At 41.2% G+C, this 71,725-nt stretch overlaps 3 protein-coding genes and 1 pseudogene across 4 annotated transcripts in view; 3 read left to right on the plus strand and 1 right to left on the minus strand.

The window, feature by feature from the left end:
* The first annotated feature begins 2,260 nt into the window (after nucleotides 1–2,260).
* VTI1B (vesicle transport through interaction with t-SNAREs 1B) lies at nucleotides 2,261–20,759 on the plus strand. The gene is made up of 6 exons (XM_019641337.1): nucleotides 2,261–2,714; nucleotides 12,874–12,932; nucleotides 14,620–14,811; nucleotides 17,035–17,208; nucleotides 18,785–18,846; nucleotides 20,433–20,759. The coding sequence occupies exons 1-6, from the start codon at nucleotides 2,600–2,602 to the stop codon at nucleotides 20,527–20,529; spliced, it is 699 nt and encodes a 232-aa protein (XP_019496882.1). The 5' UTR covers nucleotides 2,261–2,599; the 3' UTR covers nucleotides 20,530–20,759.
* On the minus strand, nucleotides 20,714–52,435 carry ARG2 (arginase 2). Of its 2 annotated transcripts, none has more exons than XM_019641336.1 (8): nucleotides 52,224–52,435; nucleotides 50,366–50,438; nucleotides 29,796–29,973; nucleotides 26,610–26,769; nucleotides 25,390–25,484; nucleotides 25,110–25,214; nucleotides 23,527–23,663; nucleotides 20,714–21,198 (listed from the first exon to the last, which is right to left on the minus strand). In XM_019641336.1, the coding sequence occupies exons 1-8, from the start codon at nucleotides 52,254–52,256 to the stop codon at nucleotides 20,993–20,995; spliced, it is 987 nt and encodes a 328-aa protein (XP_019496881.1). In that variant the 5' UTR covers nucleotides 52,257–52,435; the 3' UTR covers nucleotides 20,714–20,992. The 2 variants fall into 2 exon arrangements, with proteins under 2 accessions (XP_019496881.1, XP_019496880.1); XM_019641335.1 differs by lacking the exon at nucleotides 52,224–52,435 and adding an exon at nucleotides 51,869–52,105 and having other exon boundaries at nucleotides 20,717–21,198.
* On the plus strand, nucleotides 29,980–31,225 carry LOC109382073 (40S ribosomal protein S15 pseudogene; annotated as a pseudogene).
* A 13,496-nt stretch (nucleotides 52,436–65,931) lies between the features above and the next one.
* The window catches only part of PIGH (phosphatidylinositol glycan anchor biosynthesis class H), an 8,903-nt gene continuing 3,109 nt past the window's right edge, over nucleotides 65,932–71,725 (plus strand). Inside the window, exons 1-3 of the mRNA XM_019641392.1 lie at nucleotides 65,932–66,147; nucleotides 69,569–69,778; nucleotides 70,268–70,351. Of these exons, the coding sequence (XP_019496937.1) occupies nucleotides 65,968–66,147; nucleotides 69,569–69,778; nucleotides 70,268–70,351 (474 nt within the window). The 5' untranslated portion in view covers nucleotides 65,932–65,967. The remainder of the gene's footprint in view (nucleotides 66,148–69,568; nucleotides 69,779–70,267; nucleotides 70,352–71,725) is intronic.

Raw genomic sequence — 71,725 nt, forward strand, 5'->3', positions numbered from 1 at the left:
CCACAAAGGAACAGTCTTAAACTGGACCCTGGTGCAGGTAAATGATCAGAGTTGGAGCAAACCAGTGTCATCCAGTCTCTGATACAAATGGGTAGAGCTGCAGGAGTAGCCAACTCTCTATATGTTAACTACCCACTAAGAAGCAGAAGAGAAGTTCAGAAAAGAGAATAAGCCTTTGGAAGATAATGCATGCTATGAAGGGACTAGTTAAGGATTTAAAAAAACCAAACTAATAAAAAAACAACTAAAGATGGTAATATCCAGCTATGGAAGAATTAAGGGTGAGCAGAGCAGCTGACTTACCAAGACTGCTAAGGCACTATCTTAACAAGCACCAGTTAACTAATATGGTAGGAAAAAACCCCAAAACAAACAAAAATACCTCAATTCTTTATTCAGCAAAATTATCTTAAGGATTGATTGGTAGTAAACAGTCAATTTAATAATCTTTCAAGACATTTCCTTATCTTGACAAGATTAAAATGTCTATTTACTAAAAAAAAAAAACAAAAAAAAAACATTTTATTTCGAGAGCTTTTATCAAAAGTAATGCTCCCAGGGCTGGCCGAGTGGCTCAGTTGGTTAAGAGCTTGCTCAAGAGTTTGAGCTCTGAGCAACAGCGGTTCGAGTCCCACCCCGAGCTGAGCAGCCCCTGAGCTGCCAACAGGTGGCAGGATGGCTCAGCTAAAAAAAAAAAGTAATGCTCCCAAAGGAAGTCTGAGGAATGGTAGTGTTTCCATCACTTGTTTAGAGTATGTTATTCTAATAGATTGTGATTTTCTCGGACTGATAATTATATATTTACTTGGTGGGGAAAAGAGTTATATAGGACCACACTCTTTTATATTTGTAAATTAATAATCTTTTGTTGAACTTGTTTTGATCATTAAACTATATATTCAGAAAGTCATTTTATGGAAAAATTGGAAAACTTTTGATAATAGTACAGTACAATAACCGAATTAATATTTTAATTTATATTGACCTGTCAATGACAAATAAAAAATTTTGATTCCTTATCATGTTTTTATTTACCAGAATAAAAACTAAGAATTAAAGGAAAGTTTAGAGTCAACAGAAACAATTAAATGAAAGTTTAATTATAGTCAAGAGAAAACACTTCATTATTATGGTTATGCAATCATTTCTCATTCTGAGGATAATTTGTCCTATAGTCTCAACTGAAATGCCATTAACTTCAGTTGTGTGATAATTTGGTTATTCATTCACCCATTTTCTACTTTTATGATGCTGTTCAAAGATCATTTTTTCAATCCCAGGATATTTATCTCTCCTTTTTGTATCTATTATAACTGTTATGGGACTTCACAGTACATTGCCACTAACACTCTCAGACTTTGCTATCTATGCTTAATGGATATAAGGAGCTCAACAAAAATTTGTTGAATCAATCAATGGTCAGTGAACCCAATCTAATAAAAATAAGGGTCCAGGGAATATAAATCACCAAATCGTTTCCTCCTGAACAGTCAACATATCTTTTAGCCTGTGTGGGCAGTTTTAAGATATTGGGCTGCCACAGCAAACACTTCAGAGCGGGGTCCTTAGGCGGCAAACCATGAAATCAGTAAAAATAGGAATCATGAAAACCATGGAGTGCAGGAAAGGACATTGCTAACACATTACACTTAGTGGGAAGGAGACCTGAAGCCGGGTCCGCCTTGCTCACCACATTATAAACTACTCAAGCGCAAAGAGTGAATCTTTTATTTACCAACTTATGCCAGACCCCTGCACACTGACTACGCTTAACATTAAACACCTGCTGAGTGAAGGACTGCACTAAGGCCAGGGCGGCTGCTAGAGGCTGAGTGTGTATATTGGGGATCACACTGCCGGGATACGACTTCTAAAATAATGTGACCCTTGGTCACTTGACCTCTCCAGGAAAAGTGCTTTACCGCTCGAGGACAAGCAGGGTCCGGGTCCCGCTACCTTTCGAGGCTGAAAGCTAACAGGTCGTGAACTAAGGAAGTCAGGGTGGCCAAGCAGTGCGATGACAGTGAAGATGACGTCCGGGCGCATACTGATACCAAACCACTGCCTGTCAGCTTCACCCTAGGCTGCAACGGCGCTGGCGGAACCACCGACCCCCGCAAGGCTTGACCTGTGAGTCGGAGCGCTTTCCCCGCCGAACTACAGCCCCCGGCATGCACTGTAGCGTCAGCCCGACGCCAGAAGGCGGGGCCCTAGAGAGAGGTGGCCGCGCTGCCGGTGCCGCGGCTCCCCACAGTCCTTTCCTCTGTGGCGCACTCCCCAGCCATGGAGTTGGTAATTCCGGGACTCTGGGACTGCCGCTCACTGCGGCGCGCCGCCGGTCCCATAGGAGTCGCCCCGGCAACGCAGCCCTGTCGATTTTCCATCAGGCTTTCGCGCCCGGAGCTCCCTCAGTGACGACATGAAGGGGGTGGGCACTCCGGCTCTGGAGGACCCCGCCGCAGCCCCGGAAGCGCCTCGTCCAGGGCGGCGGTGGCGGTGGTCGCTGTGATGCCTGCGGGGTTGGGTGGCTGACCGCCGGGGTTGGAGCGGGCCCCGGGCCCAGAACCTCGGCGGCCGCTGCTAGAGCGCGACCTGCGCCATGGCTACCTCCGCCGCTTCCTCCGAGCATTTCGAGAAACTACATGAGATCTTCCGCGGCCTCCATGAATACCTACGAGGGGTGCCGGAGCGGCTCCTGGGGACTGCAGGGACAGGTGCGGCGGGGGCGGGCCGAGCCGTGGGGAACTCGGCCCCGCGCGCTCAGGGAAGAAAAACTCCCACCCTTCTTCCAGACCCGGGCCCTCTTCTTTCCGCTCCTTCTTCTCAAACATGCCCCCTAAAGTTGGCTGGGTGCCGGCGCCCAGGATCTCCCTGCTGCCGCATAGGGTGCTCAGGGATGGACCTTGGAGTGTCGTTTCCTTGGAATTCTTGAGCCTCCTATATAGCCTTCACATTTTTCTCGTCTTACTTTCACTTTGGCAGGAAGAGCATAGGAGACTTGAAGTCTGCGGTCCAGTATTTCAGTAGAATTGGATGCTTTTGTAGCAGTATTTTGTTTTATGCATTTAAAAGATTGTTCTCAAATGAGGTCCGTAGTTTTCACCAGACTGGCAAAGGATCCGTAGCACTAAAAGGGTTAAGAACCCAAAGGAATCATAACTTTTGGGGTTGGTAAATATCAGTTTTGAGAGGTTGGTCTTTAAAATCAGGATTGTGGCGTTTAGGTGTGGTCCTCGTATGAACTTTCTGCTTAGACTGTTTCCTGCCCCTTGATTTCTAAGTTCAGGTTGCTGCAGGCTTTGTCTGGAGTAGCTAGAGTTGTCCAGTTAAAACCATAGGAAGCATAGTTCTTTGCCTCAGAACGAACTAGATCTTGGTGGCAAGGCTGGATAAGACTTTATTGTTTTCACTTAAGGGTCAGTGCTTGAGTATTAGCTCTGTGAGTTACCCAAGGTCATATGACTTGAATGACTGGAGAATGAAATAGATAGGTTTGTTTAACATGTATTTATTGGGAGAGGTTACTGTGTGTCAGGCACTGCCCTGATGTTGTTAATATTGCAAATTACTTTTTAAAATATTGAAAAGACTTACAAACCCCCTTTTTAGTGGACTGATGATACTATATAAATAGTAAGAGGTGGTGTTAAGGACCACACAGGCATGTCTCGTTTCATTGCGCTTCACTTTATTGTGCTTCACAGATGTTGCGTTTTTTACAAATTGAAGGCAAGACCCTCTACCTGCAAAAAGATTACGACTCACTTAATTATGATACTCGCTTTGTTGCGGTGGTCTGGAACCCAGTCCGCAGTACCTCAAAGGTATGCCTGTGCAGGAAAATAAAGCAGGGCAAAGGAGCAGAGGGAGGCGGGCGCTCTGATTTTAAATAGGGTGGCTGTGAAAGGCCTCTTTGAAAAGATGTCTTTTGAGCAAAGACTTGAATGAAGTAAGGGAGTAAACCATGCAAAAATCTGGGAGAAGTGAGTGTCAAAAGGACGGAATAGCTCTTGCAAAGGTCCTTAAGCCCAAATGAGCTTGGTATGTTCTAGGAAGAGCAAGAAAGCCAGTGTGTTGGAGGTGGAATGAACAAAGGAGGTAGTGGTAGAAGATGAGGCTGGAAAGAGGTGGGCAGGCCTGGTCGCGTGGGGTCTTGTAGACCGTGGTGAGAGATTTGCATCTTTTTCTGAATGAGATGGGATGCAGTTAAAACATATCGAGCAGGAGAGTGATGTGATCTGATTTACATGGTTGAAAAATACTGTTTTTTTCAACCTGGTGCTGAATTAAATTTTTCAATATCCATTTCTGTAAGGCTAAATAATGCATTCTGTCTGAAAAAATAGAGCACTGAGTTAGTTATGTTCACCTTTGTCACCTACCTAACCTTTTTCTCATTTCTGCAAAGAGGACAATCAAAACTATGAATTTCTACCCAAGCACAAATACTCTTAGCACAAGCTGCTGGCAACAAACTTAGTTAGTCAGTGGGTAAGTGGATACAATATACACGTATCTCCAGGTTATAATAAAAATTTCATCAACTTGCAGTCTCCTTACTACCTTGTTCACCTGCTCAATAAATGTTTGTGGAATAAATTGAATTTAAGCAAACACACTGGGCCTCACCACCTTTTTTTAGTTCTAGGACTACTTCATGAGCTTTCCAGAGCTTTAATTTTCATCATGAATTATTAGGCACTGAATAATACCCATAACACAGCCCTTGCATTTAGCTTATGCATTGTAATTGAATTCAGTCATTTTTCAATAAACATTGAGAATTATTATGTATCATTCAATCTCCTGGGCCCGGAGGAATTCCAAGAGTTCTTGCCTTAAATGGGAGCAAATTTACAACAAAGTGTGTGATGAGTCCCAAAATAAGAGACCTAAAAAAAGTCTAACAACTTGGGTGTGGGGGAGCGAGAGGGAAGCTTTGCAGAAAGAACTCCGAACTGAGTGGAAGCGGTTGAATTGGAGTTTGCCCGACAAAGGGGAACTGGGAAGAGGCAACAAAGGAATAAAATTTTGAATACTCATAACTATGACTGGAGCTTAGGATATGTGTGGGAAAATATTAGTAGATGAGGGAAGTGAGACACAGCCAGATCTTGAAGGGACCCAAGTGTCACAGTAAGACGGTTATACTTGAGATGGACAATCAGTTAAGGCTTTTAAGTGTCTGACTAATATGGTCTTTATCTTAGAAGGAGCATGCTCATGGCTGAGTAGAGGACAAAGGAGAGGCACAAGAATCTGGACACAGGACCATGTTAGGAGCCTTTATGGCAGTTGTTTAAGTAACACGGGAAGCTAGAGAGTCCTAAATCCAAGGGTGATTCCGAGCAGAAATTAACCAGACTGATTGGACCTGGGGAAAAGATTCAAGGGTGTCTGCATTTTCTCACTTGGTCAATTGAATGAATGAAGAACGTAAATAAACATAAGAGTAGAAGCCGGCTTGTTTAGGTTGTAAATGAGAACATCAATGGTGTTTATAGAATAGAGAGCATAATGTATGTCCATTCTAGCCTGACAAGATATTTCTTCTCCTACCATTAAAAACAGTCTTTATGGAGAAGATACCATGTGAATTGAGAGGCAGAATAGTATAATATATAACAGCAAGGATTCTAGAGCCAGACTGCCTAGGTTCAAATCTTAGATCCACCTCTTAGTAGCTGTGTGACCTTGGACACCTTACTTTACCCAAACTAGTTTCCCCTGCAAAATGGGGATAAATCATAGTAGTGTTTACTTCATAGGGGTTTTATGAGAATTAAATGAGTTAATATATGTAAAACCCTTCAAATACTGCCTGACAATAGTAAGAGCAATTAGCTATTGTTACTATTATATGGGAAATTGGATACTTTAAAGAAAACATGAGAATACTGGCTCTGTATACAACTATTCTTACTTTGCTCTACTTTCCCATTTTTTCTAGAACACCTATGTTATAACATACTAGAGACTTTACATATTTATGATGTAAATATTATAATATATTATTTGTCTTCCTTTCACTACCACAGTGGTTTTCAAAGTGTGGTCCCTGAACCAGCATCATCTGGGAACTTGTTAGAAATGCAGATTCTTGCATCCCACCCAGTCATTAATTATTAACTGTTTTAACAGCCCTCCAGGGGATTTCTGATGCTGTCAAATTTGAAAGTCTCGGAGCTAGAACATACACTCCATATTTTCTTCATATCCTTGCCAACCAACATTTATTTGTCTTTTTGGTGATAGCCAACAGGTGTAAGGTGATATCTCATTGTGGTTTTGATTTGCATTTCCCTGATGATTAGTGATGTTGAGCATCTTTTCGTGTGTCTATTGGCCATCTGTATATCTTCTTTGGGACAATGTCTATTCAGATTCTCTGCCCATTTTTTAATTGATTGTTTGGTTTTTTGCTATTGAGTTGTATGAATTTTTTTATATTTTTTTATATTAATCCCTTATCAGATATATGATTTGCAAGTATTTTCTCTTGATTTGGTAAGTTGTCTTTTCATTTTGTTTTTGGTTTCTTCTGTGTGCAGAAGCTTTTTAGTTTGTTAATTTTTGCTTTTGTTGCCTTTATTTTTGGTGTCTAACCCAAAAACCTTTGCCAGGTCTGATGTCAAGACTTGTTTTCTTCTAGGAGTTTCTAGCAGTTTATGGTTTCAGGTCTTATGTTCAAATCTTTAATCCATTTTGAATTAATTTTTGTGTGTTGTGTTAGTGATCCAGTTTCATCTTTTGCATATGGCTGTCAAGATTTCCCAACACCATTTATTGAAGAGACTTTCCTTTCCTGTGGGATAATAGAATATATTGGTCTCTGCCCCAGTTCCTGGCACAGGGCTCCTAAAACCCTTGTAATTTCCTAAATGATAACAATACTAGGAGCATCTCTTGTTCTAATATTTGGTCTTTGACCCTGTCCCTGACACAGGGCTCCTAAAACCCTTGTAAATTCCTAAGTGATAAGAGCACTGGGAGTATCTTTTGGCAATTCTGGGTGAGCTCCTAGGTGGCTCCTGGATAGGGGATGGTCACCAGAAAGACCAACCCATGATTAGAAGCTTGGATTTTTAGCCCAGCTCACCAGTTCTCTAGACAGGGTAGAGGGGCTGGAAATGGAGTTAATAATTGGTCATGATCTAGAAATAGAACAAACAATCCAAAAATTTGTATGGAACCCCCAAAGATCGTGATTAGCCAAAGAAATTTTGAGAAAGGCAAAGCTGGAGTCACCACACTTCCTGACTTCAAACTATATTACAAAAGTAGTAATCTAAACAGTATGGTACTGGCATAAAAACAGACTCAAAGACCAGTGGAACAGAATAGAGAGCCCAGAAATGAACCCACACATATGTGGTCAATTAATTTATGACCAAGAAGCCAAGAACATACAATGGGGAAATGTACGTATTAGGAAAACCCAGTCTTTCCCCCTCTTATGTCTTTCTCTCCTGTACAGGGAAAAACCCAGTCCTTCCTCTGGTGTGTTTCTTTTCTTGTGTGTCCTTCATTCCTCACACAGAACACTTCACTTCTAGTCACCAAATATCAAATGGGTGGTGAGAGTGGGCATCCGTATCGTGTTCCTGATCTTGTTCCTGAAAGCTTTTCACCATTGAGCATGATTTTAACTATGGGCTTGTCATATGTGGCCTTTATTATGTTGAGATACGTTCCCTCTATATTTACTTGGTTAAAAATTTTTATCATAAATGAATGTTTAATTTTGTCAAATGCTTTTTCTGTCTATTGAAATGATCATGAGATTTTTATCCTTCATTTTGTTGATGTGTACTACACTAATTGATTTGCAGATGTTGAACCATTCTTGCTTCTCTGGAATAAATCCCACTTGATCATGGTGTGTGATCCTTTTAATGTGTTGTTGATTTCAGTTTGCTAATATTTTGTTGAGGATTTTTGTATCTGTGTTCATCCAGGGATATTGGCCTGTAATTTCCTTTTCTTGTGGTGTCCTTGTCTGGTTTTGGTATCAGTATAATGCTGACCTCATAAAAGTTTGGAAGTGTTCCCTCCTCTTCTATCATAAACTCGATATTTTGTCTGATTTGTTTATTATGTATCCTAAGCACCTAGAGCTAGGTGCTTCATAAATATTTGTTGAATGATTGTATAAATACTGTGGATTGTTGGGAAGAAAATATTGATAATGTATTTCAATCAGTCGGGTGTTGAAAGGAGTGATTTTATTTCTGTTCTACCATGTTTTCCACATTTTTATCACTTTTAAAATAGATATATACTCCTATTAAAACAAAGGATAGCTAACAGATGCAACGTGTACTATTTTAGGAAGTTTGTATGGCAGTGACAATCCATTAGCATATTGATAATTAATCCACTTAATATTACATTAAGCACTTACAGTCATAATTTCTAGTGTTAGTTTTGCAGCATCTGAAAAGGTTTCTCCAAATACCTCAGATTGCTGTAACTTCTTATCCCAGTAACACTTCTAAGTGCCTATAGTTATGATTTTAGCTTTGGTTTTGTAGCACCTGAAGGCATCTCTTCACATGTTTTAATGAGTGTTATAAAATTATTGAAAGTTTTCCATTTTTATTCATTTAAGTTTCAATATCTGTACATGAGATCTCATTATTTTGGGAACCAGAAAATAATCACTGTGGAGGACCCTATGCAGCAGGTTGGTAAAAACCAATTACTCAATGACGGCAGAATTTTAATTTTTCCAACACTTCATATTTTTTGGTGAATCTTAGTTTTTCCTACCTAAGGGCTTATTTTTTAAAAACAATGGTAGTTCCTATTTATTGAACCTTTAATATACCTGGCATTTGCCAAGTGCTTGTTATGTTTATTGCTTGTTTTAACCCTTCCAGACAACCCTACGAAGTCAAGTCAGTACTGTTATATTTCCTATTTACAGATGAGGAAACAGGCTTAGAGGGATCTGAGCTTTTACCTATTATATGGTATGAGATCTGGTAAACTACTGTGGCCGGAAAATAGGGAATGTAGGTCCTAGAAATGCCACACTGGGATGTCAACAGCAAAATAGCCACATATTTTAAAAATCCTGGTGAAACCAAAGTTATTTCCACAGCTCTAACAGGCCAAGGTTAGTTATTCCTGAGCTGGTAATACAAACCTGCAGGAAGAGAGGCTGTCATCTTGTTGACCATTAAGGTAGGTTCCTTCTAGCTCTGTCGTGGCAAGCTGACTGCTTTCATTTTGGTGCTGCCATCCACCCAGTTTACCAAACCCTCAGTCTCAGGGTGAGTCACTCACATGTGACCGGTTTGGGAAGGCAGGTGGGTGGGGGATAGTGTTGTTTGGAGTGGCTTACTCTTGTTTCTGGTGCCCATTCTACCCAGTATGCAGACCCACTTTTTTGTAGTTAATTATAGCATTAATTCTAACTCAAATATTAATAGGTCTGAACAGATACTACCTGTTGCTAAAGGCTATACCCTGGGAGCACAAAAATGCCCCTGAGCGCTATAGTGTACAGAAGCACTGGATTGGAAGTCAGACCTGCATTCTAAAACTAGTGCTGCCATGCATTTACTCCTCCTATGACCTTGGGGAAGGCATTTTCTCCAGACTCTAATTTCCTCAACTGTAAAATGAGTTTAGACTGGATGATCGCTGGGGTCCATCTCAGCGCCAACATTCATTGGTTCCACACCTCTGTGACTAAAGTATAAAGATGCAGCTACTGATATCTCTAGTTGGGTAGGGTTCAACCTCTTTTGAACTTTTAAATATCTGCCTCCCTGGCTTCCTCAGAAGGGATGATTTCAAAGGCTTTTTTCCCCTTTTTTAATGTATTAAGGATTTCATAATGTGGTGACGTTCTTCAAATTGTTTTCATAGGGTATATATTTCTTTTAAAAGCACGTAAGCTGCAGAACACTCCTAGGAGAATGTGTCTTATGAAATCAGGTAGAGTATTACAACTCCAAAAAGGCTGAGAATAACAGAACGATGCAGGGAAGTGAGTGAAAGGGTCATGATTCTTGGGCTACCTCTTTTCCTCCCACTCTTATTTTTATGTGGCCCTTTCTTTGAATCATTCTAGAATTTGCCTCTTAAGAATGCAGATTTTCATATCCTTTAACAAAGGAAGAGTATGGGGAGACTTTATGACTACCAGAGTTGTAGAGAAATGGGAGCTGAGAAGGGGTTGCCCTTTCATACAGGCCGACTTCTGCATGCTGCCTGGCTTGGGTCAGGAGTGAGTGTGCTTGAGCTCGGAGGTGGGCCTGTACAGAGGAGTGGTGACACTCAGCACTGTTACGACAGCTTATTACAAAATAATATATTTCGTGGGAGTAGCCATTCTTGATTGCAGATAATACTTCACTGCTGGTGGCTGAAAACACAGCCCAAGCAGGCTGGTGCTTATTTCAGTTACATCAGGGTGGTCAAGATGCATTTGCCACGGCTGAACTTTCTTCTGTGTTTGTTTTTTAAACCCTCAGTTTTGTGAGCCGTGTGGAGTAAGAAATAGTTCACCTGGAGTGCCTTGTGTACATGAAGGGAATGTCACAAGACGATGAATGAGGCATAGTAAAAGGAGTATTGTCAGGTTTAAAGTTCTAGAAGCTGTGGGACCTATAAAAGAAAAAGTAAATTTCCCTGTTCTGGAGGAGCTTGATCTCAGGTTGAGAATGTAGAATGTACACACCCAAAATGATTTATAATCACTTAAAAAGCAGCAGACAACTGAGGCACTAAGTGCTTTTATGATTAACATAATGTAAATCAATGTAAAGCACAATAGTGGTATTATATCTTATATAGATGGGATTAGGTTTGAAAGTCAAGGCTTAAGATGAAATCAGGATAAATAAAATTATCCAAGAAAATTTTGGGGCAGCATATTGAGTACCCACATGCCATCCCTCCATTAGCCCAACTCAGCTGTTTTCTTTGGCATTAGAAAAGATTGCTCTTTCTTCAGTTGATGGAAGTGCTGGCTTGTATTTACGAGTCATGTTGAATGAAAAATACATAGCTTTAAGAGACCATATCTTCTCCTGAAACTAATAATAAAAAAAATTTTTTTTAATTGAAAAAGACCATGTCCCCAATGCTACAACATGAGTGAACCTTGAAGACATGCTAAGTGAACTGAGCCAGACACAAAAAGACAAATATATGATTCTGCTTATATGAGGTGCCTGGAGTAGTCAAATTCACAGACACAGAAAGTAGAAGGGTGATTACAGGAGTCTGCGGGGAGAGGGAGATGGGAGTTAGTATTTAATGAATCTGGAGTTTGTGTTTGGGGCGATGAAAGGTTTCGGAGACAGAGTGACGATGGTGGTACAACAGTGTGAATGTACTTAATGCCATTTAACTGTATACTTAAAAATGGTAAATTTTATTTATTTATATATATATACATATATATATATGTATGTATATATATATGTATATATATATATACATATATATATATATATATATATGGTTGTTGGAAAAGTCGTGACGTATTTTTTCTATTTTTTTCGCTGCAAAAATGTGTCATGACTTTTCCGACAACCCAATATGTTTTACCACAATTTTAAAAAGACTGTATCTTCAGATTGTGAAGGTAATTCCAAAAGATGAGTTCAAAAAATATTGTAAGCAATGGTAACTACATGGTAATAAGAGGATTCTGTGTAGATTTCCAGGGTAAACATTCATTTGAATGTATACATTTTAAAAAATCAAGTTCCTCATCAATAGGGCTATTTTTGCTTTTAGGTATGAAAGGATGACCTGCCTCCTCACTTTATAGCCGAGGAAGGAGGTCAAGTCAAAAGATGAAGAGAATTATCCAAGCTTACATGTTGAGTCAAGCCCAAAGCTAGGACCAGAATCTAAACCCCTTTACTCACCAGGAGCTCTCCCCCGTGTAAATGTTTACTAGGTGACAGCGTGCCATTACTCCCTTCATTATTTTTGCTATGTCCAAGTACCATTTTTACTATTACTTAATCATTTTCTTTACATCAACTTATTTCATGTAAAATACAGTTATTTAATACATGAATTTATTTAAAAAGGTTTTATATCCTACTTTATATGAAAAATCTGTAGAACCTATCTAAATGATCAGAAAAAATACAGGAAAGGCAAAACAATGCTGTTTTAGTTAGATGTTAATGGCTTTGAAGTTGAAGCCTCTTCTGTTTTTGTTAAAAGGGGAGAGTAGTAATTTTTGGGTATTAAAGACACACTAGCACCAAAATGACATGTTGCGAAGGATTGAAAGAGAATTGAAAGGGAATGGTTTTCTTACCGTGTGAGTCAGTGGTATTTGCATCCTTTCCCATGCCACTGCCAGTGAGTGGGTATGGCCGAGGAACATGTGCCATCCTCCCCAACAAGCAGAGTAGATGGGTTTGAATTTGTTTTGCAAAAAAGCAGTGTGTAAGGGTTAAAAAAAAAGAAGCGATTCATAGTGTGGGTGAAAGTGGGGACAAGGATTTCAGAGAACCAGTATTGTTAAACATTCTTATTCATAAAAGTGTGCCTGGTCCCTCTGTTAAAATGGAGGCAGCTGTTGACAATGATTAACTTAGACTTGTAGTGTTCTTAGTAGGTACACTATTGGCATTTGGGGCCAGAGAACTGTTGTGCAGGACTGTCTTGCATGGATATTCTTGTTCCCTGGGTATGCCAATAGTAATCCCCTCCTGCTCCCCTTTCCCCAGTCATTGTGATAAGAAGTTCCCATTTCTGAGTGCCTTTTGGAGCGATTAAGTACTTCTACCCCCAACAGGAGAGGAGTGGGGACTTTATTCTAAGCAAAGGGAAGGGCCTCTACAAATGTATGGAAGCAGGACTGGTTTGAAACCTGTCTGTCTTTTCCAGAAGAGAAGAAGAAGCTGATCAGAGATTTTGATGAAAAGCAACAGGAAGCAAATGAAACGGTGAGAACAGGGAGCGAGTCCTTATTTCTTCTTCTACCTGGTGTTCATCTTTTCCAAAAGTCATGCTTATGACCTGATCACAGATTAACCTTTCCTGCCTAGTGATCCTGATTTTGATTATTTCTTACTAAATGAGGCCATTTGATGGGGGTGGGTTTGGGGGGTAACAAATACAAATGGGTAAACTCAAAGACTCTCCTGAAATGAGATCTTGATAAAACATTCCTGATGTGAGTCATAAGGACATTCTCATAACCTTTACCTTGGTGGTCTTTTAAAATCTCATTTTAAAAGCTGGCCATTATTGTCTTCTTTGTTAAACTTACTGTCACAGAAAATGGAGCTCAGAGGTGGTTCCAGCCACATTCCCTTCTGTTTTAAAAGACAGCATGGCTGGATTTGATACCTTAGGCAAGACACGCATGGACAGATGAGTTGCCGATCAGGACCCAAAGCTGTCAGAAGTGGGCCTGGTTGCTGAGTAGTTTACCAACTGCTTCTCTTTTAATCTTGGCTTTAAAAAAACAAACTTTGCTTAATCTTGGCTTTAAAAAGACAAGCCTGTTAGAAGAGTCCTGTCTCCATTATGCTCTAGCTCCAGCAAACCCATTGAGGAGATTAGGGCCAAAACCCAGGACCCTGGTAGTACTCTGCAGAAATAGTTGTCCCTAGTGTTTGCTACCCCAGGGTAGACTGAGAAGAAAAATTCTTTCTAAACCAGAGAATATCTTTTTGCATGTTGAAAAACAACTTCCCTATCCCAGTGAAGTCCCGAGAAGTTAAGCTTGTCTGCATCCTTTTCTCTGTTATACATCATTTTAAGAAGGATCAGGCCACCAGACTGTGGAAACCATCTCCATAATGGGAACTTCTTAATTCCTGTGTACAGCTGGGCATATCCATGATGCCTGTTACAAAGCCTTTCTTCTTTTTTGGTTAACATACTGGTAGCATTTAAAAAATCTTTTAGCTAATACCAATTTATTCATTTGGTGTTTACTTTTTCTTTGACCTTAGCAAAATCAACCAATACTCTGGCCATCCTAGGCAGATGAAAATAATTTATGGCCGCTTGCGAACATGTCTAGGTTTTATATTTTACTTATCCCAGAAAAATGGAAATCTGATTTGGACTCGTGGTTATCTCTGACGTGGAGACAAGCAGATTTTCAGAGAGGAAGAGGAAGGGAATAACCTTGATGATAGACTCCTATCATTTTTAGTACAGTAGACCTCAGAGTGCTTGACAGCTTTTGAACCATAACACACTAAGAACTTGGTATACCAAAAAGGAGAATTTGAAGATTTTGAATCCTGACTTCTTTTATTGTATCACCTTGAGGTTTCTTAAAGTCTTATATATAAAATAGAAATAGTATTACCTACCTTATTGATTTATTATGAGGATTAAATGAGAATGCATATAAAAATGTTTAATAAGCTGTAAGGTGCTTGTTCGTTTTTTCCACTCATTCAACACATAATTTTTGAATGCCTGTTCTGTGCTTGGTGGGCACTGTATAGACGCTCAGAGTAATGAACGTGTCACATGTGGCCCCTGCCCTTGGGGAGCATATGGCTGAGTATTTATTTGGGGTTGTCTGTGGTTTGATTAGTCCAAACTAGGCACATGCCCAGATGAGACAGAAAAGAACCAGGCTGTCTACTCACTTTTCTGCCTTCCTAGCTGGCAGAAATGGAAGAGGAACTACGTTATGCACCCCTATCTTTCCGTAACCCTATGATGTCTAAGCTTCGAACCTACCGGAAGGACCTCGCCAAGCTCCACCGGGAAGTGAGAAGCACACCTTTGACAGCCACACCTGGGGGACGAGGAGATATGAAATACGGTACATACACTGTAGAGAATGAGCATATGGTAAGCTTCGGCTGGATTTTTCCCTTAAGGGCCTGTGGTACAAGAATTAACCATATTGTAGAGTACAGTTCATGTTGCAGTGTAAACTAGACTCATTTTTCCCGCCTCATCTTCTATCCTGAATGCAATTCCCCTTCTCCCCTTACCGCTACTGTATTTAATGCAGATCTTTCCAAACCATATACTTATTTACATTTCTTTGTATCCTTTATTTATAAACCAGTGCTGTGTATGTAGTGGTGATATACAAGTGTTACCTATTCTTATTATATCTGGACTCTGTATTCTGACCCATAGATCCAGTTTCTTCCTCATATTTACCCAAAAAAATTCTGTTAGGTTTATAATTTATCAGAGTATTGTTACAAAAGTACCCAAGCTTTCCTTTACATTTATATCAAGATGGCCCAACAGCCCAGATACAGTAGAGAAGGCAGGATGCTTCTTAAGAAGGGGCTAATGGCTCCCTCTGTTGTAATGGAAAGTGAGCCAGGCTACCTGTCTAACCTCCAGTATTCTGATTTTAAAAATTGAACTAGATCGAAAATCTTTATTCTGAAACTATCTAGAGAAGCTAGATAGTTAAAGGAATAAAGCTTCACAAAGATTAAATTTAATGCGTTGCATTTGGGGTTATGTTCCATGGTACAAAGTAGAAAATGGCCTGGCAAGTAGTATGGGAGAGAAATGGAAGTACAGGATGCACGTATGGAGAAAGGCTGATGGTACAATTTCACGATGTATCCTGATGATAGTTTAAAGAGACATTCAGATGATACTGGCCTGACATTGCTGATGTCAAAAGTAGAGTATTTGAGAATGACGTAAAAGTCTCAAAATTCACTTGTGAAGGAAGCCTGGGAAAAGGCAGGCAGGTGGAGTTTGTTAAGTGAGATGAGAGGTGTAAAGTGACTTTGGTCGTTTATACTCAAAAGAAAACTCGAAAACAAAAAGGGAAGATAAGTCCAAAGAATAATTTTGCTTTAAAATTATTAGTTTTCAGAAATTGTAAAAACAATGTATATATACATAACCACCTTCCATAGCATTATTGTTGCAAATTTGGGGTTGATTTATGTGATCTTACTGTCTTTTCCTTTTCTGTCTTAATGCAGATAGTTGAAAATCCCCATCTTATATTTTTTTTAAAAAGCCTCATTCCTGCTGCTTTTAAGCTAAAGTAACTGGGGTTTATTTCAACCTCTTTCATTAGTTTCCTCATCCGTTGGTCTGTATGCCATATAGGAAGTGAAAAGACTTGTTACTTCTGATCTGGGAGCCCATCTTTTGGCTTCGTGGTGGTGGTGTCTAGTGCTGGTCGTCACCTGCTCAGTAACAGGCCCCTTCTTTAGTGTGTGCACACATGCTTTGACTAACTAAGAACTTAGAGCTGCACCCGTCTCTGTCACTGGTGGTTAATTCTGGCCTGACAAAGGTTTCTTCTGTCCTCATGCCTCCTGTGCTTAGTATTATAGGTGGAGTAATGTTTTGGTGGGAATTTAGAAAATTAAGGCACTTGGGAACTTAGGTAGGGCAGCTCGGGCGCCTTACTTGGGCCCCACATACCTCCTTCATTGAGAGCAAATCACCAGTAGGGCTTCAGTTTTTGTTTTGTGTGTGTAGCCTGGTGAAATTCTTTTTTGGCTTACCAAGAGTGTAGCGACTTTTCCAGAATGTGGCAGTGTTTCCGACTTCTAAATGATTTCTATATGTGCTGAAAATGAATAGCTTAATCATGGTCCCTCAATCCTCAGTACCAATGGTAGGAATCTTTGGTAAATTAATCTGTTGCTAGGGCTATAGACTTTAGTTGGTTTGCTGGCTGCACTATCAGAGTTACAGGCTTTATGCATTTTCAGGTACTCCTGCACCCCAAATCTGGACTACTGCCTTTCAGAAGTTGCTAGTTCAGAAAGCACATGAACCAGTTTTAATTCATTACGAACACAAGGAAAATGCAGATGTTTTCAATCCTTCTTGCCTTGCCTCACTTAAGTAACAAGCTGTGGAGAGGGAGGTGAGGTGATCCTGGTATTGGAGTCCAGGTTCTGCTTTTAGTCGACCTTAAACAGGATCTTATAGTTCATTAGCATCTTTGGTTGTCTTAAGATAATAATTATTGCATACTATCTGCCTTTTTACATAAGAATGGTTGTAAGGATTGTGCTGGTAATGAATTTATAATGGAAGAAGTCAAACATTTTCCTTCCATACTCCTGTCAGAATCGGCTACAGTCTCAAAGGGCGTTGCTTCTGCAAGGCACTGACAGTCTGAACCGGGCCACCCAGAGTATTGAGCGTTCTCATCGGATTGCCACAGAGACTGACCAGATTGGCTCAGAAATCATAGAAGAGCTGGGGGAGCAACGTGAGCAGTTGGAACGTACCAAGAACAGAGTAAGTCCAGGTAGACAGGGAAAGGGGCAGGAGTGGGAAAAGTAGGTGGGTCCATTAAACCCCAATGCCTTGCTACAGCCAAAAGTTACAGCAGCTCTGAATCCAGCGCATATGACCTTTTAGTTTCTTAATGCTTTTCCTCAGTTTTTAGTTTGCATGGCTGAGATCTCCCCCTTGGGATTAATTTTACCCCTAAGATTTAGAAGCCATTGGAAAGGGAAAAAAGAAAGACTGAAGAAACCCGATTAATGCATTTATTGAAGATTATCAAACATAAGATCACACTACTCCATTCTTTTATTAATTCCTATATTACCAATCTGAGATTTTTATTTCTCATACATCTAATGCAGTATTCTGCTATTCTTATAAAAGCATCATCTACTTAAAAGTTCCTAGCTTTCCTGTCATTTACAGCCAAAACCATTTTCCACATGTGATAAAATAGTACCACTGACAATTTATAGAGGTTCAATCCTAGACTATAACTCTTTATTGTTACCTAAGATAAGCTGGATCATTGTGGGAAGAAAACAGAAATAGCCAAATGATAGCTATATTGAGACCTCTAATTTACTATCACTCTAAGTGGCTCTGACAAACAACTCATTTCTTCTTTCCCATACACCTGCACAGAAATTTTTAAAATAGTATAACTTGCTAGTGGAATGCTGTGTTCTGAATAGCATGAGGCAGACCCAAACTGGAAAATAGATACTATGGGCAAGACTTGGATTGGAAAACATTAACTCAGTGTGGGGATTTGAGATGATTTTCTCATACATCTTAATATTAATAGCTGCAGTTTTCCATTCTTAAATCAGAATGGTTTCCTTCCCTGAGTGAAAATTCACAATCAAGTACTGAATTCAAGGTAAACTATGGAGAAGGCAACTTACAGATTGTGTGGTATTTGACTTGTCAAATACCAGGTGGATTGGTCGAATTTAAAAGCCAAGGAATGAGCTGAGAGATCAACTTACTAAGGCCACTGGGAATTGGGGACAGATGGCAGATGGCATCTGTTGAATATCCTCCAGCTATCTAGATTAGTAACAGGCAACGAAAGAGAAAAGTTTTTTTGTTTTTTTTTAAAGGCTTAAAAAAGATTAATTCCTTTCACAATTCAATTTGAAGGTATCTCTTAAAGGGGTAACGAAAAAATAACCATATCCCAAGAATAGAAATCCACTAGCCTACAAAAACAAACTGTAACTCAGAGACTCCTGGAGTTTGGCGGATGAAATTCAAATCTTAAGTTGCTTCACAGTTACTGGCAAAGTACACTTGAAGCCTTTCTGTTGTGAATAGCCAAGGTGAAGGCTTAGCTTGGTCCCAGAAGTCCCCCACAGCAACCTTAGGATATACTAATTCCTAAGCCTACTTGACAAATACTAAAGTACCTTGTCTTTCCAGTTTCTTCTGCTTATACTCAGAGGCCATGATTTAAATTGGTTTGATTTCTTGGAGTTTTTAAACATATACCCCCTTAATGCTGTCAGTTCAGGAATGTCTCAAATTCTAGAGTATGTACTTTTAAAAGAAGGGGGAAATAATTGCTGTTTTCTTTTCTCAGCTGGTAAACACAGGTGAAAACTTAAGCAAAAGTCGAAAGATTCTCCGGTCAATGTCCAGAAAGTAAGTTTTAAAAATAACAAAATTAATTTGTTAACCCTAATGTCTTTCAACCAAAAATGTCAAAGCTTTAAACAGTGACTTGCAAAGGTCCAAATAAAACTGAAAAAATAAAGACTATTGTCTTGTATAGTTAAATATCCCAAAACAAAGTCTTTTGTTGAAAGTATATCTGCTGCTCTGACTTGGAGCAGTGGGAAAGTCGTCCTGGAAGCACATTCAATCCCAGCTTACATTTCTTAGAGAAGACAGCACGTGGGAGTAATAGAGCTTCATATTCCTTGAAATATATTTGTGAAAACTTGATTAGAAAACTGCTTTCCTGCTACTGCTTAGTTTTGGGCTCTGTTTCCCCTTCATGGGAGGCAAGGAGAATTCTGTCTTGTTAGCAGGAAGCTGACTTTAAAAAAAAACCTTGAGGTATAAGTGCTGACAGCAACAAAACCCAGGGGCAAAAAGGAAGTATTGCCACTGAGGCTGTCTGGGGTGAGTGGGGAGTGTGCATGAACCAAAACCACAGCCAAGCCATGGGGCTAGCGGGAGAGGGAGACTTTCCTCACTAGTGATCAGTTCCTTGTGGAGTAGGGGGAAACCTTCAATGCAGAGTGAACATGAGAACCCGAGATTCTTCTTTGTGTTAGCAAGACAGTAAATTTTGTGAAGCTCCTATATTACTTTGTAGAGATATCCATTTGGGTTCATGGGGAAAGAGAGAGTAAGAGGCACTACCCAGCTTCTGGCTACTTAGGACCCATTCCTGCGCTGGATTTCAACACTGGAGGTCTGCCACAAAAACTTCTTGCAACATATGCTCACAGCTGTAGTATATAACTGATGCCACTCCATATGGTTAGATAATGACACTATAATTTGAAATATGATTCAACCTGATTTCTCAAGTGGTATACTTTTTATATTTACTACTGTTTCTCTAACTAGACCCTCCTAGAAAAGCTACTTTTAAAATAAGAATAACTATTTTAAGACATTTTAAAATCAAAAAACATTTCTAGCCTTTGGTATATATTGTCCCAGTTTTGAACATTTCTGTGAGGTAGATAGTGTTTTCTCTGAGTTACAGCTGGAGAAGCTTTCAAGTTGTCACTGGCCAGATAAAGAACCTTATACGGGTAAACCTTGTATTATTGCACTTTGCAGATACTGCATTTTTTACAAATTGAAGGTTTGTGTCAAACAATTCTATCGGTGCCATTTTTCTAACAGGCTCAGGTGATGGTTAGCATTTTTTAGCAATAAAGTATTTACTTAATGTATGTACTTTTTTTTAGACATAATGCTATTGCATACTTAATAGACTATAGTTTAGTGATAGTATAGTGTAAACATAACTTTTATAAGCACTGGGAAACAAATCACTTCATGTACGTGCTCTATGGCGGTGATCTGGAACCAGATGCGCAGGCTCTCCGAGGTAGGCCTGTGTGTACTTACTGCTCAGGGGCTATGTGATCAAACAAATCCAGTCTGCCTCACAGCATCTGGCCTCAGCCCCAAATCAAACCTCTAAGTATTAAGAATGGGAATAAGGTTATCCAGCCTTCTGACGACTCACTTTGTTGTCTTTGTAGAGTGATAACCAACAAGCTGCTGCTTTCCATCGTCATCTTACTGGAGCTCGCCATCCTGGGAGGCCTGGTTTACTACAAATTCTTTCACAAGCATTGAACTTCCAGCAGGGAAGGGTTTGCGGACCAGAACTTTGACCTTTGTGAATGAATGGTGTCAGAGAGTGGAATAAGCCTCGTGCTGCTGTGAGCTAACAGGTGAAGGATTCACTGTGTGGCCACAATGGGAGGAGGGGGGCGACGGAAAGCCACTTAACTGTGAAGGAACAGCAACAAGACCAGTGTGATATACCAAGGTAATAAATGCTCTTTATGACTTCTTTAAATTTACATAGTACTCCAGCATAGTAATACCCTGTGAACTACAAAAAACCAAGTACATTTACAGTAGTATTATTGGTCACCAAAATGGAGAGGGAACAGAAACTTTACAGTTGTGAGAATGCACAGATATTCTCATTAAGGCAATATTGACCCAGATGACCGTGTAGTATCTGTCCCCTCAAACGCCCACAACTCTGGAATGCCCATTGTGACGAACCTGTGTCGGCACACAGTAGTTCCTAAATTCTTACACGTTCTTCGTTTTCTGATTCATCTGGTGAACTGGGAGTAGGAAGTTGGTCATAGACATGATGCCCTCCCTCCCTTGTCTGACCAAAACTTGAAGCAATCACATCCACTGCCAGGCCAGCTGTAGCCTTGGCTTCTTCCTCTGAAGCAGCCAACTGAGGATTGACTTCAACAAGATCCAGTGCTGACAGCAACCCTGAAAGAACCAAGTATGACCTTTGAACCTCATAAAATTCCCTCGCTAATACTTTCGATGAGGGTCATCCCACCTGGACAGAAGAAGCCAAGATTAAAAAGTCATTTTCTACTGTAAAATTATCCACTGTCAGGAAGCCCCTTACACCTCATCCTCTTGGGCATGAATTGATTAAAACACTGGTCGAGTAGGATTGAGAGAAACTCTTAATAAAATCAATAAGCTCTGCTTAGCTAACAAAAGGCATAGCTGTCAGGCTTTCTGGATAGAATAAGGAAAAGAGCTTGGGGCGGTGGGGCAAGGACTTTCCAACCTACTTGTTGGGAAAATGTGCCATTTCCAGTGTTAAGGAACCTTCCAGATGCCTGCCTGCATGTATTGTGAAGAGATATGCCACTTCTCACTAACCAGAGCTCTGTTCCCACTTTTGAACTCGGGCGCTATATCTATATCTCTTAGGGCACCACGTGCCCTGAAGTAGTTATAACTGTATATCTTACTCTCACCTCTGCAGGTCTGAGCTCTGAGGGCAGGTTCCACGTCTGATGTTTTTAGGTCTCCCATCAGACTGATCCAGGATCTTGTACTTGGTCAAGGGACGATTTAGCCAGACTTTGTTTAATTTGGACTCCAGTTACCTTCTATGAGGGTTTGAGAACTTGTGCCAAAGGGCTTGAGGTGGGAAGATTAAATAAACCGAAAGAACCTATCCAGACCTCCCCTCTACTGCCCACTTCCCCCAATCACCCTCCCACTTCTCTGGATAGTTAAATTTTTAGTTGGTTATTCTGGGTGAAGTTAATCTACCTCTTCAAGAGTTATCTAAACAAACTAGTATTCGAGAAAATAAGTGTCTGAAAATATTTAGAGTGGCCATGAAGCCTGGAAACGTGGGTGAATATACCTAATGGTTTATTGATATTTCATTATAGTACATGATATGCTCATTGCCATTACATCTGTTCGGTGTGCCTTCCCTTACTAGCAATGCACAGTTCAGTGCGTTGTGCAAAACTGCGACAAGCAGGCATGTTACTATAGCATTTCTACCAATTCTGCACATGCATCTGTGTCTGATTTTTGTTCCACTGACTAAACCTGGGCCTTTAGCATAGCCCAGAAGTAATCAAGAGGGTTTGAGCTATTAAAAAATATATATTACCCATGTTTCCAGATTATTGGCACCCTGTAAATTAGTTTAAGTAAACTGCTTTATGTATCTAGTTGACAGTGTCATGACAGACAGTCTTTGGGAATAGAGTTATGATTGCTGCAGGGGAGAGAGGGACAAGGTATGACCATTGCCCTGTATTAAGTGCTAGACATCACTTAACCCCTGGCTCTGGTGGTGTCCTGGGAACCAAAATGGAGGAGTGAACTTCCAGCTTCACAGGCCACTAAATCCGAGGACTGTTAACAACATCTAAGATTGTGGGTCTGAGAATGAGACTAACTTGCCACTGTCAGATCTGATTTTCTGTAGTACCTAAGAGTCTATAGGCTCCAGAGCCAGGGAGACAATTTATTTCTCAATTTCCATGTCTATCCTAACTAGTCAAGGCTTTCCTATAGCCCTAGACCTTTCAGTCTGGGGTGTCTTTTTATGCTATTTAGACCTCAGTTTCATGAGACGGTATTGAAGTATCATTTGGTAGTTGTTTAAATTTTTCAATTAAAGATCATTTAAAGTAGCCTTAAAACCAGAAGCTTTCTGACAAATGGAAACTGTTTGTAAGCAAGTATGTGTTTTGGGACAGTAACCCATTGGTAGCCACTCTTGATAACTAGCATTCATCTTACTAATCTTTCTGTCAGCCATTTATCTTCCAGTATCCCTACATTAAAGTTCCTATTAGACAAGTGCTAGTATAAGACTTATTCTGTATGAAAGGACCCAAGATATTATAGCTTTGAAATATCAACAAGAGAAGCTTTAATTCCACATTCCAAACTGGCGAACCAGCCCTTTAATGTCAGGGTAAGAATTATAGCTACTTGGCCTTGCCTTTTCATCTTACTCTGCCTTTAGACAATTCAGATGCAAAGAACTACATCAGTTTGGCAGGTTATTCTTAATATTTAATAAGTGTTTAAGTAGACATAAACAAGTTTTTATTAAATACTACCTTAGCGTATTTTGGTATGAGCCAGATCCAAACATGTATCTAAATGACTATCCCTTATTAGCCTGACCACTTAACTTTCAGCTATAAAAGTTTAAGCAAAAACAATGTCTACAATGACATGGAATAGTAGAAAAGATCCCCTTGGCAGGTAAGAAGATTCAGCACATTTACTTATGTAGTGAACAGGTTGATCACTACTTACCTGTGTCGTGTATTTCCTCAGTAATATACATGCCTTCTCGATAGGTCAGTCCGCCTACAACAGGGGTTCCTGTGGCTGGAGCCAGTGTAGGGTCAAATGCATCAATATCAAAACTCAGATGGATTGGCCTTTGTCTTCTTGAAAGGAGAAGGGTAAGAAGAGTCATTTGGTTGTACATGAACACTTCGCCTTCCTACAGTTGCAACACCCTGATTTTGTTGCTATTAATCCTGGTACTTTGTTAATACAGATTTTCAGGTTTCCTATTCTGGAAGTTGCTAAGTATTTGCATTTTAGCTTCCTATTTACCACTTCATAATTTTGCCATTTGTTCTGTGCCTCAGACAAACTAACTCAATTTATATTTCTGACTTACACTGAGCATTAGAGCCTCTTACATTAACAAATGTCAGTGGAGGTAACTCATCACTTCTATATGACCTTGGCCTCTGACATTCTAATTTAAGCTGGATTGATCTAGGTTACAGTTATTCTCTCAGGGTAACAGCAGCTGAACTTAACTCTGATTTTATGTCTGCAATCTTATCATCTCCCAATTCTAACTTCAGTTTAGCCCAAGTGTCCAATAGCTAACAAAGTAACATAAAACAGCTATATGCTAAATAACTAAATTTCTTAACAGTTTAAGAAATGGCATACCACTGCGTGGCAATTATTTACATTAATCATTCAAAAATAAAGGTTCAGCACTGGGAAAACGCTCTTAAAACCAGCCTCTGATTAGCATTCATCTGCCATCTTTCTGTACTACCAAGATTTACTTAATATAAAACTCTTCAGATGAAGCAATAGTGTGGCTGGTAAGAATGGGACAGTTGGAACAGACCTCTCATTTCAAAAGATAAGCATTAAAAATGGAGCTAAAGAGAAATTCATGAGAGAGAGAATCTGGGCAATGACTTCAAGGAAACCCCCTCCCAACCCCAAAGGAAGAATATAATCTCTGTTTCATATTCTCCCTTTCTGAATTGTTTGAATTTTTTTTTTTTTAAGATTTTTATTGGGGAATTGGGGGGATGGGAATAGCTCTGGGGAATTGGGGGAAGGGGAACAGACAAGTTGCTGTCGTTTTGTTCTTCAGTCTAGTTGTGGAGGATGTTGCTTCACTGGCCCAAGTTGGCACCATCATTGTGCTCTTCCTGGGCGAGGCAGATCAGTCATCGGCTTCTGGACGGCCGCTCACTGCGGCTGCTGGCCGCTCACGCTGGCTGCTGGCTACACACGGTAGCCCATGGCAACCCACTGCCACAGGGGCTGCAGCCTACGCCATCGCCGGCAACTCAACGGGCAGCCCAGCTCCAGGTTGAGCTGTTGTTCAGCATCTTAGCTGTAGAGGGCAGTGTCACTGGCCCTCATATGTGGGATCTGAACCGGGGCCCTCTGGCGTCCCAAGCCAGTTCTCAACCATCGCGCCACTCGGCCGGCCCTGTTTGAATTTTTTATATGTACATGTTTTGCTTTTATTTTAAAAGAAAAGCTACTATCCTCAAGAGACAAGATAAAGTGTGGTGCCCATTGGGAGCTGCCCTATTCACTTTGGGACCTATTAAGTAGATACTTACTTGCCAATCAGCAGATCAAATGTCTGTTCCATGACCTTCTGGATACCAAGTCGATCTATGTCCCTCATGGAAAAAAACTGGATCTCATAATTCTTTAAAATGAAGCTGTGATGAGATATAAAGGAAGGAGTCCTTAGTTTAAACATTTTAAATCAAATCATGTTTAGAGGGGATTTTCTCTTTATAGTGAGACCTGCAAGCTTAAGGCAAGGAACAACGTATCAAATGGAACATTAGTGACCAGAATAGGCCTAAAGCTTAACCCTAGGCATCAACTTACTGTTCAGGAGGGTCCACATCTCTTAGACCAATATACACGATACTTGGGGAAGAGATACAAGGTTTGATCCAGGAAAATCCCGGGAGCTGTGGTACCTACGAAGAGAGGAGTAAACAGGATTCATCAAGGACTCTTGGTCTCACCAAGATAATCACCGTGTGCTTCCCAGTGTTTGTAGTCTGCTTTCTCCTACCTACAGGGTCTGCCTAACGCAACACAAGACACACTTGACCTGGGAAAGAGAGCTGATATAAGTGGAAATGATTCAGAATACAGCTGAAGAACACCGTATAGCTTTCTCAAGAAGAATAAAAACTCTTCTCCTAAGGTGGTCCTGGTTTCTCATTAACTTACTTGAATGGCCGGAATACTGCTGATTAGCCCTTTTCCACCCCCTTTTCCACCTTACTGAATTATTTACAGATTGGTTCTTGAAACAACCCAGTTGCCATTTCAAATTGCTGACAGCCAAAACACAAATTGTGCCTAATGAATAACCTTTGTTACCCCTGGTTTAACTTGTTCCCTCACTGAGGGGAGGGATAAACAGATTCTAGTCTATGCCTGGACTCCCATGTCTTCTGAACAGCCTAGAAAAATATTACCTAGAGGTAATCATGGTTTTACTTACATTCTCGACCAGGGGTCAGCAAACTGCAGCTCACGAGCTGCAGGCTCTGAAGTAAAATTGAAAATGAAAATAAAACTATCATAGTTTTATTTATAAAAATTTTTAAAGGATATTATTCACATAATGGTGATTATGTAAAAATATATGGCTCTCAAATAATTTTTAAATTGTTGTGAGGGACAGGATTGGCTCTTCCAGGGGTCAGCAAACTTTTGAGCCAGAACGTACCCAAAGAGCCGCATGTGGCTCGCAAGCTGCAGTTTGCTGACCCCTGGTCTAGACCAGTGGGTCTGAGTGTAACCTGGGTCCTCAGGCTGGGGTCTATCAATTACTAGTTACCCAGTTCCACCCTCCTTTCTTACAAGATTATGAACCCCCTCAGAGCAGAGATCATGTCCTTGTCATCTTCCACTAGCATAGAACAGACTGCCTTGCCCATAATAACGTTTGATGAACAAATGAAGGATTGGTAAGCATTTCTACCATTGTCAACCCATCCTTCACAGAAATCTTAACTGAACTAGACCCTCAAAGCCCCAGGATTAACCCCTGTAAGCCATTCAGCTTCCTTTTCATTTCGGCCACTGACCTTATCCTGTAGCTCTCTGAGGAGAAATGAAACTGGCTGTCCATGTAGATTTCCAGATGAAGTGGTGAGGGGTGTATGGATGTCAGCATGGGCATCAACCCAGATCACACACAGGTCTGGGCAGTGCCGGGCATGGCCAATAATGGTACCAATTGCCAGGCTGCAAAGAACAAACACAGTTGACCTTGAACAACATGGGTTTGAACTGTGTGGGTCCACTTATATATGGGGTTTTTTCAATAAATACCTGTAATTGTTTTCAATCCATGGTTGGGAGTCCATGGATGCAGAGGGTCAGCTGTATGAATTGATCTACATACGCCATTTTAGATTGGGGCTTGAGTATCCATGGATTTTGGTATCCGCAGTGGGTCTTGGAACCAATCCCTTACAGATACCGAGACAACTTAAGTTTTTGATGAGTCTAATTATACTTGGATTTTTGACTGCACAGGGGGTTGTTGCCCTTAACCCCTGAGCTATTCAAGGGTCAACTGTACAATAATCTTCAAGGTCCTCTGCTTGGCAAACAGCACCAATATCTGCAACCAAGGCAGTTCATACTTTGCCCTCAGGGCAAAGTCAGGGCCCCAGCCTAAGGCTAGATTTGGCTAAGACAGAGCCCCCCAGCGCTGTAGTTCCCAAAAATTAACCTTGAGTGAGTTATACAGGGAGAAATGGAAGGCTAAAGTTTCAAACCTGACACTAGTTATCGTCTCTGTAGTTACGACATCATTACTGCTCCTAAGTCCCTATAATTTGATCAATTAGTCCTGGCCCAGAAAGGACCTTAAATATTTGTTCAAGAATAAAATCCAGTTAAAGGATGTGGTCTATATGTAACAACAAATATTGCTTAATACCTCTTAAGGGAAATGGGGGACAGTTAATTGTCACTTTCAAAGATTTAGTTATATTAACTCTTTAAGGATAAAAACATAGCTTTTAAAAGATAATGTGATACTTATAGTCTAAAACAAAGTTGTTGAAGACATTAACAGGACAACCCAATTAATGACCTCATGTAGATCACTGAATAAAAACTTTATTTGCATGTTATATATATTAGCATTGCATTCACATATCATTGTTTCTGTTTTGTGCCCTTCCTTGTCCTTGGTGCCTGCTCATCTTAGCCAACTGCTCTGTCTCAACTGTATACAGCTGACGAAATCGTGGATGGAAAGCCGCCCAGCTTCCCAGTAACCCAGGAATTTGATATAGATGGGAAATGCAACTTAAGCATCTTAGGAACTAACTATAGCCATCCTTCTCGGTCAGTATAGCATGAGACAGCATTTTAGGCTCTGTGCCCTACATAGGGCTTTTTGGAGTGATAGAGTGGTGTAGTGCTGAAAGCAGTGTGTTATGTCAGAATGCTGGGGTTTCCCCCCCCAGGGAAAACTTTGTGATCTAGGACAATTTATTCAATTTTAGACCTCAGTTTCCTTTTCTGTAAGAGGGATAATAATCTTGGCCTGTTTAAGTCAGAGATGGTTTGATGATTTAGGCAATAATGTATGCTGTACTATGTAAAAGGAGCAGAGTGACCTAAAAATGCCTCTTCCTTTAAAAAATGTTCAACAGCTGTTAAGGTTTTACACTTTTCCCTTCCTGTCTAGAATCTTCCAGATAGCTTAGATTTTAGCACTGAACAGGCAATGGGCACCAGAGATAGGGCTGCAATATAGATAGCTACAGACAAAAGGAAAACCAAGGACTGTGATAATCACATTGATAAGCAGTCCCCAAATAGTGAGATGAGAAGAAAGACAATATAAATGAACTCTGAGAACTAGCGCTGAGCAAACAGGCAGGAGACACACACACTTGTTGATTTAAATGAATCTCAGTAGAGAACCTGGGACTACTCTCTACTTTCTTATTCTACCTAAAATTTTATTCATAATCTACCTGCCTTTCCAGTTGTAACAAAGATTTAACTTCTGTTCAGTGATCTGAAAAGCTCTGTGAGCACCTTAGAGAAAGTTGCTAGATTGGATCTCAAAAGAAAAGTTAATTGCCTATAAAAGTCACATTGAATTTGAATCCTAGCTCTGCTACTTCCTAGCTTTAGACCTTGTAAGTTATTTAACCTTTGTCCTTCAGAGTTCTCAACAGTAAATTAAGTAAAACTGTATTTGCCTCATTATTATGAGGATTCACTGAGAATATATATAAAGTGCTCAAATACTCCTAGAACTTAAATGCCGTTTTTTTCTAAAAACCTTCTTTGCTTAGCTCAAATCATATTCCCCTGTGAAACCTGGCTACTCTAGCCCAGACTGATCTCTGAAATTCTGTAGAATTCAATTTTTTTTCATTCCATGTGTATTTATTTCATCGAGGCCTAATAAATCACAAGTTTCCCACAATCCCTAGTGCAGCTTGAGAACATATCACAACAGTGTTCAATAAAATAAAGTACATGCTGATTCACTAAGAGAGGAAGGATCTACTGTATGTCACCTAGGGTCATTTACTGTGGCGGTAGAGAATGTATTCACATGTCAAGTGGGGAATTTGGAATAAACCTATTAGCAGAAATGCTAAAACAACAACAACAAATTCAGCCTATGGATGGATCCTTCCCATTCTCCCAGATAGCCAAATGACAGTCATAAGACAGTTTCTCAAGACAGCTTTCCAAGAGGTAAGCATGAAACACCGCAGTATGTCTAAAAACTTCAGTCTGCCTCGACGTGTCCTACTACATGCCCTACAAAGGAAACATGTGCCTCCAGCAGCTCATGATCTTAGACATCAGAATGCTATTACGCACATTGCTGACCTTAAACAAAAAGTCAGCTAGATATTTCTCCAGCAAAATAGGTTTATTCAGGAACAACAGAATTGTACCTAGAACATGCAACCTTAGCCGGCCACATGCAAGTCCACTAAAACCGAGCAGAGGAAATTCCTTTACAGAGGAGAAGAGTTGGGAGGGCTGTTGCAGAGTTCCTCCTGCAGTGCTTGGAGATCCACTGACAGGGCATGAGCGCCTCCTCTTCTGGCCTCCCTACGTCATGTTAAATGAAGTTTCTGTGTATCTGTTTTCATAACATCATACCCTAAAAATTCTGAAGGGTATTTTTACACTTAAGTGAGGAAACTGAGACAAGCTAATTGATTAGCCCAAAGTACCACGCTATCCAGCCCCGCCACCACCCCCGGCTCCCAGCTTACCTGTGGTCTCCTCCCACTGTGACACAGCTGTAGCCATCTGACACAGCTCTACTAACTACCTCAGCCAGTTCCTGGTTGGCAAGACCCACTGAGCGAGGATTCACTATCAGGTTGTTGTAGAGATCATCTTTGGGGACTGGAGTGAAGCTCAAATCTCCGAAGTCTTTTAGACGGCAGCCTGGAAACATGGAGGATGACAAGGTTAATTGGAAATGTTATCCAACTCTTACTGGCCTGGGCCACAAATAATAACTTGTGACAAAGTATGACACATACTCATTTTATCACAGTAAAATCCAAAATGTCACATGACTGGCAGGATTATTTCAGTCCTCCCAGCAAGCCTGTGGGGTAGATCCTATTAGGAATGCCATTGTGCAGATAAAGAAGCTGGGTTTTTTAGAGCCGGCTGAGTGGCTCAGTTGGTTAAGAGCTCGCTCAAGAGTTTGAGCTCTGAGCAACAGCAGTTTGATGCCCGGCCCGAGCTGAGCTGCCGCTGAGCTGCCAACAGGTGGTAGGATGGCTCAGCTAAAAATGAAAAACTGGGTTTTGGAAAGTGAAGCACAGAAATGATAACTGACTGAGGGATCACAAAACTGGTAGCAATTAGACCTCAGTTATTCCAGAGTTATAGTATGGAAGTACAATATCAAGAGGAACCAACAGGATTTAAAGAAAGTTACCGCCTGGGAATACCGGGTGCTGTAGGCTTTAATAAAAATAAAATAAAATAAATAATAATAAAAAGAAAGTTAAATACTTCTAATTTAGGACAAAGATACTTATACAGAAGTTTTCATGTTATAAACTAGGACCCAAGGTCACACGGCTGCTAAATGCCAGAATCAGGATCCAAGTTCAGGCCATCAGCCCCCAATGTGTGTATTCTCGATGATGCAGTTTGTCTCCCCACGAATCATTCTTGATAGACACTCAGAGAACTAGTGAGTCCTTTCTGAAGAACTGACTAAATGGCGGACATGGAGCAGAAGCAGCCACGGACCTTCCGCAAGGTCACCTACCGCGGCGTGCACCTTGACTAGCTGCTGGTCAGCGGCGGTGGAAGCAGCACTTGCTGAAGCGCCTGCACAGCGCCAACCAGAAAGCGCCACCCATGGAGAAGTCAGAGAGGGTGAAGAGACACATGCGGGGATAGGGTCATCCTGCCTGAGATGATGGGCAGCATGATGGGCTCCTAGAACTGCAAGACCTTCACCCAGGTGGAAATCAAGCCCGAGATGATCAGCCACTACCCGGGCGAGTTCTCCATCGCCTACAAGCCCATGAAGCACTGCCAGCCTGGCATTGGGGCAACCCACTCCTTCCGCTTCTTCCCCCTCAGCCTGTACTGCCAATAAAGGCACAGACTTCTCTTTCAAAAACATTTTTTAAAAAAGGGCCGGCCGAGTGGCGCATTGGTTAAGAGCTGGCTTGGGACGCCAGAGGGCCCCGGTTCGGATCCCACATATGAGGGCCAGTGACACTGCCCTCTATACAGCTAAGATGCTGAACAACAGCTCAACTTGGAGCTGGGCTGCCATGAGTCGCCGGTGACAATGTAGGCTGCAGCCCCTGTGGCAGTTGGTTGCCATGGGCTACCGTGTGTAGCCAGCAGCCAGCGTGAGCAGCCAGCAGCTGCTGTGAGCGGCCGTCCAGAAGCCGGCGACTGATCTGCTTCGCCCAGAAGAGCACAATGATGGTGCCAACTTGGGCCAGTGAAGCAACGTCCTCCACAACTAGACTGAAGAACAAAACGACAGCAACTTGTCTGTTCCCCTTCCCCCAATTCCCCAGCGCTGTTCCCATCCCCCAATTCCCCAATAAAAATCTTTAAAATAAATAAATAAATAAAGAGAACTAGCGGCATATTCTGACAGTAAGCTGTAATACTTTCCCGCCTGGGTTTCACATATTCCACCAAATTATGACAGCAATCACTACACGTTAATTTTTATCTTCAGTGTAAGTACCAATTTTTACATCTTAACCATTTATATATCAGTAGGTTGGTTGGATGCCACATTTAGGGTAAGAACTACATAATCCAACTCGATCAGTTAGAGCCGTTACCATAGATTGTATCCTTAAGGCCCTGCTTCTCAACCGAGTCCAGGTATGCTGGGGGAGGGGGGGAGGGAATAGACATGTTAATATTCACAGAGATTTGTGTTAAAGATTTGGATTAAGTACAGTTTTGAGCTTTACCTCTTGAACCCAAACTTCTGAGAGAATTAGAAAATTTGAGAACCAATGGCCTAGAACACAAGTCCAACAGTGACCTAAACATAATGCCAACCAAGGGATCAACACTATAAAGGATATTGAGAGCAAAACAGAACACCTTATCCTGTTCTCAGTTAAAGGTAAATGCATCTGCAGCTAGAATTCTGTATGTATCTTTTGGTCACTGAATTAAAATAATACTCATAAAAGGCCCAGAATCAGAGATGATCTGGACAACTAAAGAAAAAGAAAAAGGGGAAGGTGTTGAAGGTAGAGGAACATGATAACAGACCAAGGACATTCGGAGCCAAGAGAAAAAAAATGACCAAATAAAACATCTACAAAAATCTTTTAAAAGAAAGAGGAATAAAAGCCATGAGTAAAGTCATTATGCACTTTATTAAATCTCAAAATATGGGAGGACACTTTAGATTTAAGAGGAATGAAGCTTTAACTAACTTTCAAGTCAATGTCAGGTCTTACCATTGTTGGCAACACAGGCTCGGGCCAGGCAGATTTTGAGTGGCAGTGCCTACACCAAGATGTTTCTACTTCCATATCCATGTTTACCTCAGCAACTCCTTAAATCGCATCAAGCATCTAGGTATACGACACCAGGGTATGTCTGGTGTTATATTAGGTGTATAATTAGAAAAGGTTTACAATCTCATTAAATACTATTAACTTTTGAAGACTACTTTTGCTCATTTAATCTTCACATGCCCAAAAAGATAAACATGGGAAATTAAAGTGATCAACACGGTGCGTAAGTGACAGAACCGGGGGAAGCCTCCAGTCCAATCATGCAATCTAGGATGTAGACTCCAATAAGTGTGACAGAAAACAGTACTCTGCTCACTGTTATTTACGTAGAAGAAAACTGCAGAAAGCCTAAAGGAACCTGAAGAGAATTTGGCAGTCTTACAGCAGGACTGAATTTCATTAAAGGATTTTGGTCATTAAATGTGTAACACTGTGAAGTGAATCACTAGATTAATGCACAGCCTGGATGGTGGGTTCTCCAACATTGTCCAACCCCATCTGCTCTGATTCCTTGCTCACCAAACAGCTCTCTGGTGATTCACTTAGTTTCCCAGTTGCCCTCCTACCAGCAAGAGCGCTTCCTGATAGTGGGTGCTGGAAGGGCTCTTGCTCACCATAATTCTGCATGGGCATTTGGGGTTACACATCATGGTCAGCATGAGTCTCCGGGTCTGAAAGCCTGCTAAGCTCTGCACACATCAAGACTTCTATTCCTGGATCCATAAAGCTGAGAACCAGACCCCCTGAAGGGACTAATATCTTGAGAGGCCCTGCCTGAGTGGCCCACCCCAGATGACTCCCAACTCTGCTCTTTAATTTCCACGATAAGTTCCAGGTAAAGACTAGGGACAATGAGTGCTACAGGAGTAAAAGGAAATTCAGTGAGAATTGGGGTAGTCAAGGTACAACTCCTACAACAAATAAACTTTGTACCAGCACTGTTTTTGCTACTTTTGTTTATTGGCAATAGAAATATTTTGTAAAGTTGATAAAGTGTAATGGGCCAGTGATGCTGCACCCTCTACAGCTAAGAACAACAGCTCCACCAAGAGCTGGGCTGCCGAGAGTCGCCGGTGATGGTGTAGGCTGCAGCCCCTGCTGCAGTGGGCGGCCGCTGCACTGTGAGTGGCTGGCAGCCAGCATGAGCTGCTGTGAGCCGCCATGAGCGGCCGTCCAACGGCCGGCGAGCAACTGCCTCACCCGGCAAAAGCGCAATGATCACAATACCAACATGGGCCAGTGAAGCAACATCCTCCACAACTAGACTGAAGAACCAAAGGACATCAACTTGTCTGTTTCCCTTCCTTGATTCCCCAATGTTGTTACTCTCCCCCAATTCCCCAATAAAATCTTTAAAAAAAAGAAAATATGTAATGGTGAAAGTCCCCTATCCCATTCTCTAAGCTTGCCTACTCTCTATCCTTGCAGACCTTGATGCATAAACATAATGCATAATAAATATTCTTTTAAATAAGGTTGTTAGAGTGGGGTAAACTGCTCTAACAAACCCTCCTCAAAACAGTGGCTCAAACACAGTAAATTGATTCTTGTTTATTTGACAGCCAGGGTGAATATTCTAGGTAAACAGGAGGCTTTCCTCATTGCAGTGATTCAGAGGCAAGGCTCCTTCTGACCTGTGCTCTGCCATACCTAGGGCTTTGCCAACTGTGTAGCTAAGGTTAGGGCTCCCCGGGTTCAAGCCAGCAGGAGAGGAAAAACACACTAAGACACACCGCTCCTTTTAAAGGCCTTGGCCTAAAAGTGTCACGTCACTCCTGCTCACATGGCACTGGCCAGCAAACGCAGGTCTAAGTTATGTCCAAAATATGATGAGAAGATGGATTTTGGCAGATAGCTGGCAACCTCTACTACGAGTACTTTTAAATTCTACTGCCATACCTTTAAGTGATTAAGAACTCAAATACTAAAGCCTATGTTGCTGATCCTATTGGTAATCCTAATTATTCCAGTTCAGTACAGAGCCGAATCAGTGTCTATATTATACTATACCATGCGGATACGGCCAATTAGGAGCTTTCTCCTCAAATGTCTACTGTTCCAATAGCATTGTAGCAGCACCCAAAGATCTAGTGGAATAGAGCCCAGCATTGGTTTCTAAAGAGTTAACAAGGGCCTGAGAGAAGAAATTGACATGCCATGTTTGGAAAACAGTTGAGCAGTTTAATAAAAGTGAAGTTTGCATATTGGAGCAATGCAATATGAGGTTGTAGAGAACATGAATTATAGCCCATAGGCCAGAGGTTTGAGGAGTGGGAGGCTGATGGGAGGTGGTTTTTTTTGTAAGAGCAAGGTGAACTGAATAATAATGAAGCTATTACTTTATCAGAGTGCTATGGCAAATTCTTCTGATTCAAAAGGCATAAGAAATGGTCTCACTAATTTTTAAAAAATCTTAGAGTAATAGTGGAAAGAGCAAATATTGTAATCTGGAAGGAATATGTATCTGCCTGTCATGCTTCAGGGAGCTGTCCCTTTCTTGAACTCTTTGTGCTTTAGGTTAACTCATCTGCAAATGTAGATCAAATGAAACATGATGTTTCATTGCTGCTCTTTCATCTAAGAAGGCAGTGAGGGACAGAATGAACCTGAAACTTCAAGGAAGCTCGCATGACAAACAGATTTGGAACCAACTTGAACGGGCTCTCATGTTTGACTTGCAGTGGGGAAAAAAAGCAAAGCTCTGTATATACTGACACAGCCTCACTGCTTCTCTCCTAGTGCGGATAATAAAAAATACACTGAAGATGTATGATCTTTTAGGCCCAGATGTTACCTTTGACCTTGATAAACATCTCCAGGCTCCATTGGAGTGGAACGAGAACACAAATGCATCAACAGAATGATGCAACCAGCTGGTTAGGGAAGAAATCAAAACAGACCTACCTGACCTTAGCAGTATCTGTAGGCAGCACTTCTATTTAGGGTCCTGATCACTAGTGAATCCCTGAAAGAAGCCAGTGACAGGAAAGAAAGAAAAGGTACAAAATTGTCTGCTTCCACACACCACACCATGCTAGATGCTGTAGAGATAGCTGCTAATCCTCACATCCTCTGCTAGTACCACATACTTCAGAGGAAGAAATGCAGCCAAGTTAAATAGCTCCAACTGTTTAGAACGAGCCTTAATCACCCTTTGGTTGGCAACTCACATAAGACGTTATGACTGAGCATGCATTTTTCGATAGCATAAAGGTACTCCATTTTCCCTACTGCTCTGACTTCCACTTATGGGTAGCTCCAGCTGCTCCCAAGGAAGACAAGAGAGATGGATTTCAAAATGGGCTGACACATGGGAGAGTCCACCAAGCCCCATATGGCCCATTGGCAGAATAACACTGGGGAAACGCTAGGAACACCTTAAAAGGTTTTTTTTAAATTGCATGGGAAGCATTATAAATAAGTGATAAAAAAAAACTTCTAGTGTATATTGTATGGATAAAAAATGGTTGTAAATTTACTGAATAGTCAGGGCTATAGGAAATCTAAGACGGCTGCTTGGTTCTTCCAGATTCCCTGGCAAACCCCATTTTTCGGTTTTTACATTCCTTGATACATCATAGTGCATTTAAGCTGGACTTAAATTAGATGAAGGAACTTATGAGCTGACATTATTGAAAGGAGACATCTTACACTAATTCCAAAGGTTTGATAAAGTCACTTTAAGAAAATGCCAAATAGGTAATTGCTTTCTTTCACAGAGAGCTCCCAGGATACAAAGGCTTTAGAAATCACTGACTGACACCTGGAAATTCTGTTTATTGGAAAGGACATCAAATAAAAGATACTCTGCAACCATGAGGGACCTTATCAGGCCCCAAACTATGAATGGACATCTACCTTATGTCTCTGATACTCACCTTCGCCTACAATGGGCACCAAAGACTCCTCAAGGATGAGAAACCACCGACATCAGAGGTAGACAACTGTCCCAAGACTCGACAAGACATGTATTCCTACAGATTGATGTTGAACTCAGAAACCAACTGTTTGATTGTCTTTACCTTCTGTTAATGATAGTCATAATAATAGTTATGCTTATTCTTTGGGTTTTCCTATATATTCCAACTGTTAATCACTTAAGATGTATAAGATAGTTTTTAATACACTTTATGGCTTATGTAGATGTTATACTAGATGCAAAATACAGAAAAATGAGAAAGATGGCAAAATGAGGATCATGATAGTTCACAGGATAGAAATTATCTAGTGTTTTTGCAATGAAAGCCATAAAACCTGACTGCCTTCCATTTACCTGCCATTCCCTTTTGGGAAAATTTGGCCTTAACTCACATCCCATGGTTATGGTATTGGCCCATCCCCAGTAGTCCACTGTTTCAACAAGTCAGCATCTATATTCACACCTCATAGGAATGAGCCTTCCTAATGAGACCACACTATCCAACCAAAGGGTTGGTCATTGATGCATCCTTCAGATTGACTTATGACTAAAAGGGGGAATTGTAGATTTAAAAAAGGGGGTCTGTAATAAATCTGACCGAAAGTTACCTCACAGGGTGATGTGATCATGAAGTCTTAACTGAGCAGGTCATGAAGGGTAGTCAGTCATATCCCAGGCCTCTAAGAGGCTTATCTCTGCTTTAAGCAATCTCTGTCTTGTTCTTGTGCATCTAGGTTTACACACTTTTGAAATGCCAGAGTCATCCTCTTTTCCAGGCCTCTTTTCCACCCCCAGGAGAGCACATAATCTGATCCCTGCCTTGCTTTCTCCCATCTTCATGTAATCTTCTAAGTGTCTAAAAGAAACTGTATAACTCATTCTCTAGAGCATTGAGTTCTTGCTTTATGGCAGTTGTCTCGGTGTGGCTCAAAAAAAAAAAAAACTATGACAAAAATATCTCCACAGGTTTGGACTTTTCTTATGTTGACAGCTTGTTAAATCTTGGAATACCAACTCTCTGACAGCCCTAACCACAATGCCACACCCTGCTGTGACTCAATTCTTGGGTCACACAGGAAGGTGTTATTTCTCTTCCTATTCAGTGGTTCTGGCCTTTAGCGGTAAGTTGGGGAGCCAGAAAGATTCCGTCTTCTCTTCATATCTAAGCATTACCACACCTATAATATTAACATGCACTCACTTCCAAGAGTTTGGTCATTAATAGAAAGGAACAAGTAAATTTATTCAAGGATTATTTAAACCAACCACACTAATCCCATAGGTTCTGGGCCTCTAAACTGTGCTATTTTGGATATTGAAGGAATAATGCAACATCTTTCTAAAGTAACTAGAGATCAGCCTTACTTGAAGCAGTCATCATTAGTTACTCAGGTGCTTGTTCAAAACCAAGTATGTTTCAAAGGTAGGGGGGGCAATAACTGGCCATTATCACCTACTAACATTTAGCTTGAATAAATTCATCAACTGCTAGCCAAACACTTTGTAAAAGTTAATATGATATAGGCATTATTCTTTGCATCACACATTCTTAAAAATCTGGGAAACCAGATGGCTTCTGAAGTGCAAATCATTTTAAGATAAAGGAAATCGCAATCTGGGAAATACCATGGGTCACAATGTGAATGAAGTGTGGACAAAAAGGGGAATCTAATAAATCTAACAAGTCCAGTGACTGACAGTAACCTCACAGGGTGATCTGATCATAAATTCCTAACTGGGTAGTTACACTCCAGGGACATAACTTTTAGTAAAAGCCTTATCTTTGCCCTAAGCAAGCCCTGTCCATTGTTTCTCTCTATCTATTGGGTTGTTGGAAAAATCATGCCGTATTTTTTCTATGTTTTTTATTGCATTTATGTGTCATGACTTTTCCGACACCTTTGTTAACAAAGTAATCCTCTTTTTCAGACCCCTCAGAGGTATGGCCACCCTCAAGAGAGCACATAATCTTATCCTGTAATCCAACCCCTGCCTTTCATTCTCCCAACTTCTGTAATTTTCCTTACATTCCCTCCTTAATTCCATATATATAAAAAAAACTGCAAAACTGTCATCCTCTGGAGCATTTTCTTGGCCTGTTGAGATCTTGCCTCCAGGCAAATCCTCTGTCTCTGGGGGGGTTCTGAACAGCTATTCCAGAGATGTGCCTCAGGGATATGCAGATTGTTTTGTGTTAAAGGCAACTATAGCTACACTGGAGAGCAAGTTTTGTCCCTCCCTTAAATACCTAGAAGAATTTAAATTAGGGACCTTGCCCATAATAAGAGATTATCAGAGATAACTTCTTTTGACCTATCTATAGGGAAGGACAAACTTCTATTTAAACTTCTGCTCTTATCATCCTGGAATGACCAGTTGAAGTCCCCAAGGCACCTTACCTCATCCCTAGCTCAAAATGTCTTTTATGTTCCTTTTTCCTCGGTCTTTGAGCCTCTTATATATTGTGATCTCTCTCATTTATGTGGGTTTCCATACATATGTATACAATTAAATGTGGCTATTTTCTTTCTTGCTAATCTGTCTCATGTCTATTTGATTATTAGACAAGCTGAAATAACCTTGAGGGTATAGGAAAGTTTCTTCCTCCCCCACAGCTCAAATAAACGCTTATAAAAATGTTCTGTATGTTTGGATGTGCTTGTGTCAACAGAAGTTACAGGAGAAACTTAAGATGTATTGGGGAGAAAAATTTCCTCTACCCTTAAAAATTATTTTGGTCTAATAATCAAATTGACGTGAGACAGATTAACAGGAGAAAAACCAAGTATTAATAACATGTATACTTCCTGTATACAACAGGAGAGATCCAGAAACACTTGAGTCCTGCGAAAATGGCGGAAGCCATCACCTGAAACACCACCTTCAGCTAAAGACAAAAGATGTTGGGGGTGGAGAGTCAGTTATGGGAGGTTACCAGAAAAAGCACAGTAAACACGGGTTAAGATTGCTATGAAGATTTACATCCCTATTTCTACACTGATAATGAAGGCAGGCCTGGTGAGAGAAATACCCTTACAAATGGAGATTTCCTTTACAAATGTAAATGTCCTTGAACAAAAGGTAACTTCTACTAGGCTTTGCCCATGCCTGCCATTGCTTTAAATTAACCAGCCTAAAATAATCAATATCCCAAAGAGGCATTTGTTTGTTTGTTTGATGACAAATTCTGCTCCCCTTCAGATGCTTTGTCCCCTTTCTTCCTTCAATAAAAGCTGACTGTGTGCCTGGCACTCTGCTAAGTCCTAGGGATATGGAGATAAAATATGGCTGCAGACTTCAAGGAGCTCAGAGCCTGGTGAGAAGACAGGAAGGGAAAGCACAATCCAGTCCTAACTGCTGGGAAGCAGCTGTTATGCTGCAGGGAATGGTGGGAGCAGGGGAAGGCACTGACTCAGGCCCAGGAAGAGACAGGAGGACTTCTCAGAAGAGGCAATATCTGAATCTTGAAGGTTTTAGCCAGGAATCAAAGGGGAAATGGGAAAGGCTGACCAGGCAGAAGAGGCACATAATATCTTCAGTCCTAAGAGAACAATTCATAATCCTCCTGGCCCAGGATCCATTCAGGAGGACTCTAGAGACATGAGTCAGGAAGAGGGAGCAGGGCACAGATCCTAAAAGCACTAGGGAGCTGCTAAGATTTTCAAGTCAGGAGGTGGCAAATCAAATCTTCACTGTAGATCTACTGCCCTGGTGTCCTTTGGAAAACAGACTGACTTGGAGAAGAGCAGCCCCACAGTGGGACCATGGGACAGAACTGAGATTCCACCAATATTTAGAGGGGATGTAGAGAGAGAAGGTGTCTGCCCTCCAGCTTTCTGGCTCTGTCGTCAGATGAGAAAGACACACGGGAAGGGAATGGAGATCTTAAGTTCAGTTTTGGACATACTGGTATTGCAGTGTTAGAGACTATCCTGTTGAAAATACATGGAAACAAGTTAATGGATCAATTATAGGCAATATGTAATGGCTGATAACATCACTTCTGATGGAAGCGTATACCGCTATCTATGAAGCAGAATTGCCAGGAAAAAAAAAATTGAACGTAAATCTGACCAAAGGTCTATATTCAATTACCAATTTGCAGGAAATACAGAGGATAAAAGAACATGTCATGACATGTGGATGCGACCTGCAAAACCCAAACAGAGATTCTGCAGACAAATGACATAGTTTTTTCTACAAGTAAACTACAAGGAAAAACTAAACAACAGAAGGAGGGACCTATAAAGGACTTAAGAGATATCGATCAATATAGACCTTATTTGGATCCCAGCTCAAACTGTAAAAAATAAACATAAAAAGTGTTAAGTCAATGGGACAGTGTGAACATTATTAACTGGTGTAAGGGCAGGTAAAAATTGAAAATAGACTTACATGTCCTTATTGAAAATATGGGAATAGACTTCTCCCCTCCCTTTTGTTTCAGAATTTCTTTCTCTGTCCTTTTCAAATGTAAACCTCTATAATGACTAAATAAAACTCTTGCCAGTCTCTTACCCCAGGAATGTTTCCTCAGGCAGGGACCTGGGAAACCATCCTTTCGAAATGCAGGCATCTAGGGTGCTGACCTCCCAGTTCCTGTGGAGGAGGAGGAGACACTTCTGTGGGCACAGGTGGTGGGCATCTTGCTCCAATTTGCAAAACTACCTCCTGTGTTAAGAAGCCTGTTTCCCCTCCAGATCAAGCCAATCAACTACCACAGGCTGCCACTCCAGTTTTCCATGATAAAGTTAGGATGGGCTATGTGATGTGACAAAAGTTACTATCAGGTCCTCTTACTGGAGGACTAGTTATTTATCTTGACAGTGTAATGTATGGGTTGCACCTTCTTGGCTACATAAAAGGGTGAGATTTCTTTATCTTTGCAATCTCTTAGCAGTTTGCTTGATTTAATGCTTATTCAATAATAAACTTATTTAACTTTGTGGAGAGGTTTTCTCAGTTGGGAGTTTTTTTAAAAAAAAATACTGGGTATTTGATACTAGGTGTTTTTAGGTGTGAGAACAGCTTGGGTGCTGCTGGGAACTTCAGGCCTGTCAGTTGATTACAGCCATTTGTGCGGAAGGAGTTGGTCCCCTGAAGGGGGCAATCCCTCCTTCAGTGCCCTTTTATTTTGTACAGAGGGCATGGCTGCTGTGGAGGATTAGGACACTCCTTACTCCAGTGGTCTGGGCTTCTATATCCTGTTGTGTGTCTTCTGGGCTTTCCAGGGTGCCCTGAGGTGGCATTGGCCCGCAGCAAAAAGTCTGGCCTGTCTGGCCTCATCTCCAGTCTCGCTGATCCTTTCTTTGCATGTCTTCCCTGTCTCCCTGGCCTTCTCTAGGATCTGTGCCTTTTCATTAAGAAAAAAAAAAAAAATGGGTCAGAATTACATAATATTCTGCCAGGTTAGGGAAAAGATTAGGCCAAGCTTAATGAATTTACCCTAAACTTATCTAGGTTTTTGTCAAAAACAGTTAAATCATTCTTTGCACTGGCTGATATCTGACATGAGAAGGGCACATGAACAGAAGCTTACATAATTATTAGCAAAACTTAGTTCTTACTATTGTGAAGATTGTTTTCTTCAATAACCAAGGACCTTATTAGGACAATATAAAACATAGAAATTATTCTGATGACACATATAATATAATCTTTGCTTTTTAGGCAGAAACTTGTATAATATTAATAGCAGACCAATAGTCTAAGAAATTTGTCCTACTTAGCAGAGAGGAAAAAAAAACTCAATTCTTACTAACTTACTTTTTATATTCAAATTTACTTAATCATATTTAGCTTAACTATACATAAAACTCTCTCAAACTTTTCACAAACCTTTTACAACTTTCTCAGCCCTTCTTAGTTTGTCTTATCTCACTCATTCAGAAATAACCATCTTTAGTACAAACCACTTTGTTTCAGAGTTCCTTCAAAAATCTATTTCCATATCTTATACCTTTCTTGAAAACATACATCATTTCCTTTCATATTAGAATCTATAACCTTCAGAACCTCAATTTTTACTGACAACCAAGAGCAAGCAATTAGCATTCCCACTGGCAAAGCCAGAAATATATTTTGCAACTTCAAAAGGATAGGGTTTTGTAATAAAATACAAGATATATTTATTAACAGATCTTAATTTATCTTTTAACGTTCCTGTGACAAGACAGAAATAGATGAACTCAGACCTATCTAATAATTAATATTTCAGCATTTCATTATATTGAAATACCTAGATATTCAATCATTTTTATCATTTAACATAAGTTAGCAAAACTAAAATCTTAAGTTACTAACAGATGCTTGGAAATCACATCCAAGCATCCACAATATATGATTACTGAACAGTTTCATCTAAAACCTTATTTTAGTTACTTCTTATTAGTTCTTAACTCTGTGAGATTTTAAAGTTAATTATCCAAGCTATATTCTTGATAAATTTTATAACAGATAACATGAATTTATTTTTAAAATGAGCTTATTCAGAATGCCGGCACTCTGGGAGGATGGCCGACTCCAGTCCAAAGTCTATCTCCCTTACAATGAATCCCCCTGTGGATGGTCCCTGCAGGACTTAGAACAGGACCAATGGAGTAAGGGGGAAGGGTTGCAGGAGACATGGAAAGGGATGGAGCCCAGGGATAAGATGGGGGGATAAGGAGGAAGAGGAAGAGGAAGGAGTGGGTGCTGAAGCTTGGGGAAGCGGAAAGTCCAGAGGCTGACTCGGCCATGGAGGAACACGGGATAAGCGAGGATCATCAAGGAGGTCGGGGAGGTAGACGGAAGAAATTTAGCCAAGCACATGTGGCATTGTTTCTGGAGGTCTGGGTCTTGATTTAGGGCCATTAAGGCGTGGACATAGGGGGCCTCAGACCATTTTTGTAGCCACCAGCAGAAGAGGCCTCATTGCATGATGTTAAAGTTAGGAGTTCTGTTGGCAGGCCAGACCTCCTGATCATCTAGCTTATGTTGTGGCCAGGCAACATTACAAAAGAAAACTATTAGAGAGGACAGGTCAAATATTGTTCAATTTTTAAGAAGACAGCAGAGAGGAGAGTCTTGAAGAATAGAGGGAATGCCTCCCACAACTGTGGGGCCACTGGTTCATGATAGCTGGGTGGGAGATGGAGAAGCGTTGTCCCCTGAGTCTCCAGCGGGTTCCTCCAACTCCGAGTTATGGACTTAACCGGCGCTTTACCGCGTACTTGAGAGGGAGCGAACGAAAGAAACTGGCTGACCGTTAGTTACTAGGGCGTCCCCTGCACTACTAAGGTCATGCATGGGTCGTGGACCTGGCCCATGGAATCCCTAGCGCCCCAAGGACATCCCCAGGCAAATCCACTTATGACTGACGCCCCAGAGAGTCACTGGAGGTGCTCCCCAGGAAGATCGGATAAAAGGCGAAGTTGAGGAGCTAGGGAGCAAGAGAGTAAAGGGGAGCCTCACGCCATTCAGCCTTGGGAGTCCCCTTTGGATAATAGGTTGGTCTTTCGGTTCCACTGGCAAGTAGCCCCAGCCAGAAGCTGTCAGTTTGCACCTAACCTGTGGGGGATCCGTGAGAGACTCATGCAAGGGAGAGGAAGGGGACCGACTCACATGTGTGGATTCTCCCTAGATGAGCTGCCACTGCCAACTGCACTAACACTGGAGATTAGGTCTCAGAATGGAGAGAGATGCTGGGTAAGAGCACCGGTGGGGACAGGAGTGAGCTGGTCCCCATATAGGTCACCATATGTTGTGGCTGCTAGCTCACGGGTCGTGAAAGAATTCACAAGTCATGTAGAAATACAGAAGGAAGATTTATTAAAGTAAGAGAAGGGTTGGCTGGGCAGAGTCTGCTGGAAACTACTGTGTCAAGTCTTTGTTTTGTCTCAAGTTCTATATTTTCTAAGCAGGATGTAAATTGCTTGGGCCTTAGTGGCATTTTCTATTGAGGTCGGCTTTGCAACCTTTGCATATGTTATGTAGATTTAAGTTGGAGCCAGGTGTGGATCCCATACAGATGCAAAACCACTCCCAAGTCACAGAGCATGCATGGCCAAAGTATACAGAACCACTGAAACTGCATAGTAAATGTACCAAGTTTGGCGGGAGGGGAGGAAGGCAAAGAAAATAAAGCTTTCAAAAAGTCCCAAGCTAAATTACACTTGTTAAATCGAATTATACCAGATTCAATTCTCAAAATAGAAGATTTAATGCCACCATTATAATCCCATCTCATCAATAATGGTATTGTGGATAAGTTTCAAAGAATTCTTGTATTTTGAAGATATATATTGAAATATTTGCAGATGAAACAATATAATGTCTGTGATTTGCTTCAAACGGTATGGAGGTAGGGTGAAAAACATTGCCATGTACTGATGACTGATGTTGGGTGACAGATATATTAAATTCATTATGTCACCATCTCTATTATTGTTACTTCAATAAAAATTGAAGTATTGAACATTTCCATAATAAAAAGAGAGGATACATGGAAGCCAACTAGTATAAAGGTTTGGAGCTGGGAGGGAAAATAAGTATTGAAGATAAAGCTTTGTAGGCATCAGCACACAGGTGATAGGAAACCCATGGAAATGGACAAATTGCCAGTCCAGATGTATAAAGGAAGAGGATCAAGGACAGAACACTGAGGAACACCAACACATAAGGTGTAGGAAGATCTAGCAAAGAAACCTGGACAGTTAAAACCAGAAGAGAGTGTTTCAGTTTCAATAAGGAAGGAATGGTTATTGTGTCAAATATGGTGAATGTTGCAGTATCCACTGTATTAGAAAGTAGGAGATTGGAGACCTCAGCAAAACCAGTTTCACTGCAATGATGACCCAGGGTACCAGATTATAGCAAGTTCAAGTGTGAAAGGGCATTGGGGAAGCCAGTTTGTTGGCTCTGAAGAGAAAGAAAATAACTGGACAACAGCTAGAAGGCTACATAAGGCCAAAGGGGTGGCAAGTAGGTAAGATCTGCACATTATCAAATGAACAGGTTAGTAAAGAGAAGTTGAGAAACAAGGGGAGAGAAGAGATAACTGGTGGAACAAGGACCCTCAGGAAGATGGTGTAGTTTAGTGTTACTAGTCCAATGTCTATCTTCTCTTCTGCAGAGACAGAATTTTTCACTGGGAATATAACTTCATAGAATAGAGACTAAATTCACCATCTTCCCTTGTAAAATGGGTGTGGCCATGTGACCCGCTGGGGCCAAAAGGATAAGAAGTATTCTGCAGTAACTTCTTGGGAACTTTCCTTAAGGGAAATCACAAGTTCTCCCTTTGCTTGCTTCTTTGTTCATTCTTCCATTCTGCTGCCAGAAGTGAGGCCACAACCATCTTGGACCATTAGATACAGGCCTTGGTGGTAACGTGGCATGGTAAGAATATGGTCTGAACTTCAATTAACAGGGCCACCAAACTAGCTCTGGACTTCTCGCTAAACTGTTTGCTGGAAAATGAAATGAACTATTTTTCTTAAACTTCTGTTATTTGGGGCTCTTATCGTGTGCAATTGTGATATACAGGGAGGACTGGATCTCTCATGCTCTGAGCAGGGGATAAAAGAATCCTTGTTGATACAACTGACTAGGAGATGATGGGGAGGACTGTAAATGAAGAGAGTCCATACCTGAGTTTGAAAAATAGGGCCTGGAGGATTATGGGTACAGATTTGAAATAGTTATCATGGTAAATGTGAGAGGAAATACACAGAACACAGGATTTTCAGAAGTTGGAGACCATATATTTAATAGTGAGACTCTGTTTCTTCAACCATGGTAAGAGCTGAGAAGCAGTTGACTGCACCAATTCAGGGGTCAGGTTGTATATGGCAAGAAATGAAGTTCTTAACTACTTCTACTGCTGACTGTATGACCTTGGGAAAGTTCAAGGTCTTCAGGCCACACTTAATTTTATTTCCATTATCAGCTTTTATTTACAGATCAAAGTAATATACTTATGAACAAGCTGAAAAGGATTTTTCAAGCATACAACATTATGTCCCTAAGAAAAGAAGCTACAACCTCAAGTGATCTTCCTTGTTCTTCATTCATATTCTATTCTAATTTACTTTTAAATGTTTCTTTTAAATTATAGTAAAATACACATAAAAATAACCATCTGAAACTATTTTTAAGTGGTATTAAGCACATTCATCACATTGTCTATGACCATCACCACCATCCATCTCCATCCATCTTTTCATCTTGCAAAACTGAAATTTTGTGCCCATTAAATCTCTCTATTCCCCCTTTAATCCCTGGAAACCACCATTCTACTTTCTGTCTGACTTTAACTACTCTAGGTAGTTCATAAGTGGAATCACACAACATGTATTTGTGTATTTCAGACTGGCTTATTTCATTTAGCATAATGTTTTCAAGATTCACCCATGTTATAGTAGATATGAGAATTTCCTTCCTTTTTAAGGCTGACTAATATTCCATTGTATGTATGTACTATATTTTGCTTATCCATTCATCCATCAATGGATACTTGGGTTGCATCTATCTTTTGGTTATTGCAGATAATGCTGTTATAAACATAGGTGTACTGGGCTGGCTGAGTGGTGCGTTAAGAGCTAGCTTGGGACGCCAGCTCTGAGCAGCAGGGCCCCGGTTTGGATCCCACATGAGGGCCAGTGGTGCTGCACTCTCGACAGCTAAGATGGTGAACAACAGCTCGACCTGGAGCTGGGCTGCCATGAGTCACCGGTGATGGCGTAGGCTGCAGCCCCTGCTGCAGTGGGCTGCCGTGAGCTACCGTGAGTGGCCAGCAGCGGGCGTGAGCTGCCGTGAGCCACCGTGACAGGCCGTCCAATGGCCAGCAAGCAACTGCCTCACCCGAGAAGAGTGCAATGGTAATACCAACATGGGCCAGTGAAGCGATGTCCTCCACAACTAGACTGAAGAACAAAAGGACAGCAACTTATCTGTTCCCCTTCCCTGATTCCCCAACGGTGTTACCCTCCCCCAACTCCCCAATAAAACATTAGGGGGGAAAAAAAGAATAAAATGGTCAGTTGTACAATAGAGACATCCAATAAAATAAAGGCTGACAAATCAGTGAGCTTGCTCAAGATGGTTTCAGTGAAATGGTATCATGGGAACCAGGCTGAAGCATCACCAGCACACAGCTAAACTCGGGATTGCTAACATTGTCTACCAACCACTGAAAGCAAGTACAGATCCCTGAACTCACATATCCATCTGTTCCAGATAAACAGCTCTCACCTGCTCAGGTCCTCATGTTGAAACAATTCTCTCAGGCCCTCTATCAGTTCTTGCTGAAGCAGACCAGATTCTTGGGTCTCAAGCAAAGAGATGCGTGTTCCGATGGAGCACCAATAGAACAGAAAGAATAAATGTCCCAAATTGGGACAAATAAATGGGAATAAATGTCCCCCAAAGGGTCAGAATAGCTCCCAAATGGTTTCCAGAACTCTAGTACTCTTGGCCTGGTCACAGTGGCACATTAATTTAGACAGTTGTGCCAGAGGCTGTCACCTCTTTTCAGTACCACAGCGGAGTCAAATTACCATAATGACAATGAGAGCTCAAACTGTTCGTCTCAGTTTACTATCTTTCCCCACAGAACACTCATTCTACTTCTGAACAAGAAAGGGAAAATTACCATGGCTATCAGAGCTAACCAGAAGCAGGAGCAGAGGTACTACATCTGAGTCTTGCCAGAGCAACTGCCTCTTTATTTCTCTCAGGTCCTCTTCATATATGAAAATTAAGTGGTTACTTGAGAGAGGAACCACTGAGTGTCCTTACTAAGCCCAGACACCAGGTCAAAAACATTCATTCAAGAAAACAGCAAGTTTAACTGATGCCATGGCAACATGGCCAGCCTGTGACATTAGAGCAGAAGGCAAAGGAACGAAGAGATTTGTGAAAGTTACCTTTCTGTAGGTCTTCTCTCTCTTGAAATTTGACCCATGCTGCTTATTTGAAAGTGTTCAAAAAAACTTAAGTTATTTTGGTACTATTTCAGAATAGAGCAATTGAAACTTCTCTGCATACTTTTCTCTAACATGTCCCTGGAGATTAGCCCAACACCTACTAGAAATCTGCTGAGTGCCACAATCTTATTAATATACAATGAGATTCTATTTTAGACTGCTGGTGATATTGGGCAACCAATCAGCTACAGGGTAAGGACATAAATTATAAAATAAAAAATATTTTTTAAAAATGAAAAGGAAGACCAAATAAACTGAAGCTTCACCATCACTTTAGGTTGAAAGTTTACAAAGGAAGTATGAGAAAGTAGAGGATTTAAGGGAGAATGGCTGCCCAAGGTTGGAGTGGAAAAATACCATGAGCTGTGACAGGAAAGGAGGTCTACAAAAGCATGAATAAGAGAGGCCGCTACAAATGTGCCCCTCCCCCTCATTTAGCAGCCTCAGCTGAATATTATGTCTCCTGTGTTAAGAGGCAGAAACTGATTCTTGTCAGGAGTCTCTTAAGGCAGAAACCAGCAATGAGCAGGCAATTCGAGTCAGGCCCAGTTCATCAGATGGGCTTCAGAAGTTTATCCAGTATTTAAAAACGGTGATTACGAGAGATTGTTGTCTTCAGTGTAAAATAATGCTTTTAAAAAGGCAGAAGGTTTACAGCTGATTTAAAGGGACAGTATCTTCATTTTTAAGTGGAAATAAAAACCTCCCTTTAGGTTACTTGTGACACATTAGACTAAATCTTAATTTATCTTTCATCTTTTGTTGGTAAATTACAGAGTAATTAAAATGGTTAAGAAAGAGGCCATATTGAAGAAGGAACTGCAATTATTTATAAGAAGAGTTTTGAACATTCAATCCAAGACACCATATCCATATGTAGCCAGAGGCATATGGAAGACACTCAACTCAAGGTGATTTCGGTGACTTCATTATTCCTGTGTTTTGGAAGATGATCCACCTCTGGAATGGACTCAATGATCAGGAGAGGCAGTTTCAAAGCAAGAATGAGGAAGAGATTTGTAGCTCACCTAGATTCTGTATTACTATCCCCAGGATCTACAACTCCCTGCTTTTCATGCCTTTTGCACTTATCGCTTCAGAAAAGATATGTGAATGGTCCTAATATGAATAGAGGAAATGGCCTTGAAAATCAACTCGAAACATCTGGGTTAGACATAAGGAAGAATCTTCTTACCATAAAGATAATGGAATTTGTTGCCCTATTACTAAAAGAAGGGGGCTTCATTACTATATAAATGGTATTTATATCTGGGTCAGATTTAATTCTGGTTCTATAAGTTTAGATTACTATCCTAATCACAAGACTGCAACTTTACTTCTGATTACCCTGGGTGTTTGTGAAAATGCACTTGTCTAGGTCCAACCTCAGCACCAATAAACCAGATTCTTCCATGGAGCCTAGGAATCTCTGTACTTTTAACAAGTAAACTAAGTGATTTTCTAATTGGGAAAGTTTGAAAAACACTAACCTAAGGCTCTGCTTACAGTCATATAAAGCTATTAATCCTAGGGAAGAAATGAATGATTTGAAGAGAGGAAACTGAGTGACCGATGAGTCATAAGCACCTCGTGATTGAGTTAGGAAAGCTGGAATTTCAGGGGTAAGGGTTGACTGTGCAGTTAAGAGCTGGAGCTCACACTCTTAGCACCCTTGTAGTTATTAACAGCTTGTTCCAGGCTCTGGCTCATTCCACCTCCTTGCCTTCCGCACATTCTCTTTATTGCAACCAGTCTTTGCCTGAAGACGCTGATAGATGTTAACCTGAAGATGGAATCCAAGGGAGGAGAGACACTTCCCAAGTCTGTGCACAGCTGACACTGCAGTCCCTGGATATGAGAGAAGACTCTGAACTGGTCTGTTACCAGCCTGCACAGACATCGCAGATCCAGCCACTTACCCAAATTGGAGAGCCTTTTCAGTAATCCAGCTTCTCTTACAGCAGCAGGACCACATTCCACTCCTTTTCTTTTCTGTCACATAAATGACCCAGTGAGATGTGAAGGAAGATGATTGAAAATGAGATCACTATAGTTCACACAAATACAGAAATCTGCTATACTATACAGCAGTCCCTTATCTGCAAATGATACATTCCAAGACCCCAGTGGATGCCTGAAATTGCAAATAGTACCAGAGCCTACACATACCTAGGATAAAGTTTAATTTATAAATTAGGCACGGTAAGACATTAACAACTAATAATAAAATGGAACAATTATAACAATAAAATAAGGGTTAGCTGAACTTAAGCACTTCAGTATCTCAACAGTAGAGCTGATAACCAAGCCGGTTAAGCGACTAAAGGGTGGGTTGTGCATACAGAGTGTATACTGGACCTCGCTGGTAGAGAAGCCCGGGATCTGGCCCCTGCCGGCCACACGCACCCAACCATCAGCTCTCACCTGGCTCAATCACTGGACAAAGGGATGATTCCTGTTCTGCCAGGACTGAGAGCTGCTCGAGATTTAATCACACTACTCTGAACGGCATGCAATTTAAAACTTATGAATTGTTTATTTCTGGAATTTTCCGTTTAATATTTTCAGACCACAGTTGACCATGGGTAACTGAAATCTCGGAAAGCAAAACCGAGGCAGGACTACTCTACTTAGTTCCCAGATCTCTCTGAAAATCTGTGATATTATCGTTTTCACCTAAGTTCTGGTTATTTCAAACCCTTGCAGGGAAGGAGGGGAAAACAACAATCACTGGAATCAAATCAACCTTCCAAGCCCCTTGAGGGAAGGGCAAACGGAGGCCAAGGCAGGCGAGGCTGAACCAGGTGCGATCTGATGGCTGGGTGTGTGTAGCTGGCAGGGGCCAGATCCCGGGCTTCTCTATCAGCGAGGTCCCCACGACTGCAGGTTTCTTTCATTGAAGACAGAACAAAACAGCCTCTCCCATCCTCCCGCCGCTAGCACGGCCAGCGTCAATTTTCTTCCCAGTTAACGCTATTTCTGAGACTAGACCCTGAATCCTTAGAGGTCGCTCTCTTTAACCTCCTCTCCCTCTATTTTCCACCGGGGATTTATGCCGGTTTCTCCTCCTTCAGCTCTTCCATGGAATCCTCTTCCTCCTCCCCTCTCTCCTCCATCACCCCAAGCGGGACCCACCACTTTCCCGCTCCTCCTGGGGAAACCGCAGAAATCCGCCAGCTCGCTGCCCGCTGTCGGAGTCGCACACTGGGTGCCCCCCACCCCCTCCCTCCTTCCCCATGTTCTATCGGGGAAAACCCCTAGTGCTCTCCCGGTGCCCAATCGCGGGAACCCACCGGCTCGTCCCCTCCCCGTTTCTCCCCATCCTCTCCTCGCATCTTCGTCCCTCCCACCCCACCGCCGCTTTCTCTAGGTTTGGGGCGCGGTGGGGATCCTGCCCCACGGTACCAGGTCCTAGTTCTCACCTGTCCCTGTGAGAATGGGGCTCCGATCACAGCCACTGAATGGACCGACTTTTTCAGGACGAAATGCATTTGCGTCCGGAGGAGACGCGAGAGGCTGCTTCTTAGGGACATGATGGGCAGCGCGGGACGTCGCCCAGCGAGAGGCTGCTCCAAGGAGCTAGCCGCCTTCAGTGACCGCCGGTGCCCGCAGCGGCGCCTACCTACCGCACCGCGCAGCCCCGTGACGTCACAGCCTCCTGGCCCCGCCCCGAGCCCCCAACCAGCCCTCCGCACACCTTCCCGCAGGCCCCGCCCACTGTTCCTCGGGACCCGGACACGCCTTCGCTGACGTCACCCCACACCAGAACGGACTCACCAGCAAGGGACAAGCCCCTACGGCTAACGCCATAAAGCCAATATCAGGGTCTGGATATTAAGAGCGCGGTCACCGACAGGTGTGTCCCTTCGCGGGAAGCGGCCGGCCCCCGCGAAGTCGCGAACTCCGCGAAGCAAGCGAACTGACACACAGGTTAGCTGATCGCGACTCCGCACACAAATGCACACCCAGCAGATGCCAACTCTGAGCAACGGCTGGCTGGGCTGAGCTTCCTCTGGCCCGACCCTATGTGAGTGCCCTGCCAGGACCAAGTCGGCATCCACCTGCTCCGTTCCGTCTCAGAACTCAAGGTCCAGGAAACACGATACCTTTGGGAATTGAAGGCTAAGAGATAAAATATAGATTAGAGGTCTCTGGGCCAGGTATGCTAATAAAATCCCACCCATTTTAGATATGGTGGGTGAGATTAGGATTTACAAAACAATTTCTAGACGTTTTCAATTCTTCACCAGAAAAACGGGAGCACTGGTTATTAAAAAACCAAACATAGCAATGTATCTGGACTATTTCTAAATGTTAGAGAGGCTAAAGAGCTGAAAGTAACTAGAGTGTTAATATTTTAATAATAACCAACTAAAGTTCTAAGAACTTTCAGCCTTCGGACAATTCTGTTAGGTACAGTAGTCCCCCATTATCTTCGGTTTTGCTTTCTCAGGTTTCAGTCACCTACGGTCAACCACCGTCCAAAAAGATTAAATGGAAAATTCAAGAAATAAACAATACTTATGGTTTAAATTGCATGCCACTCTGAGTAGCGTGATGAAATCTCAGACCGTCCTGCTCTGTCCTGCCTGGGATGTGAATCATCTCCTTTGTCCATCATATCCATAGCTGTATATGCTGCCCACCTGTTAGTCAGCAGCTCTCTTGGCCATCAGATCAGCTGTAGCATTATTGCATTATTGCACTCCTTGTGTCCAGGTACCCTTATTTTACTTAATAACGGCCCCCTCAAATTCAAGAGTAGTGATGTTGGCAATTCAGATATGTATGCCAAAGAGAAGACGTAAAGTGCTTCCTTTAAGTGAAAGGTATGTGTGTGTAGGAAATAACATAGTATAGTTAGGATTTGGTACTATCCACAGGTTCAGGCGTGTACTGTTTTTTTTTTTTAACATATCCCTGATGATAAGGGGAAACTATTTTAAAAACAAGGAATCAGAATCAGAGAAGATAAGTAACTTTCCAAAGTCACATAATATGTAAATGGTAGAGTTCTGACTCCAGATTCCAAATTCTTTTTGTTTGTTTGTTTTTGTTTGTTTGTTTTCTTGTGTTTTTCCAAATTATTAACCATGACACAATGGCTTGTAGGAATCTGGATGTTAGTCAAATCAAAACAAATTTTTATATAAACACCTGAAAAATATTTCACCAGATGCCAACTGACATGCTGCTTTCCAAAATATTTCAGAATTCTCCATGGCAATACCGTAACTCCAAGCAGCTTTGGTAGCATAAGGCAGTTTATTGTCAGGATAAATTTTATACGTCTCCCCCTGCTGGTTTAACAAAAAAAATGTCTTTGAAGCCTTAGCAAAATCAGCAGGGTTTTACTGTAAAGCAGTGGTTCTGTGTGGTCCTAGATTAACAAGTTCAATCAACATTTGCATACTTGTCAGAAATGCAAATTATTGGACCCTACCTCCAAACTTACATAGGTACTCTGGGGGTGGGGCACCAGTAACCTAAGTTTTAATAAACTCTCCAGGGTGGGGAGCTGTAGGGAATAACAATAGGGGTGCAGTCACGGATTCTGTCATTGTTACTGTCACACTTATTCAGATCCTTGGAATTGTTTTTGTACCTTTTTCTTGCCCATCACCACATTCCAAAATTTTTCCTCTTTACTAAGTTTTCTGAAGTTGGCACTGGCCCAGTCCTGGACTACTGCAAAAACCTCTTGTTTCTGGAGCACCTATTATGAATCACCAGTTTGAACTTTCTAAATTAATCCTACATGTCACTTTCAGTGGTTTTCCACTACCTAGAGTTTAGTCAGAGATAAATTGCTAGTTTCACATTATTATGTACCATGGGAGTGAACATTAGATTGTTATATTATTGTCCTTTAAAATTCAAATTATTATTCTCTATCTGAAATATTTTATAATTCATTAACACAAAAAAAGTTCAAATAACTGGCTTTTATTTTCAAAAGAAGTTATTAAAAGTAATATTCTAGGGCCGGCCGAGTGGCTCAGTTGGTAAAAGCTCGCTCAAGAGTTTGAGCTCTGAACAACAGCGGTTCGAGTCCCGGTCCGAGCTGAGCAGCCACTGAGCTGCCAACAGGTGGCTATAAAAAGTCATAAAAGAATGAACTAAGTTTTAGAAATTTACTTTAAAATTTGTACTCTGTTATAGCTCTAGGACCCTTCCTCAGGTCTAAATGAGCTTGTTCTGCTTTTCTTTATTTATAGGAGGACCTAGAAACTCTGCCTCTTTAATTCAGTGGCTGCCAACATACACTTTATCCCTTGAGAGGTTGCTGGGAATGCAGTGTGTATTGCAGTGAGGGGTGAGGAGGTAAGACCTGATTATGGTGTTTGCCAATTTACGTGGTATAAATACCACTCCCCGCACAGCTGATTTCAAGCTACCATTGTGATGTCACTGAACATGGAATTGAGAAAAGGTGCTCATTGTATTTCCACCATATGGATACGATCAACATAAATAACTCCAACAGCATAAGTAATATTGGATTGGACCGGCCTAGTGGCGCTTTGGTTAAGAGCTGGCTTGGGATGCCAGAGAGCCCCGGTTCGGATCCCATATATGAGGGCCAGTGACACTGCCCTCTACAGCTAAGATGCTGAACAACAGCTCGACCTGGAGCTGGGCTGCAGTGAGTCGCCGGCAACGGCGTAGGCTACAGTGGAGCTGGCCAGCAGCGGGCGTGAGCTTTCGTGAGCTGCTGTGAGCCGCCCTGAGCGGCCATCCAATGGCTGGCGAATGACTGCCTCACCGGGGAAGAGTGCAATAATACCAACATGGGCCAGTGAAGTGACATCCTCCACAACTAGACTGAAGAACAAAAGGACAGCAACTTGTCTGTTCCCCTTCCCTGAGTCCCCAACGCTGTTTCCCCTCCCCCAATTCCCCAATAAAATCTTAAAAAAAACAAAAACCTGATCTATTTGCAATTTCAGCCTCTCCCAAAAATGTAATCTTAATCAACCAGTCTGGAATTTGCTGGTCAAGTACCAATAAGGTAATCTGTCATGTAGTCGACCCCTCTCTATCCCCCATAAAAATAAGAGGAAATCTGTATGATAAAATCTCTTCCATTTTTATTCCCCCAAAGAAAAGATGTCCTGGCCCCAAAATAATCCTTTTTTTTCTTTTGTCAATAGTTCCCTGGTCCCACTCTTCTTCCTATAAAAACCTTCCATTTTGTACAACCCTTTGGAGAGCCCTTCTAGTTACTAGATGGTATGCTGCCTGACTAATGAATCATTTAACAAAACCAATTAGATCTTCAAATTTAGTTGGTTGAATTTTGTTTTTTAACAGATTTGGTGGAAGCAATGGAATAGAAACCAAATTCTGATAGCATTTGGGGACAATGAAAAACACAGGTGTGGTGCCCATGAATTTTGAGATCACTGTCTTTCTGTTTCCAGGGCTATTGGTGTTCCTCTCAGTTTGAGCTGTTCTCTCCTCACATTCAAGCTCTTGATCTAATTGGCTTTCCTTTATAAGGAAGATCAGCTTGCTGGTAGATGATTCTGGCCAGAGTCAATTTAAGACACTTCTGCCCTGAAGTCAATTGAGCTGTCAGACAGTCTACTCCTTAAGAGCCAAGTCCTTAGCCTTTCAGACTGCAATTCTCTGAGTGGAAACCCCAGCCCTTAGCTCTGTCCCTGGAGGTGCTGATGGTTTAGTCTGCAATTCTCCATTTGCTTGGAATCAGTCTCCTAGATTCCACATTGAGAAGTGTTGGTGGCAGCCGCACTTCCCCATTTTGTTTGGAATCAGTTGATAATCCCCATTTCTTGGGGCCTATGTGCCCAATCCTTTCCTTAATCCAAGGTTCCATGTGAATTGTTGGTTATCAGCTAGAGTTGGACAGGGTCCAGCAGGAGGCCGCAGGTGAATATTAAGAAATGGGATCCTTTATATCAAAAGAATTGAACATGCCACCTTCCAGCATATCTGCCTATTTAATGTTTAAAATCTACAGTTCTGGAAGCTGCAGATATTTGCAAAGGAGGTAAAATCTTGCTGGAGATAGCCTAGAATTGCTTGGCCTTTATGAGGAGTGTTCCAATTAGATAAAATCATTTTAAAAGTGTACTTGAAAGTAAGGGTATGCAAATTGAGAAAACACGGTAAAATATCTATTTTAATTGGCATGCAGGAGCTTACAAAAGATTTCAAATTTTCAAAGTAGCATCATGGAAAGAATTATTGCAGAAGACTAATGAAAAATAGAGATCAGAGGTACCTAAGAGAAAAGACAGGCATGACTACTGACCTAAGATAGGGCAGACATGACCACTGATTTAACTCCTACTGTTCCTCTCTATCCTTCACTTGAAGATTCATTCTAGTAATCGTGTGTTTGAACTGCCTTTTCACTCTGAAAAGACTTAAAGGACAGTTATCTTTAAAAAATAAAACATTTGTTTGAGCTTTGAGCAACAGCAGTTCGAGTCCCAGCCCGAGCTGAGCAGCCGGTGAGCTGCCAATAGGTGGCAGGATGGCTCAGCTAAAAAAAAAAAACAAAAAAAAAACATTTGAGGGCTGGTTGAGTGGCTCAGTTGGTTAAGAGCTCACTCAAGAGTGCAAGTTCTGAACAACAGAGGTTCAAGTCCCGGCCCAAGCTTAGTTGCTGCTGAGCTGCCAACAGGTGGCAGGATGGCTCAGCTAAAAAATAATAATAATAATTTTAAAAAACCAAAAACATTTGAGGCTACAAGCGATCCTTCTCAGGTATCTTTTACTCCTAGGTTAAAGACTGATCTAAGAGCTGTTGACATAAGAACTTCAAAACCTGTAGAAAAATTTTATGAGAGTTTATGAGTCTATTTGAGCCAGAGGATGGGCCTGAAAGCAAGATCTCAACAGATTGAGAAAAAAATGCTTCAGAGAATGACAGTTTGCAGTTGCTTTTATGTATTTGGAGTTAAGGAGGGAACATAAGGAAGATTACATGAAGGTGGGAGAAAGCAAGGCAGGGATTGAATTACATGATAGTTTACAAGATTATGTATTCTCTTGAGGGTGGTGGTTACACCTTAGAGGGGTCTGAAAAAGAGGCCATTCAAAGGTGTGTTACCTAGTTAAAGAAGTTATAAGCCTGGGGTGTGATTACCCACCACAACCTGCCCAGTTAGGAACTTATGATTAGATCACCCTATGAGGTTACTTTAGGTCAGATTTATTACAGAGTCCCCTTTTTTATCCACAATACTATTACTGGAATAATTTTTAAAAGTGCAAAAATTAAGTGACAATGATGAAAAAGCAATATGTAAAACTGAAAGGTTTTAGGATTGCGTGTAATGTTTTCTCTCATTCAAAAATTATCTATATTACATATTTTCAACAATAAAAACATTAAAACAAAAGGACCTGAACGGTGAAAAAATAATTTGTTTTTTTAGGTTGCAGGATTACACGTGTATTTTTTAAATAAAATTTCAATTTTATATTGTTAGTAAAATAATAAACATATCTTATTAAAAATGGACAGGTATTAAAATTATATATATATATATTTCATAAGATTATCAAAAAACATCAAATACCCTAAAAATAAGTCTAATGAAATATGTACAAGACAACTGGAAAATATTGCTGAGAGAAACTGGAGAAGACCTAAATAAATGGAGAGATATACCAGGTTCATGGGAAGACTCAACATAGTTACGATATCAATTCTCTCTAAATTGATTGATAGATTCAATGGAATCCAAACAGAATTTTTGGTAAAATACAAAGAACCTAGAACAGCCAACACAATCTTCAAGAAAAAGAACAAAGCTAGAAGACAACACCATGAGAAATCAAAACTTACTATAAAGCTATAGTAATTGAGGCAGGTTTATTTGAAACAAAACAGACCAACAGAATATAAAAGGGTCTGAAAACAGACTGACACAAATGTAGTCATTTGATTTACCAAAGGCGCCATTGTTATCAGTGGGGGAAAGGATGGTCTTTTCAACAAATGTTGCTAGGAAAGAAAGAAGAACGTTGATCCTTATTTCATATCAACAAAAATTAATTCAAAATCATCATAGGCCTAAATATGAAAGGTAAAACAATAAAGCTTCTAGGAAAAAAAATTAATAGAATATTTTCATGAACTTGAGGCAGGCAAAGTTTCTTAAACAGGATATAAAACAGCACTAACCATAAAAGATTGATAAATTAGACTTCGTTATCATGAAAACCTCTGTTCATCAAAAGACACCATTAAGAGTATGAAAAGGTAAGGCATAGACAGTGCATTTCACTGCATGGACAGATGAAAAAACTGCTTCTGAAAGATGGAAAAGACATACTTTACTCTCCCCACTAAAAACAACTAAAATCCTTGGGCACTTTATAGAAAACAAATATAAGAAGACTCTGAAAAGTGGAGAGAATGAGGGAGACTGGCTAGGGATCCTGGAATGACTGAGCAGTACATTCCCTGGGTTTTCTTTATGCCTCAGACATCCCAGACTGGGTGCTGGAGAAGACAGCTACCAGGAAACCCCTACAGAAACCTGCTGTCTTTACCCAAAGGACAAAGTAAGGAGCAGCCTAGGAAAACAGAAAGGTTTTAGACACTAACTACTGTACTCCTGTCAAACACTACAGAAAAAACTACAGCCCCACCCTCATCCCTGCCAGCAAAGGCCACATGGAGAACCTAGACTTTCATCTTCACCTATAAAGAGGCAGCACCCAACCTTGCCAATGGGGTGGAATCAGAGAAGGCTGAGCTACAAGCAGTACTTTCAGCCCTGCTGAGTTGTTAACAGCTTCCCCCAGTGCCACCCAGTGGTGTCAATGGAGAATATGGGAGAAGCCTGGAATTCTACCCCCACCCAGAAGTTATAAGAAACACCTCCCCACTGAGTGTCAATGGAGGCCAAGTGGAGACCTTGGACTTCCACCTCTACCTAGCAGTAATGTGGTTGTTGTGCTCCAGTTCTTTCCCTGCAGCGGTCAGTGTCAGTGGGAGCTTGCTATAACAAAAAATTAAAATAAGATCCAGATTTCATAATAGCCAAAATGCCCAGGTTTTGATAAAAAATCATTCATCATATCAAGAAACACAAAAATCTCAGCCTGGATGACAACAGACAATCACAGATGCCAAAACTGAGATGACACAGATGTTAGAATTATCTGACAAGGATTTTAGAGCAGACATCATAAAAGTGCTTCAACAAGCAACTACAAACGAAAAAAAAAAAAAAGAAAATCTCAGTAAAGAAAATATCAAAAAGAAACAAATAGAAATTTTAGAATTGAAAATTATAACTGAAATTAAAAAACCTCAATGCATGGGCTCAACAACAGAATGGAGAAGACACAGGAAAGAATCAGTGAACTTGAAGACAGAATAATAGAAATTACCCAGTCTGATCAACAGAGAGAAAACAGATTGGGAGTGTGGGGGGTGAGCATGGGGAATGAACAGTGCTTCAGGGACCTGTGGGACTACAACAAAAAAATCTAACAACAGTGTCATTTGAGTCCCAGGAGAGGAGAAAGAGAGTGATGCTAAAAAAAAAAGAAGAAACAATGGTTGAAAAATTCCCAAATTTGGCAAGACATAAACTTACAGATACAAGAAGCTGAGCAAAACCCAAACAGGATAATCCCAAAGAAATTCATGCCAAAATATAACATAGTCAAACTTCTGAAAACTAAAGACAAAGAAAAAGATCTTGAAAGCAGTGATGGAGAAACAACACCTACATAAAGGGAAAAATAATTCAAATGATAGAGATTTCCCATCAGAAACAGTGGAGGCCAGAAGGGAGTGAGTGGTACAAGATTTTCTTAGTGCTGAAAGAAAATTGTCAACTCTGAATTCTATATCCAGGAATGATGGGGAAATCAAAACATTCTCAAATGAAGGAAAACTAAGAGAATTTGTCACCAGCAGACCTACCTTAAAAGAATGGGTAAAGGAAGTTCTCTGAACAGAAAGAAAATGATAAAAGAGGAATCTTGGAACATCAAGAAGGAAGAAAGAACAATGAAAAGAGCAAAAATATGAGTAGGGCCGGCTGTGTGGCATTGGTTAAGAGCTGGCTTGGGACTCCAGAGGGCCCTGGTTCGGATCCCACATATGAGGGCCAGTGACACTGCCCTCTACAGCTAAGATGCTAAACAACAGCTCAACCTGGAGCTGGGCTGCTGTGAGTCACCGGCGATGGTGTAGGCTGTAGCCCCTGCTGCAGTGGGTTGCCATGGGCTACCATGTGTGGCCAGCAGCCAGTGTGAGCGGCCAGCAGCCGCCTTGAGCGGCCGTCCAGAAGCTGGCGACTGATCTGCCTCACCTGGGAAGAGCGCAATGATGGTGCCAACTTGGGTCAGTGAAGCAACCTCTTCCACAACTAGATTGAAGAACAAAAAGGACAGCAACTTGTCTGTTCCCCTTCCCCCAATTCCCCAATAAAAAAAAAAATCTTAAAAAAAAAAAAGAGTAAATACAATAGATTTCCCTTCTCTTGAGTTTGCTAAATTATGCTTGAAGTGAAAAGTATGTGACTCTAATGTGCATCTCAATGAATGTAGAGAAATATTAAGACAATTATAAATGCAGAAGGGTAAAGGGACGTAAAGGGAGGCACGGTTTCTATACTTTGCTTGAACTGGTAAAATGCTGGTACCAGTAGACTGTGGTAAGCTGTTGTGAGATAATACAAAATATATATTGCCCCCTGGTTCCTAACTTTTAAAACCCTTACAATATCCTAAATGATAAGAGTACTAGGGACATCTTTTATCCTGATATTTGTTTTTGATCCCAGTTCCTGACACAGAGTTCCTAAATCCCTTGGAATTTCCTGGGTGATAGCAGTGTCCTTTGTTCTAATGAGGCAACTCTAGGTGGACTCCTGGATGGCTCCTGGATGAGGGCTGGTCACCAGAAAGACCAAGACATGATTAGAAGCTTGGAATTTCAGCCCCATTCCCCATTCTCCAAAGAAAGAGGAGAAGGACTGGAAATGGAGTTAATGAGAGATAATGCCTACGTGATGAAACCTCCATAAAATCCCAAAAGTACAGAGTTTGGTAAGCTTCCAGGTAGGTGGGTGAACACATCCGTGTACTGGGAGGGTGATGCAACCCAACTCCATGGGGACAGAAGCTTCTGTACTGGGGACCCTCCCAAACCTCACCCACCTCTTCATTTGGCTGTTAATCTGTATCTTTTATCATATCCTTCATTATGTAATAAACTGGTAAACTTGAGTATTTCCCCGAGTTCTGTGAGGTGCTCTAGCTAATAATCTAATCTAAGGGGGAGGAGATCATGGGTACCTCTGATTTGTAGCCAAGTAGTGGGCAGTCTTGTAGGATTGAGGCCTTAACCTGTAGGATCTCAAGGTATCTCCAGGTAGATAGTATCAGAATTGAGTTAAATTGTAGGGCACCTACCCAGCTGGTGTCACAGAAAATTACTCTTGGTATGGGGAAAAAAAACCCCCACACATTTGGTGTGAGAAGTATTGCGAGTGTGGTAGCAGTGTGACAGTAAAGGAGAAACACAGGAGGAAAACTGAGTTTTTTTCTAAAACCGTTGCGTAAATATAATGTAATACCTAAAGCAACCACTAAAAAAACTATATAGAGATACACTCACAAACACTATATAGATAAATCAAAATGGAATTCTAAACAAGGAAAGATAAAATGTGTTATACTTACCTTTTTATGCAAAGTGAATTAATTTATTGATTAATTTCACTAAATTGCAACAACTTTTATAAGTTTCCATTTGCTTTTTTAAAAAATTAGGGTGTAATTGGCAATACTTATCTTTTTAAAAGCCTATTTGGGGTTTATTTTGATTTATACAGGCCTTTACTTATCCTCCCCTATGGGTAAGTGGCCCTACATAGGAGACCTATTCTCAGTTAATACAGTAGCAGCAATCATTAATGCTACGTAATAAAAAAGTCAACAGAATAAAAATTACAGTATAAGACACTATTCTTAGAACAACCTTTTAATCCATAAGTATAAGCAGATACTAAAAAGTTCTATAGGGCCAGCCGAGTGGCTCAGTTGGTTAAGAGTTGGCTTAAGAGCAAGAGCTCTGAGCAACAGGGCCCCTGGTTCGATTCCCACATGGGCCAGTGATGCTGTGCCCAAGCTGAGCTGTCACTGAGCTGCTAACAGGTGGCTGGATGGCTCAGTTGGTGTAACAAGATTGCCTGTTCGATGGTGGGCTAAGACTGAACTTGGCACCTTGAGCTAAGCTGCCGCCCAGATGGCTCAGTGGATAGAGCATGCGCTCTCAACAACAAGGCTGCCGGTTCGACTCCCGCATGGGATGGTGGTTATGCCCACCCACAACTAAGACTGAACACAGCCCCTTGAGCTTAGAGGCCACAAACTGCCGATGGGCAGCCAGATGGTGACTGGCGCCCTCCACAACGAAGATTGAAGAACAACTTGGCTGGTCCCCTTCCCCAATAAAATCTTTTAAAAAATTAAAATAAAAAAATAAGTTCTATAGTTTTAAGAATCCAGCATGTGCCATAAAAATTAAATTGACTACTCTGATTAGATTTTTTTGACAGTGAGAGAGGGAGAATGGGAGAGAGGGAGAGAGGGCAAGAGGGAGAGGATTAAATTTTTTCTTATTATTCACTCAGGTTCCAAGAATAACTTCACAGTAGAAATAATCACCCATCTTGTCAAAAGTAAATTGGATTAATTCTGTGTACTGCCACCACAATGCTCAATTCACTGAAATATATTTCCTAGTTCTTGTAGTCAGAACTTGGAAAGTATAACAAACACTGTCTAGTTCACCAAATCATTTTTTCCCTACTGGGCATACTCACAGGCCATGTTTCCCAGCCTCCTCTGAAGTTAGGTAGAGCCATGTTAATGAGTTCTGGCCAATGAAATATAGGTGGAAGCCTTGGCTATAAAACTCTCCCATGTATGATTCTCCATTCTTGCCCCTTATCTGTTAGCCAGATACAGAGGGTCCAATGGAGAGGACCATGAGGAGGCCCCAAGGGATGATGAAGCCACTAGATTGAAGGAACCTGGATGGCTGAATCACCACTACTTGGCAAAAATTATGAGTCACCTGACCAGGAGCACCCAAATGGAATTGTAGACGGACATTAAATATACATTTATTGTGTTAAGCTGCTGAAATTGATTTTATTTTTTAAATAGAGGTGAACCTACCTTGACAAATACTGAGTACACGTTTCTCATGCTTCCTTCCTCTGCTTTTCCACAATTGAATTTACTAGAGAAGTACTTGTAAGACTCCTTCAGTGACTCTGCAGAAATATATTAAACTTCCTCGGAGAAAACTGCCAACTGCTGAGTCTAAGTTCTTTTCATTAGCAGCCCTTCCTTGCTGATATAATCCACTGAACTTCTGAGGCTTGTGGGTACTTTGAAGTCCAACACTGAGAGCTAAAAGAATCATTCCTTGCTGTTTTTACAAGGTCACGATCAAAAGAACTTGTCCCTTTATATCTCAATCAGCGTCTATGTAAATGGCAAATACATGAGTCTGTTTCTACTGAGGTGCCAAACTGCATAACAGTTAAGACGATGCTGTGGTCTCACAGAGCAAAGTGGTTATAGAGATTTTGGAATTCTATTACCATTTATCCCTAATAATTTAATATTAACAAAATTAAGTACATTTAGGTGTCTTTTTTTCTATGACTCTATAGTTATGAAACTTCTGAACCTGCATATGTTCTTAATCTTTTTTTGCCACAGATCCTTTATAAGTCTGGTAAATCTAATGGACCCCTTATTATGTTTTAAAATGAATAAAATACATAGGATTAAAAAAAAAAAACTAAATGAAACTACAGTTACTAAAGTATTTTTTAAATGTGTTATAGTAATATGTGTCTCTAGTGACATTAAATAACAAGATCTAGTAGTGGGTCTAATAAATATTGTAATTTGAAGTACTAATGAGTGAAAATAATATTTTGAGAGAACTAACAATTGAGAAATGAAAATATCTGCGGTTTCTATCAGTGACAAAAACCACTATTACTAGTTGGTTTGTTGCCTGTGTTCATAATCAAAATAAATTTTAATTTCAATCAGAGGTTAATAAAACTAAAGATGAAACTGCTTTTTATCCATGGAGCCCAGGTTAAAAAAACTCTAGGACTAGAGGTTTCCCCAAAACGTTGACATTGTTTATTTCTGAGTGGTAGAAATATGGGTGGTTTAAATTTTTCTTTTATCTATATTTAAAATTTTCCACAATAAGCAAACATCTCTCTTATAATTATAAAGTACATCATTTGATATTACCATAATGAGAGGGGTGTGTTGATTGGTAAGATTCAGGGTACAGAAACTGGAAAAACAAAGCAATTATGGAAGAAATCCCTTTAGGGAAAAAAAAGGAAACAAAATCCTGGATAAAGATGGAGAAACTGAACCCAACATTCAGCAGAGAGACTTAAAGCTGGTGAGACCATTAGGCCATTTATCTTTGTACATAAAGGGATCAATTCTAATACATGCTGCTGCCTCAGGGCTGAAGCACTATAACTCTTTAACAGGCCACACAGACACTCCTGGGCCATATCCAAAGGAGAAAGAGGGAAGCTGCAGACCGCAATTACTCACGAGTTTACTTTTATTATCCATACTTTCTGCATTTTCCACTCTTGCTTACCTCCCAGCTAGGACTTGTCTGCCTATTCAATACTCCACGCTGTGGTTTGGGAGACAGAACCCCCAGGCTTTGAAATCCAAACTCTAACAAGGCCCTACAACTCTCCTGAATCTGACCCCTACCTCCCTCCACAACTTCCACCTGCGTTACCCATGCGTCAGCCTCTCTGACCTTTTGATTCCGCCAATAAGCCAACTTTGTTTCAGCCTCAAAGCCTTTGCTTTTCCTGATCTTCCTTCCTGGCAAATTTCTAGTCCAGAGCTCCCCCAGACCAATCTGGCTCCTCGTCCTTGTAGATCCAGTGTCTTTCCTGAGAGGCTTTCCTGAATACCAGTCCCCAAGCCATCCCTGCTGGTCATATTATTGCCAACAGCACTCTGAAATTATTTCCTTTTTTTTTTTCCCCCCCTTACTAGGAAGGAAGCTACTGGAAGGCAGGGACCTTGTCGATACTGTTCACCGCTGTATCCTCAGCACCTGAAACTTCCTGGCCCAGAAATGAATGGATGAATGAGAATGGGCTGTCTCCTTGAAAATAGAAATCAGCCTTAGAAATATAAATCAGTTTATCAGGCAAAAGCACGTTAATAGCGGTTTTAATCTGTCCGCTGAGTTGCTAGTCCCCTACGAGTCTCTGGAGTAGATAATCCTAGAATTCCAGCCCTGTGCGAGTCAGAGCACGAAAACTTGAACCTCCTAAACCGCTCCATTGGGTCTTGGCGCAGAACTGAGGCTGCGCAGAGTTTGGTAAAGGGCGTGGCCAACCCCGCTCTCCGGAAGTGAGTTCAGAGCCGGCGAGAGGACGCGGGCGGGTGGCTAGAGCGGCGGGCCCGGCCGGGTCCGAGCGAGCCGGACATGGAGGAGGAGCAGAGCTTCTCGGATATCTGCGGCGGCCGCCTGGCCCTGCAGCGCCGCTACTACTCCCCATCCTGCCGGGAGTTCTGCGTCAGCTCCCCTCGGCTCTCGTTGCGCTCACTCACCGTTGTCACCTGCACCGTGTGGCTAGTGGCCTACGGACTCTTCACCCTGTGTGAGGTAATGACGGGTGGGCCCCTTCCCGCGGTTGGAGTCGGGGACTCAAGTTTGGAAGGATCTTTTGGGATCTCGGGGTCGAGCCCGGACCTCTCCCCAGACCCTCCTACAGCCGTTGGGCCGGAGGGCGGGAACTCGCTGGTTCTGGAGTCTCCCTTCCGCTGCTGGACAGCTCTTCTCATTACGTTTCGTGAAGTTTGTGCTCGTGCACTTGATCCCTCCATGGTCGCTGCTCTGTTCTCTGGCTTCACCCGGCATACATCTAGTCCTTGCACGACAGCCTAAAACTTTAACTTCCATGTGCTTTATATAGTACATGCTCATAGTAATTCGTTTCCAAGGGCTTAGAGAACTATTAAGTGGATCGTCCTCATCCATCACTTTCACTCCTCAGAGGAATCACAGATAACATTACCTGAAGTATAGTCTTCCAGAAAGTGTCTTTGCCTCCACTGTGGTGTGTGTGTGTGTAGCGTGTGTGTATATATACATACACACATTATTTAAGAGCATGATAGTTCTTCCTATTCTCTGTTTTTACAAGGCAGTCTAACCCCACCCTCCTCCCACCCGCTTTCCCAACTTCAAGAACTTTATAAAGAATTACGAGATTTCAGAGATGGATGATTTCTATGCTGTTTATAGACTCATGCCTATTTTTTGAGCCTCCGTTTTTTAATCTCTAAAATAGAATTAATATCTGCCATACCAGCTTCACCATATTGTGAGGGTCACAAGCAGTAGTTTTGTGATAGCCCTCAAATACAAGGAATCATCCTGATTGCCTTTTTCAAGATGAGTTTAGTTTCATATGTAGTGTCCTGAATTGAATATATTATCCCAGGAGTGACCTGATCAGAGCTAAGTACAGCTGGGTTATTTATTTCTATAATTTGGATATAGCTTCCATTACTGTATCCATTAGCTTTTTTGCCATCAGAACATATTTCAGGGCATGGGAATTGAGCATAGATGTATGCATAATTAACACTGTCCTAATTTGTACCAAATCTAAAAGTTTGTATCTAGAAGTTTGTTCATAAGTCAGTTGAAATGCCTAATTTGCCAGGACAGCCCTCTCCATCCCCCAAAAAGATTTCATTTATAATATAGTTGAATTTTAATACTAGCCTGAATTCTGGCCATGTGGTCATGTGAGGAAGAGGGAACAGATATTAAATGCCCACCGAGTGCAGCAGCTTTACTGAATGCCTCTTTTCAGCCTTAGAAGAAAACTAAGGCTCGGGAAGCATAATAACTTATCCAAAGTCGCAAAGCTAGTAAATGGCATACCTGGGCTTCAAACCCAGGGCTGTCTGACTCTGAAACCCTGTCTTTTCTACTAAACTGTGATGTCGCCTCCTAGGGGAGGGCTTGCTTAAGCAAAACTTTTAAATTGAGTTTATTTTTATGCCAGCTCCCTTTTGTACTTGTCTCTTTCATCGTGGTATATACTATCATTTCCCCCCATCGAGTGCCCAGGACTCAGTAACTGCATCTTCTTTCAACTCCACTACAACACTTCTTAAGGGCTTTGTGTACCAAAACTTTTTATCTTTCCTCCTCTTCAACACTATTCATCAGGGTGATGAATCTCAGCCAGGAGTGAGAAGAATTATGATGAAGGAATTCCTCCAAACATGGCTTAACTTCAACCTAAATGAATACTGAATTGTTAAACAGAAAAATGAAGTATAAACAAATGTAGGTAATAATGAAGTTTTGGATAGAGATTGCCTTCTTGAAAAGCTGACATGGATCAAATTCCCTAAGGATTTACTGCTCTTCATCCCTTCTTTCCTTCCAGTTTTTGAATTCACATTTTTATTAAAATTCCAGGTTTGTTTGTTTTTTTTAAGATTTTTATTGGGGAATTGGGGGATGGGAACAGACAAGTTGTCCTTTTGTTCTTCAGTCTAGTTGTGGAGGACGTTGTTTCACTGGCCCTAGTTGGCACCATCATTGCACTCTTCCCGGGCGAGGCAGATCAGTCGCCGGCTTCTGGACAGCCGCTCTCTGTGGCTGCTGGCCGCTCACGCTGGCTGCTGGCTACACACGGTAGCCCATGGCAACCCATTGCCACAGGGGCTGCAGCCTACGCCGTCGCCGGCGACTCACTGGCAGCCCAGCTCCAGGTTGAGCTGTTGTTCAGCATCTTAGCTGTAGAGGACAGTGTCACTGGCCCTCATATGTGGGATCCGAACCAGAGCCCTCTGGCGTCACAAGCCAGCCTCTTAACCACCGCGCCACTCGGCCCTAAAATTCCAGGTTTTTACCTTATTTATCCCAGCCTGGAATGTTGTTCTTCCCCCTCCCTTTTCTCAGCTAAGTAGATGTATCAATAACCACCACCTCCTCTGCACCAATTACATCCTGCATCCTTGGAAATCTTCATGAGACATTCCTGTGTGTTTTAATCCCCTCCCCCTGCCCCAATCCTTTCTTACGTACTTATAGTCAGTATCACAATATTCTTCAAAAATATTTTATATATTAATTAATCTTGCCTCTAATAAATCTGTAAGGGCCAGGACTGAATTTTATTTCCATTCTTTTATAATGCTTTAATGCTAACTATGTACAAGACACTGTGTTAGATAGTAGGCATTTAATTAACTCAAAGTAGATATTTCTGGAACATCAGACACCCAGCACATAGAGTTCTCCATTCTCCATCTGTTAATCAACAAATAATTAGCACACAGGTCAGCAGGTAGGAGGGCTCTGGAGGGCATAAGAGGCTCAGTAGATTTTATTTATTTTCATCATGGTGTACTTGTCCTCAGCCTAACTTACTTTCCACGTGATCTGAAAGAGTCGATAGTAGTTCCAGGTATTAAAACCTCAGAATGAAGGGACCGCATCTTCCTTAGATCTCTTTTTAAAATGGACTTAGTTTTCCAGGAGCCCCTCCAGCCAACCTCCTCTCACATCTCATTGGCCAGAGTTGTGTCGTGTGTCCATTTCTAAGCCAATCATGATTCACTCCAAGTTCTATTAGGAAGGGGGCGTGGTTGTTGAGTAGTATCTGTTACACTGTGCTAAGCATTATATTATTGTTCAGTCTATGATTTTACACTATATATTCTGCTGAGGGAGTGTTTAGAGGAAAAGGTCTGAGTCCTTAAGTTGCAATTTTGGAAGAAAAATCTCTGAGTAGTGAGATGGTGAATATTTTGCTGATGGAGGTTCTCGTCCCCAGACCTATCTATTTGTTGTCTAGATGTATTTCATCAGATGCTTTTACAGCACTGCAGAGCACAAATAAAAGTGATTTCCTCTTCTTCCATGCATGTTCCTCTCATCTATTCAACCCACAGCAGAACAAAGGTTTTTTTCCTGCATTGCCTAGAATTATTAAACAGCAGATACAGGCAGAGGACCACTTGGTAATCTTACTGCCTGTGTCTGGCTCTCTCTTCAGAACAGCATGATCCTCTCTGCTGCCATCTTCGTCACCCTCTTAGGCCTGCTTGGTTACCTCCATTTTGTGAAGATTGATCAGGAGACTCTATTAATCATTGATTCCCTTGGCATCCAGATGACTTCATCCTATGCCTCTGGCAAAGAAAGTACCACCTTCATTGAGATGGGCAAGGTGAAGGATGTTATTATTAATGAGGCTATTTACATGGTAAGTATTTAAGTGATAAGTATTACAGGCCCCTCTGGAGGAGGGAGCCCATGGGGTGTGCCTGGGTCTAAACTGTCTTAATACCTGAAGTATTTGATGTCACAGAATTGAACTTGAAGACTCTGTTTCAGTACTTGTAGTGTTCCTTTTTGGCTGGCAGGTTTATAAACCATAAAAGTGAAATTTATTTGAAAAGTTATGTCCCTTTATTTTTAAGGAGACACGGCAGTTTTTCTTGGATAGGGAGTCAGCATTTCACCTTTATTTTCTGGCCCAGCTTCAGAGTCATCTCTGGTTGTTGTTGTTGCTGTTATTTTGTCTTTTTTCATTTAAACAATGAGAATATACCTCTGCCTCACTTCAAAAGCTAGCAAGTGTTGTACTACTTAGAGATAACCACTTATGAAACAGTTTTGAGTCTTCCCTTAAAGAAAAAAAACCAAAATGAGCTTTACTTAGATTGCTGCTATCTGGTTTATTTTCTTACAGCAGAAGGTGATTTACTACCTCTGCATTTTATTGAAGGATCCGGTGGAACCAAATGAAATATCCCAAGTAGTACCTGTCTTCCAGGTGAGCACAGAACTTTGCTCAAGTTTCTTCTCCAAAGAAATCCTCTACCTTTCCCTCCTCGCTGCATATCCACTGCTACTTATATCCAGTAGGAATGGAAACTTTTGCTGTCAGGCGTATTTGAGGATACCTGATGCTATTGTTAGTGAGAAGTAGGATTTTCGTTATTTCAGAAGCTCCTTTCTAGGCAACTATATAGGCTTTCAGAAATATTATAAATTAATACAAATTTCAGAGAAAAAATATTTAGCAACTTCTGCCTGTAAATCACCATTCATCTACTTTGAATGTGTTAGTCTACAGGTATATGATTTTACTAGATGTTAGTGATCTACACACTGTTATATACTATTTTATATCTTGCTTTTTAAATCTAACATGTATATTTACATATATCTACAAAGGCCATTATACTTATTATTTTAGGTAATTATATAATGTCGAATATTTGTTTATTTAGCCACTCTGTGTCTAGCTTTTGAAATCACATCCAGGTTATTTTTTGTCTTTCAAATTAAAAAAAAAACACTTATAAAAACAAACACCTATACCAGCGGTTCTCAACCTGTAGGTTGTGACCCCTTTGGGGGTCGAACGACCCTTTCACAGGGGTCGCCTAAGACCATCGGAAGACAAAAAGATATTTACATTACGTTTCATAACAGCAAAATTACAGTTATAGAGTAGCAATGAAAATAATTTTATGGTTGGGGGTCACCACAACATGAGGAACTGTATTAAGGGGTCGTGGCATTAGGACAGTTGAGAACTGCTGACCTATACAAACATGATTAGAATAAATTACTTTATAAGTGTATAAAGTAATTTATGTATGCAGTTAACTCTGCCTCACTGCCCTTTTTCACAAAGGATTTAAGGCAGCTAAGCTAAAATTCTTTTGCTTTATAGTTCAAAATTATTTTATTAAAGCTTATGAGTAGTTCCGTAAATTTTTTTTTCAGTATTTGAGATTTGGCTCCAGAGATTGGACAACTTTACCATACTGTAGAGAATTTGTGCTTGTTTTTCTTTTTCCTTTTTTTTTTTTTAAAGATTTTATTGGGGAATTTGGGGAGGGGAACAGTGCTGGGGAATCAGGGAAGGGGACCGACCAAGTTGTTGTTCTTCAATCTTCGTTGTGGAGGGCGCTAGTCACCATCTGGCTTCCCGTTGGCAGTTCGTGGCCTCTAAGCTCAAGGTGCTGTGTTCAATCTTAGTTGCTGGTGGGCGTAGCCACCATCCCATGCGGGAGTCGAACCAGCAGCCTTGTTAAGAGCGCGCGCTCTATCTACTGAGCCATCCGGGCAGCAGCTCAGCTCAAGGTGCCAAGTTCAGTCTTAGTTACAGGTGGGCGTAGCCCATCATCAAACAGGC

Source organism: Hipposideros armiger, unplaced genomic scaffold (genome assembly GCF_001890085.2).
Source record: "Hipposideros armiger isolate ML-2016 unplaced genomic scaffold, ASM189008v1 scaffold_59, whole genome shotgun sequence".
Lineage (NCBI taxonomy): Eukaryota > Metazoa > Chordata > Mammalia > Chiroptera > Hipposideridae > Hipposideros > Hipposideros armiger.

What these genes read in the sequence shown, in the direction of transcription:
- VTI1B (XM_019641337.1), top strand. Translation starts at nt 2,600, where the DNA reads ATGGCTACCTCCGCCGCTTCCTCCGAGCATTTCGAGAAACTACATGAG. An exon ending in CCTGGGGACTGCAGGGACAG is followed by an intron (nt 2,715 to 12,873) that starts GTGCGGCGGGGG and finishes TGTCTTTTCCAG; the next exon opens with AAGAGAAGAAGAAGCTGATC. An exon ending in AACAGGAAGCAAATGAAACG is followed by an intron (nt 12,933 to 14,619) that starts GTGAGAACAGGG and finishes CTGCCTTCCTAG; the next exon opens with CTGGCAGAAATGGAAGAGGA.
- ARG2 (XM_019641335.1), bottom strand. Translation starts at nt 51,979, where the DNA reads ATGTCCCTAAGAAGCAGCCTCTCGCGTCTCCTCCGGACGCAAATGCAT. An exon ending in GATGTGGACCCTCCTGAACA is followed by an intron (nt 25,215 to 25,389) that starts GTAAGTTGATGC and finishes ATCTCATCACAG; the next exon opens with CTTCATTTTAAAGAATTATG. An exon ending in TTTGATCTGCTGATTGGCAA is followed by an intron (nt 23,664 to 25,109) that starts GTAAGTATCTAC and finishes TCTCCTTTCAAG; the next exon opens with AAGACAAAGGCCAATCCATC.